General features: G+C 39.4%; 1 protein-coding gene and 1 non-coding gene across 2 annotated transcripts; one reads left to right on the forward strand and one right to left on the reverse strand.

Annotated features, from left to right (window-relative positions):
* Positions 1-18583: 18583 nt before the first annotated feature.
* On the reverse strand, positions 18584-60148 carry LOC119647828 (puromycin-sensitive aminopeptidase). The gene is made up of 7 exons (XM_038049068.1): positions 60012-60148; positions 59153-59850; positions 24016-25203; positions 20600-21052; positions 20261-20538; positions 19863-20205; positions 18584-19757 (listed from the first exon to the last, which is right to left on the reverse strand). The coding sequence occupies exons 1-7, from the start codon at positions 60115-60117 to the stop codon at positions 19515-19517; spliced, it is 3309 nt and encodes a 1102-aa protein (XP_037904996.1). The 5' UTR covers positions 60118-60148; the 3' UTR covers positions 18584-19514.
* A 9652-nt stretch (positions 60149-69800) lies between these two features.
* On the forward strand, positions 69801-69872 carry Trnaq-cug. Its single transcript has one exon. It is a non-coding gene; the product is annotated as a tRNA-Gln (tRNA).
* Positions 69873-72089: the final 2217 nt, after the last annotated feature.

Consider the following 72089-nt stretch of genomic DNA (forward strand, 5'->3'; position numbering starts at 1 on the left):
CAGAAATTTTCCTGGCACCTAGACCCCACAACCTATATACCATTTTGAAGCTCAGACCCTCTACCAATAGTAGTGATCACGAATTAAGCTCCTTTTTGCGAAATTCTCAATATTAACGGAGATATAAGCGTTTAAAGTTTTTCCCCAGATTCCTCCAAAAATCAGAAATTTTCCTGGCACCTAGACCCCACAACCTATATACCATTTTGAAGCTCAGACCCTCTACCAATAGTAGTGATCACGAATTAAGCTCCTTTTTGCGAAATTCTCAATATTAACGGAGATATAAGCGTTTAAAGTTTTTCCCCAGATTCCTCCAAAAATCAGAAATTTTCCTGGCACCTAGACCCCACAACCTATATACCATTTTGAAGCTCAGACCCTCTACCAATAGTAGTGATCACGAATTAAGCTCCTTTTTGCGAAATTCTCAATATTAACGGAGATATAAGCGTTTAAAGTTTTTCCCCAGATTCCTCCAAAAATCAGAAATTTTCCTGGCACCTAGACCCCACAACCTATATACCATTTTGAAGCTCAGACCCTCTACCAATAGTAGTGATCACGAATTAAGCTCCTTTTTGCGAAATTCTCAATATTAACGGAGATATAAGCGTTTAAAGTTTTTCCCCAGATTCCTCCAAAAATCAGAAATTTTCCTGGCACCTAGACCCCACAACCTATATACCATTTTGAAGCTCAGACCCTCTACCAATAGTAGTGATCACGAATTAAGCTCCTTTTTGCGAAATTCTCAATATTAACGGAGATATAAGCGTTTAAAGTTTTTCCCCAGATTCCTCCAAAAATCAGAAATTTTCCTGGCACCTAGACCCCACAACCTATATACCATTTTGAAGCTCAGACCCTCTACCAATAGTAGTGATCACGAATTAAGCTCCTTTTTGCGAAATTCTCAATATTAACGGAGATATAAGCGTTTAAAGTTTTTCCCCAGATTCCTCCAAAAATCAGAAATTTTCCTGGCACCTAGACCCCACAACCTATATACCATTTTGAAGCTCAGACCCTCTACCAATAGTAGTGATCACGAATTAAGCTCCTTTTTGCGAAATTCTCAATATTAACGGAGATATAAGCGTTTAAAGTTTTTCCCCAGATTCCTCCAAAAATCAGAAATTTTCCTGGCACCTAGACCCCACAACCTATATACCATTTTGAAGCTCAGACCCTCTACCAATAGTAGTGATCACGAATTAAGCTCCTTTTTGCGAAATTCTCAATATTAACGGAGATATAAGCGTTTAAAGTTTTTCCCCAGATTCCTCCAAAAATCAGAAATTTTCCTGGCACCTAGACCCCACAACCTATATACCATTTTGAAGCTCAGACCCTCTACCAATAGTAGTGATCACGAATTAAGCTCCTTTTTGCGAAATTCTCAATATTAACGGAGATATAAGCGTTTAAAGTTTTTCCCCAGATTCCTCCAAAAATCAGAAATTTTCCTGGCACCTAGACCCCACAACCTATATACCATTTTGAAGCTCAGACCCTCTACCAATAGTAGTGATCACGAATTAAGCTCCTTTTTGCGAAATTCTCAATATTAACGGAGATATAAGCGTTTAAAGTTTTTCCCCAGATTCCTCCAAAAATCAGAAATTTTCCTGGCACCTAGACCCCACAACCTATATACCATTTTGAAGCTCAGACCCTCTACCAATAGTAGTGATCACGAATTAAGCTCCTTTTTGCGAAATTCTCAATATTAACGGAGATATAAGCGTTTAAAGTTTTTCCCCAGATTCCTCCAAAAATCAGAAATTTTCCTGGCACCTAGACCCCACAACCTATATACCATTTTGAAGCTCAGACCCTCTACCAATAGTAGTGATCACGAATTAAGCTCCTTTTTGCGAAATTCTCAATATTAACGGAGATATAAGCGTTTAAAGTTTTTCCCCAGATTCCTCCAAAAATCAGAAATTTTCCTGGCACCTAGACCCCACAACCTATATACCATTTTGAAGCTCAGACCCTCTACCAATAGTAGTGATCACGAATTAAGCTCCTTTTTGCGAAATTCTCAATATTAACGGAGATATAAGCGTTTAAAGTTTTTCCCCAGATTCCTCCAAAAATCAGAAATTTTCCTGGCACCTAGACCCCACAACCTATATACCATTTTGAAGCTCAGACCCTCTACCAATAGTAGTGATCACGAATTAAGCTCCTTTTTGCGAAATTCTCAATATTAACGGAGATATAAGCGTTTAAAGTTTTTCCCCAGATTCCTCCAAAAATCAGAAATTTTCCTGGCACCTAGACCCCACAACCTATATACCATTTTGAAGCTCAGACCCTCTACCAATAGTAGTGATCACGAATTAAGCTCCTTTTTGCGAAATTCTCAATATTAACGGAGATATAAGCGTTTAAAGTTTTTCCCCAGATTCCTCCAAAAATCAGAAATTTTCCTGGCACCTAGACCCCACAACCTATATACCATTTTGAAGCTCAGACCCTCTACCAATAGTAGTGATCACGAATTAAGCTCCTTTTTGCGAAATTCTCAATATTAACGGAGATATAAGCGTTTAAAGTTTTTCCCCAGATTCCTCCAAAAATCAGAAATTTTCCTGGCACCTAGACCCCACAACCTATATACCATTTTGAAGCTCAGACCCTCTACCAATAGTAGTGATCACGAATTAAGCTCCTTTTTGCGAAATTCTCAATATTAACGGAGATATAAGCGTTTAAAGTTTTTCCCCAGATTCCTCCAAAAATCAGAAATTTTCCTGGCACCTAGACCCCACAACCTATATACCATTTTGAAGCTCAGACCCTCTACCAATAGTAGTGATCACGAATTAAGCTCCTTTTTGCGAAATTCTCAATATTAACGGAGATATAAGCGTTTAAAGTTTTTCCCCAGATTCCTCCAAAAATCAGAAATTTTCCTGGCACCTAGACCCCACAACCTATATACCATTTTGAAGCTCAGACCCTCTACCAATAGTAGTGATCACGAATTAAGCTCCTTTTTGCGAAATTCTCAATATTAACGGAGATATAAGCGTTTAAAGTTTTTCCCCAGATTCCTCCAAAAATCAGAAATTTTCCTGGCACCTAGACCCCACAACCTATATACCATTTTGAAGCTCAGACCCTCTACCAATAGTAGTGATCACGAATTAAGCTCCTTTTTGCGAAATTCTCAATATTAACGGAGATATAAGCGTTTAAAGTTTTTCCCCAGATTCCTCCAAAAATCAGAAATTTTCCTGGCACCTAGACCCCACAACCTATATACCATTTTGAAGCTCAGACCCTCTACCAATAGTAGTGATCACGAATTAAGCTCCTTTTTGCGAAATTCTCAATATTAACGGAGATATAAGCGTTTAAAGTTTTTCCCCAGATTCCTCCAAAAATCAGAAATTTTCCTGGCACCTAGACCCCACAACCTATATACCATTTTGAAGCTCAGACCCTCTGCCAATAGTAGTGATCACGAATTAAGCTCCTTTTTGCGAAATTCTCAATATTAACGGAGATATAAGCGTTTAAAGTTTTTCCCCAGATTCCTCCAAAAATCAGAAATTTTCCTGGCACCTAGACCCCACAACCTATATACCATTTTGAAGCTCAGACCCTCTACCAATAGTAGTGATCACGAATTAAGCTCCTTTTTGCGAAATTCTCAATATTAACGGAGATATAAGCGTTTAAAGTTTTTCCCCAGATTCCTCCAAAAATCAGAAATTTTCCTGGCACCTAGACCCCACAACCTATATACCATTTTGAAGCTCAGACCCTCTACCAATAGTAGTGATCACGAATTAAGCTCCTTTTTGCGAAATTCTCAATATTAACGGAGATATAAGCGTTTAAAGTTTTTCCCCAGATTCCTCCAAAAATCAGAAATTTTCCTGGCACCTAGACCCCACAACCTATATACCATTTTGAAGCTCAGACCCTCTACCAATAGTAGTGATCACGAATTAAGCTCCTTTTTGCGAAATTCTCAATATTAACGGAGATATAAGCGTTTAAAGTTTTTCCCCAGATTCCTCCAAAAATCAGAAATTTTCCTGGCACCTAGACCCCACAACCTATATACCATTTTGAAGCTCAGACCCTCTACCAATAGTAGTGATCACGAATTAAGCTCCTTTTTGCGAAATTCTCAATATTAACGGAGATATAAGCGTTTAAAGTTTTTCCCCAGATTCCTCCAAAAATCAGAAATTTTCCTGGCACCTAGACCCCACAACCTATATACCATTTTGAAGCTCAGACCCTCTACCAATAGTAGTGATCACGAATTAAGCTCCTTTTTGCGAAATTCTCAATATTAACGGAGATATAAGCGTTTAAAGTTTTTCCCCAGATTCCTCCAAAAATCAGAAATTTTCCTGGCACCTAGACCCCACAACCTATATACCATTTTGAAGCTCAGACCCTCTACCAATAGTAGTGATCACGAATTAAGCTCCTTTTTGCGAAATTCTCAATATTAACGGAGATATAAGCGTTTAAAGTTTTTCCCCAGATTCCTCCAAAAATCAGAAATTTTCCTGGCACCTAGACCCCACAACCTATATACCATTTTGAAGCTCAGACCCTCTACCAATAGTAGTGATCACGAATTAAGCTCCTTTTTGCGAAATTCTCAATATTAACGGAGATATAAGCGTTTAAAGTTTTTCCCCAGATTCCTCCAAAAATCAGAAATTTTCCTGGCACCTAGACCCCACAACCTATATACCATTTTGAAGCTCAGACCCTCTACCAATAGTAGTGATCACGAATTAAGCTCCTTTTTGCGAAATTCTCAATATTAACGGAGATATAAGCGTTTAAAGTTTTTCCCCAGATTCCTCCAAAAATCAGAAATTTTCCTGGCACCTAGACCCCACAACCTATATACCATTTTGAAGCTCAGACCCTCTACCAATAGTAGTGATCACGAATTAAGCTCCTTTTTGCGAAATTCTCAATATTAACGGAGATATAAGCGTTTAAAGTTTTTCCCCAGATTCCTCCAAAAATCAGAAATTTTCCTGGCACCTAGACCCCACAACCTATATACCATTTTGAAGCTCAGACCCTCTACCAATAGTAGTGATCACGAATTAAGCTCCTTTTTGCGAAATTCTCAATATTAACGGAGATATAAGCGTTTAAAGTTTTTCCCCAGATTCCTCCAAAAATCAGAAATTTTCCTGGCACCTAGACCCCACAACCTATATACCATTTTGAAGCTCAGACCCTCTACCAATAGTAGTGATCACGAATTAAGCTCCTTTTTGCGAAATTCTCAATATTAACGGAGATATAAGCGTTTAAAGTTTTTCCCCAGATTCCTCCAAAAATCAGAAATTTTCCTGGCACCTAGACCCCACAACCTATATACCATTTTGAAGCTCAGACCCTCTACCAATAGTAGTGATCACGAATTAAGCTCCTTTTTGCGAAATTCTCAATATTAACGGAGATATAAGCGTTTAAAGTTTTTCCCCAGATTCCTCCAAAAATCAGAAATTTTCCTGGCACCTAGACCCCACAACCTATATACCATTTTGAAGCTCAGACCCTCTACCAATAGTAGTGATCACGAATTAAGCTCCTTTTTGCGAAATTCTCAATATTAACGGAGATATAAGCGTTTAAAGTTTTTCCCCAGATTCCTCCAAAAATCAGAAATTTTCCTGGCACCTAGACCCCACAACCTATATACCATTTTGAAGCTCAGACCCTCTACCAATAGTAGTGATCACGAATTAAGCTCCTTTTTGCGAAATTCTCAATATTAACGGAGATATAAGCGTTTAAAGTTTTTCCCCAGATTCCTCCAAAAATCAGAAATTTTCCTGGCACCTAGACCCCACAACCTATATACCATTTTGAAGCTCAGACCCTCTACCAATAGTAGTGATCACGAATTAAGCTCCTTTTTGCGAAATTCTCAATATTAACGGAGATATAAGCGTTTAAAGTTTTTCCCCAGATTCCTCCAAAAATCAGAAATTTTCCTGGCACCTAGACCCCACAACCTATATACCATTTTGAAGCTCAGACCCTCTACCAATAGTAGTGATCACGAATTAAGCTCCTTTTTGCGAAATTCTCAATATTAACGGAGATATAAGCGTTTAAAGTTTTTCCCCAGATTCCTCCAAAAATCAGAAATTTTCCTGGCACCTAGACCCCACAACCTATATACCATTTTGAAGCTCAGACCCTCTACCAATAGTAGTGATCACGAATTAAGCTCCTTTTTGCGAAATTCTCAATATTAACGGAGATATAAGCGTTTAAAGTTTTTCCCCAGATTCCTCCAAAAATCAGAAATTTTCCTGGCACCTAGACCCCACAACCTATATACCATTTTGAAGCTCAGACCCTCTACCAATAGTAGTGATCACGAATTAAGCTCCTTTTTGCGAAATTCTCAATATTAACGGAGATATAAGCGTTTAAAGTTTTTCCCCAGATTCCTCCAAAAATCAGAAATTTTCCTGGCACCTAGACCCCACAACCTATATACCATTTTGAAGCTCAGACCCTCTACCAATAGTAGTGATCACGAATTAAGCTCCTTTTTGCGAAATTCTCAATATTAACGGAGATATAAGCGTTTAAAGTTTTTCCCCAGATTCCTCCAAAAATCAGAAATTTTCCTGGCACCTAGACCCCACAACCTATATACCATTTTGAAGCTCAGACCCTCTACCAATAGTAGTGATCACGAATTAAGCTCCTTTTTGCGAAATTCTCAATATTAACGGAGATATAAGCGTTTAAAGTTTTTCCCCAGATTCCTCCAAAAATCAGAAATTTTCCTGGCACCTAGACCCCACAACCTATATACCATTTTGAAGCTCAGACCCTCTACCAATAGTAGTGATCACGAATTAAGCTCCTTTTTGCGAAATTCTCAATATTAACGGAGATATAAGCGTTTAAAGTTTTTCCCCAGATTCCTCCAAAAATCAGAAATTTTCCTGGCACCTAGACCCCACAACCTATATACCATTTTGAAGCTCAGACCCTCTACCAATAGTAGTGATCACGAATTAAGCTCCTTTTTGCGAAATTCTCAATATTAACGGAGATATAAGCGTTTAAAGTTTTTCCCCAGATTCCTCCAAAAATCAGAAATTTTCCTGGCACCTAGACCCCACAACCTATATACCATTTTGAAGCTCAGACCCTCTACCAATAGTAGTGATCACGAATTAAGCTCCTTTTTGCGAAATTCTCAATATTAACGGAGATATAAGCGTTTAAAGTTTTTCCCCAGATTCCTCCAAAAATCAGAAATTTTCCTGGCACCTAGACCCCACAACCTATATACCATTTTGAAGCTCAGACCCTCTACCAATAGTAGTGATCACGAATTAAGCTCCTTTTTGCGAAATTCTCAATATTAACGGAGATATAAGCGTTTAAAGTTTTTCCCCAGATTCCTCCAAAAATCAGAAATTTTCCTGGCACCTAGACCCCACAACCTATATACCATTTTGAAGCTCAGACCCTCTACCAATAGTAGTGATCACGAATTAAGCTCCTTTTTGCGAAATTCTCAATATTAACGGAGATATAAGCGTTTAAAGTTTTTCCCCAGATTCCTCCAAAAATCAGAAATTTTCCTGGCACCTAGACCCCACAACCTATATACCATTTTGAAGCTCAGACCCTCTACCAATAGTAGTGATCACGAATTAAGCTCCTTTTTGCGAAATTCTCAATATTAACGGAGATATAAGCGTTTAAAGTTTTTCCCCAGATTCCTCCAAAAATCAGAAATTTTCCTGGCACCTAGACCCCACAACCTATATACCATTTTGAAGCTCAGACCCTCTACCAATAGTAGTGATCACGAATTAAGCTCCTTTTTGCGAAATTCTCAATATTAACGGAGATATAAGCGTTTAAAGTTTTTCCCCAGATTCCTCCAAAAATCAGAAATTTTCCTGGCACCTAGACCCCACAACCTATATACCATTTTGAAGCTCAGACCCTCTACCAATAGTAGTGATCACGAATTAAGCTCCTTTTTGCGAAATTCTCAATATTAACGGAGATATAAGCGTTTAAAGTTTTTCCCCAGATTCCTCCAAAAATCAGAAATTTTCCTGGCACCTAGACCCCACAACCTATATACCATTTTGAAGCTCAGACCCTCTACCAATAGTAGTGATCACGAATTAAGCTCCTTTTTGCGAAATTCTCAATATTAACGGAGATATAAGCGTTTAAAGTTTTTCCCCAGATTCCTCCAAAAATCAGAAATTTTCCTGGCACCTAGACCCCACAACCTATATACCATTTTGAAGCTCAGACCCTCTACCAATAGTAGTGATCACGAATTAAGCTCCTTTTTGCGAAATTCTCAATATTAACGGAGATATAAGCGTTTAAAGTTTTTCCCCAGATTCCTCCAAAAATCAGAAATTTTCCTGGCACCTAGACCCCACAACCTATATACCATTTTGAAGCTCAGACCCTCTACCAATAGTAGTGATCACGAATTAAGCTCTTTTTTGCGAAATTCTCAATATTAACGGAGAATTATGTGTGAGGCTTGAGCAATGAGCGAAGGTAGGGAGGTGCTAATAGAAAAAAAAAATGGTGATACAATACAATTCGCTAATAATGGATTTGAAGGGACCGGCAAATTTAGTCCATTATAGCCGAGTGTCCATTATATCCGAATTTATAAAAACACAAATGAAGCTCTAGTTTCTAGTTGCACAAAGTATATTTAACTTAAGATCAAAACAGAAGAAAACGTACAAACATGACAGTACTAAACTAACCCAAGACGGAGATTTTGGAGAAAATCGAATAAGATGTGAGCCCCAGTTCAAACTGCGGTACGAAAAGGCAAAACAAGAAAAACATCAATAATACATTTACTACTAAAAGTCGCATTACGTACATAATTGTAGAAAATAAAATTTTAAACTTTTCGAACGCGGAATCGAATTTTTTTTTGGCATCAATTGTATCTAGATATAGTGTAGAATATGGGCAAGGTGATTTTTTGATATTCATGGTCGTTCGGAAATTATAGTGTTAAACACGTGATAAGTCACACGCCAGATTTATGTCGATCGACGTAATAAAGCACGTATTTATCATTCCGAATGATATTCGAATGACTTCGCTAAAAGGACAAGAATTGAAACCAAGGCTGTACATGTGTTTCTTCAAGAAACCTAAGGTATAGCAGATTAATGGTCAGTTAAGGTTTGATGGTTAAAAATCGCATTCTACTTTTTAAATGCGTTTTTCTCAAAACTGCGTGTTGAAAATCGGCTGCCACCATAGCCAAAAATCTATCCAACGAAATTCTTTGAAATTTTCACGACTTATTCAGAACATATTTCTACGGTCCGCGATTCATTCAGTAGTTTTTTTTATTCATTGAAGAAGCCGTGAAAAAACACAAATTCACAAAAAAAGTTTAACATGCCACCAAAAATTTAGTTTTTAATATTTTTTAATAATCCTAGTTTGCAGACTGTAGTTAAGTCTGTATATTAAAATGCTGTTTACTTTTTTTTTCTTTAAGATGATCACAGCGCCCTCTAGCGTGGCAGCAGAAAAAACATTTTTTTGGAGATGGGTGTATAAATTGTTCTGTATTTGTATCTTTATCCAGTTCTTCACAAAAAATTTCTAAAAAAAGCCAAAACAACAGTCTTCACACGGGATGACCCCCTTAAATAGGTTTGAAAAAAATTATTATTTTCGTTGGAACTGAATGCTTATTTAAAATTTGAATTTCTAGATTGTTTTTAATTTAATTTATTTTCGATAAAATATGTTCACTATTTTGGGTATGCTGAAAAAGAACATTCGTAAGCTTTTTCAATGGTTGAAGATTTATCTGTTTCGGTTTCGTCATCGTCATAATGTGGTGACATTTGTTCTTGCTGATTCTGCGATTTCCTGATCAGTAAGTTCTTCTGCAGTGAGAACATTGTTGTCAACGTCGACATACTCGAAGAATTCTTCTCCACATATGCCCAAATCAACTGAATTATCAGAATTCCTTGAAAGGTATGTATCATCGGAATCCGATGGAATAATTGTTATTAAACCGGCGTGAGCGAAACAATTTCAATAGTGGTAGTTGAAACGCTATGCCATGCTAAGCTTAAGATATCTAACAAAGTAATGTTAACTTTTTTGTTGTTATCCTGATCCTTGATCCATGGATTGCAATACAGATGTTGTATTTAGAGGAGAAAAATCAACTTTATCTCAGAAAGCGTAATACCGGGATGCTGGGGGTAATTATCAGTTAGTAATAAAATTTCCGGATAGCTTAGTGGTTAGAGCACAAAGCTATCGTACGGAAGGAGACGTCGGATACCAGTCGACTCAGCTGTGAATGAGTACCTGAGTCAAATCAGGGTAATAATCTCGGGCGAGCGCAATGCTGACCACTTTGCCACCTACAGTGTACTGTAGTGTCCCGTTTCGGTCTTGAATGAAGTGCTCTAACACACTTCAAGGCCCTGATCCAATATAATCCCAATGATGCGCCAATGATTATTATTATTATTAATACAATTTTGCGCTTTTATTTGAGTAGTCCTAGATTGCATCTCCTCGGATACTTTTCGAACATAGAAGAAATCATCCATGCCATTTTATTAAAATCGTAATCAACTGGAAGGTTCTCAATGTGTTTGAAACTTCTTGGATTTTGAAATTTTTCTAAAAAGAATTAAAAAATTAAAACTTGTTCAGAAAGCATAACGAGGAAAGTACCTATAACTAGCAACCAGCGTTTTTCAGTACCAGTCAGATTCGCGCACACCATAGCAGTAATATGGTCTTTTGATAGTTTTCCACCTGTACAAACTTCGTTCTTAAATTTTAACGTTTTGTCAGGAGCTAGTTTGTAGGAAAGTCCAGTATCGACGGCCTTAAAAATATTTTCTGGATCGTAATCTTTCTGTAGATTTGGCCAAATCGCATCTTTCCAATTTCATACGAAATTATTGTCAACCAATGCACTTTCTCCACGAATTCGACCACATACGATACTATATCTTCGTTTAAATCTATCTATCCCGCGACTACTGCAAGTAAATTCATCATCTATAAGCCCTCCGAATTCCTCCGCTTTTAACATTAGCTTAATACTACTAATAATTGCCGTATTGGCTCTCTTTTGCTAAAACCACATTAAAAGCATGCTGTCCACTTGTCATCAATTTGTGAGTTTAACTCATTTTTAATTTTTTCGCGACTGCTCCAAATTGTTGGACACTGTTGATTTTGGTAAATTTTTCTCTCTGCGAATTTTTGCCTGATTTTGCCCATTATGTATAACCGAAACTATTTTCAGTTTCTCTTCGATTGTTAAAGCTTTCTTTCTTATCATTTTTTCACTTTTCACTAAACAATCTGGTTCACACTTGAAAGTTAACGTAAAAACGACACCAGACAAGAAATGAGTGAGGGCTTAAAATATGACCATCAAAAAGTGTAACAGGTCTCGTTCTCGTTCGAACCGAAAAATCTGAAAAAAATCACAGTGGTGTGTAAAAACGAAATCTAGGCCTCAAAATATATCCAGTTCCGATATCTGCACAAATAAAGTTAATAATAGTATGTTAGCATATTTTAGAAATTTTTCCAGAAACCCCCTTAAGTTCATACTAGAACTACCAAATTGCATAAGGGATAACATAAGGCGTAACTTTGGGAAGTTTGAAGGAAATCCGACTGTTATTAACAAAGTTATAGTAGGTGAAACTTTTAAATTTTAAGTAAATTTCATGCACTCTAAAACGTGTATGAAGTCATCATGACATATCAATTCGTCAATATCACAACAAAGTGTGCTCACGTGAATGGGAGGTCGCAGGGAAACATTTCGTTTTAGTTTGTTAAACCTTTATACCCGAAGTGCCAGCTTCCGGTATTCCGACTTGTTTCTTTTCTGAAGCTGAAGAAGGTGACGATTGGTCCCCAAAAAACTGTATTTTTTCCACCACATTCTTAGCCGATAAAAGCAACAATTTTATCAACTCGTCTAATTCTTTTTTACTCCAAATTTATGCGAAATATTCAATGCTACTCGTTAGATTGTACAAGTATACCTCGACTTATCACACTTCCACTTATATCATTTTTGACTTATGACACTCGAAAAATTAAGGAGCATGCTTCGAGTTAACAGGTTTTTGCTTTGGATTATCGCACAATTTTCTCACTATGTGCATACATAATTTTAATTCTACACACTTTCATTGTCGGAGTTCATCCGCCTAGATAAAAGTGGATTGGAGGCAATGTGCATAATATGTTTAAGTTAAAATATTTCTCCTAATTACTGGCGCCGTTTGGGCATATGTATTGAATATAGCTCCGAATGTTCACAGAAGTGGTCGGTCTTTTCGATCATTAGAAGTATTTGAGAGTTGGGAATGTGTTTTATTGATTCCTTGTTTTCTGGATCCTTAGTTACGTATGAACATATTTGTTGAAATGGAAGAACTTAGTGCACCTGAACAAACTTCAATGGTTGTGAACAAAAGGAACCATCTGAACAAATTATTTTGGTTTATAATGGTTGGTTTGCAAGTTTACATGAAAACGGAAGGACATTAGAAGATTATTCTTAGATAAACATTGAGGGCGAGTTAAGTAATTACACTTTCAAATAATGCTGGGTAAGGATCCGTTGCATGTAAGCAATCTGTTCAAATAAAGCCTGAAAGGATCGGGCGCTACAAATATTGAAATCCATCCAACTATGTACATAATTATCTGAGACATAAATAAAAGAAGCTTCCTTAGTTTTAATTCAATCTACATAGTAGAACTCAAGACTAATGGACGCCCAATATGATATTGGTTTCATTTCGAGTAAGAAATTAACGACTAAAAACTGGTAAGAAACTTTCTTTTTAAACGGACCTTCATAGTCTAGACGACAGATAAAAAATCCACAAGCAGTATGGATAAAGGATACAGCTCCTTTAAAAAGAAGAGGCAGAGGCAAGTTATTAATTTAAAAACAAAAATGGAAATAATTAAACATTTGGACGAAGGAGAGAGAGCCGTGCAAATTGCTATTTCCTTAGGATTGAAGGCATGTACTATCAGACAGATAAAAAGGAATGGGAAAAAAATTCACGGACAGATAAAGGCGGGCATTTCTTCACCAGGAAGTACCATAATAACAAAACCCCGACCCTTTGTATTAGAGAAGACGGAAAAATTGTTGTATGCCTGAATTCTGGACATGAATCAGAGAAACATACCAATTTCAACTGCATTCTTCCAAGAAACGGCGAACAGTTTGTTCAATACTATCAGAAGTGAAAACGAAGCCTTCGAATTAAATGCAAGTCGAGGATGGTTCGGCAAATTCTAATCAAGATTTGGTTTGCATAATTTAAAATTGGCTAGAGAAGCGGCTAGTACTGATTATGAAGAAGCGAAAAAAATTCCCGACATGCTTAAAAGTATTATTCATGAAGGCGGTTAGAGCACGAGACAAGTTTTTTAATTTCGATGAAGCAGGACTTTACTGGAAGCGTTTTCAAGCACGTATATTTATTTCCGAGGAAGAAGCTACAAAACTAGGCTTCAAAGTCTCTGTCGATTTCAAACTGAAGCCTCCAGTGGTGTACCATTCGGAAAATTCAAGGGCCTTAAAAAATATTTCTAAAACCACGCTGCCAGTTCTTTGGAGACATAATAAAAAGGCTTGGTAATGTCGACGTTATTCACTGAATGGTTTAGAAATGAATTTTGTCCAGGAGTCAAAGAATACTATAGGAAGAACAACTCATCGCACAAGGTTTTGCCATTAGTTGATAATGCTTCTGGACATCCTGCAACTCTCAACCAAAGCGGTGAAAATGTGAAAGTAGTCTTCCTACCGCCAAATACCACTTCCTTGCTGCAACCCATGGACCCTCCTCTGGCATTGATATCGACAGCGATTCAGAAATCAACAGAGAAATTCTTGAGATTGTGAAAACTATAGGCTTTGGCGAAATCGATGAAGAGGATATATTTGACGTAATTATTGAATATTGTACCAGATGATACAACGAAATTTGGACGAGGAAGAAAAAGAGTTTCCAACCAAAAAAATTTCCAAATTTTTGGAACACATTGAGAAGAAATTGAAGTAATAAAAACTTGTTGTTTCTTTTTCGTTGGTGTGGATATTTATTCTGATGAAGGGAACAAGTGGTTCCCGAAATATCGGTATTTGCAAGAATAAATATCCACACCAATGAAAAAGAAACAACAAGTTTTTATTACTTCAATTAATTAATCGTTGGAAACACCGCATAATTTCACTCAGATATTGAGAAGGCGTTGGAGTATTTGGAGAATGATGGAGACAATGAAAGAAGGAAGACCAACGTCTTTTCAATAAGTAAAAGTGTTGAATGTTATCGGGAATTGTACAAATCGAGAAAGCTTAAACCAAGTCAGACAACTTCAACTAAATTTTTCAAACGGTCAAAATCTGGGACAGCTTCTCTACTGCATCAAATGATGGGGAGTGACTCATAAATATTCATATTTATATACATGTGTACTTTTCTATTTTCTAATAAATCCTCTTTATTTTGATAAGCTAAAAACGTTTACACTTTTGTATATATTTTATATTGATTCTTAATAGGTGCTATATGCGAAGTGTTAGTTTTGGTACTTCATAAAGAACAAGCGGCAATTAACGAAGAATTCTATTTTTCTTTACCCTATGCATGTATTTCTTACGCTTCGATTTATCACATTTTCGACTTATAACGCACTTTCATGAAACCAATTAACGTGTTAAGTTGAGATATGCCTGTAAACACAATACTGTATCGCTCACAAGATATCGTATTGTGTGTGACAATATTGGCGATCTCTGATCGCCGCAACACATCGTTTTGTGTAGCAAAGGCTTAACGTATCGCATATCCTGATGGTGAAATTTGTACACTAATATTATTACCAAATGTCCAGCCATTTTACATATTTCTAAACTATAACAAACAACCCATAGTTTTTAAGGTTTTGTTGTCAGTCTACCATAAGTTGATCCATCAAAACTGGACTGATGAAATGACTGATGGACTGACGTGTTTAGTATAAACAAGACCACAATAAACTACCTTTGTTGCATGTATTTAAAGATTCGATCCAATCGGAAGTCATTTCTCGATTCACAACACAATGACAACTGCATTACACTCAACTTATCATGAGCGAAGCCAGACTGACTGATTTTATTTAAAAGTTCAAATTTTCACCAGTCATTGCCAAAATACCCTAGACGATAAATTTGCCATAATTTTATCATCCCGACTGGTCGTCTAAGTTCAGCCAAAGTTTTGTAACTAGCTTTCAATGTGACAGGGATCCCGAATTCCTTCTGAATATAAAAGAGGAATTCTATGCAGAATATGATTACATTGTTTTCTTTAATAAGAAACACGACAAAAATCGATTAGGCTATATTCAAAGGCTTTCCACGCTGGCAAAATTCAAAATGTATGGTCAAATTTAGAATTAAAAACATATATTTATTGATTACAATTCACTAGCAAAGCCTGGGACTACCCCGCGCTTTTCTACATCTTTGTGCTCTCACGCTGAATATCTCTTCACTGCAGACGTTTTTTTCTGTAATCATGAAATTTTCATCCTAAAGACTTATTTATAGTTTTTTTTATAACATGTTTAAAATGACACCCATTTTTACGCGTTTAACACTAGAGTAATCCCTTAAGAAATTTAAAATCACATCCGCGTACATGTACTTCATAAACATGTATGTATTTACATATAAACTTTAAATTATTAAGCTAATCTGTTATTTTTCTCTGAGCGACTTGTTTCCGTCTTTTGTCAAACAATTGTTTTTTCGGTATGAAGAATATTGAACTTCACCCGCGCGGTACATTAGGCATTGGCAAAATTATTTGTAAATTAGCCATTGGTTGATTTCTTTCCTATCAGGTATTTTTATTGTTTATCATCATCATTATCATCCTCAACGTCGTTCTCCTTGTAATTTAGTGAACCTGTTCCAGAACTTGAGGTTTATCTAGAATATCAGTACCGTTTTGAAAAAAAGTATCGGAAAATAGACGTCGTCACCTTACTCAAATTTCTCGAAAACTTTGAATTAATTTGTAATTATAGTAGGCTTGACGTCTTGAGTACGAACTGAATTTAAAGTTACGGAGCTTTTTTAACCAATGTTTCTAATAATGCATTCCAAGCTATAATAATTCTCATGACCCTTTCATTAAATTTTACCCATCGTACTTCTGTCCTCACCTATCAACCAACTTGTAAATATCCCGTTATCCATGGTTGTTGCTTGTTTCCCTTATAATCGACGGGTAGGTAATTTATTCGTCGAAAACAATGAAATTTCTTACTTCTCTTACTTCTCCCTATTATAGAAACTGCACCATTCAGTTTTATCAACTGTTTTCATTTTTGTGTTCTGTTCCTTTTAATTCTTCCACTGGAACTAGCACTTCCAAATCGTTTGCCGTTATATACCTAAATGCTCCATTTTCAAACTTTATTGATCGCTAAAAACGCCTTGGACAGGAATTGGACTCACTGCTACGACCTTTGACTATCGAAAACAGATCATGGTTGGTTTCTAGAATGTGCGCACGCTCCTCAATAATGGTAGCAAGTGTCCTCAGAATCCTCGCTTTCTCCAACTTGGAAGAGAATTGTAACATTATAAGCTAAACATTTTTGGGCCTAACCGAAGTAAGGTGGTGCGACTCTGGAGAGTGCTTTTGTACTCTGGAAGGCAAAGTGGTAGCAGTCGCGAATTCGGTGTCGGGTTGCTTCTGACTTCTATCACAAGGCGCGGCGCTCTCTTGACCTGCGAGCCGGTTTCAGTTAGACTTCTAACTGCAAGATTCCAGTCCAAGCTAATGAGCATTCACATTGAACAGTACTATGCACCAACGGAAACGGATGCTTTCTAGGAGCGATTAAACGCAGTTCAGGTGTCACATTGTGATCGTGTTGGATGATCTGAATATCAAGGTCGGTCCTGTAAAATATCTTGCTCGGACATCTGATGAGCAAACACGGTCTTGGCGACCGCAACGGTAATGGTGGGAGGTTTGCGGATCTCTACAACTTTTACCGCCTCCTCATTGGTGGCACATTGTTCGAGCGAAGAGCCTGCCATAAGGTTAGTTGGGTTTCAGCTGACCGACATCGTACGAGCAATCAGATCGACCACTTCGCGATTTAGGAGTTGTCTCCTCGATGTGCGAAATAAGAGAGGCGTTGACATCTCCCTCGAAAGGGATCACCATCTAATGGTCGCTTAAGTTCTCCTGCGTGTTGCGTCCACCATTTCTAGCAGGGCTGAGGAGCTGCGACCCCCTAAGTTCATTATCGATCGCTTGTATGATCCAACTGTCGCCCGACAACGGCAGAGCTATCTTGCTGATCGGACGGCAAATATACTGAGTACCGCCTCAGAATATCGATGAGCATTAGGCTGCTTTAAAAATGTTCTCATGTACTACACAGGACGTAACGCGTTCGAACTCCAATACCAAGCGAAATCCCAAGAAATTCAGCGTAGTATACGCCATGACAAGAGAGAGTTTACTATTGCGCTCGTCAGGGAAGTATCACATCCGGTAAGACTCCTCCTCTTGTGGATGAAACGGCTAGTCACATGCGGATACGGATGATTCCTTCAAGCAGAGAAGAAGTCATTCCGGCCATTAATGCACTCAAATCGAGTAAAGCCGCAGGTCTTGACAGTCTCTCGGTAGAGTTGTTTACCGCTGCACCTGCAGTTACTGCAGATCTGCTGCTTCCACTCGTACGAATATCTTGTGCATTCTAGGCCTTTCCTAGGGAATAGAAGGGGATGATCGTTAAGATTCCAAAGGGGACCCGTTTTAAGTGTGACAATTTTCGTCCCTGCCGTCGCAAACATAATTGCTAAAATAATACTGGAACGCATCAAAGAACAGCTCGAAAGCTTGATCGACAGGGAGCAGGTTAGTTTCCGCTCCGGATCTTAACGCATTCACCACCTCAGCACCATACGGATCATTTTGGAACATTGCGCGGCATTTAGGCCGCTGCACCTGCTCTTCATCGATTTCGCCGTTGATGAATTAATGACGTCAAACTACGACGTTGGCTTTTAACAGTAAGTTTACCCGAAGTACAACAAACGGTATCAGAACAGTGGATGTAAACCCACATAACTCGGACATCTTATTACAATGTATAGAAAGAATGAACACAAAACGAACCGTTTTAATTTCAATAATTCAGGTTGATTTATCGGAAACATATTTCTGTAACAAAATTCGCGTAATCAGTTTAGCAAATGTCACATATTCGACCAAAGACGATTGAGCGAAACTAATTTATAGGCGGGTGGGTAGAAGCGTCTGAAAGACTGCGTTTTGATTAACGATATTACAGTTTGTCGTGTTGTCGATGTTCTCAAACAGAGCAAAACCAGCAGGGTTAAGGGTCTGTTTTTCCTAACTTCTGTAACTTATGGAATCTTTAGAAAAACAGATCTAAAAGACAAACACAATTAAAGTACTTAGATTGAAAACCTAATATTTACATTGTATTTTTATTGTAAACATCATACAAGTATTAAATGGCTTTCGAATTTTCGAATTTCTAGTCAAAAAAGTCAACAAAAAAGTGCTAAGAATGCAATTCAATCGCATTAACAAAATACACAAAAATACTTGATATAAATTAGAAAATTGATCTAGATACTGGTCTGCATACAAGAAATTGAAAACACAAAATTATATTGTAAATGTAATGCTGTTTATAATATTCTGAAGAACATGGCAAATATCAACACCCGAGCAAACTAGATAACACGAACCATTTACATTTCCGACTATTTCGCGAAACCTTTTTCTCTAAAGAATAATTTATTGCTTAGCTGCATACCTTCATTTAATCGTGTGAGTGTGTATTGTGTGATTTATGGTGGCAATGGTAATTAACATGGCTTTGGTTTAAAATTCAAATGCGTTTTTGTGTTGATTATTTCGGCGGAGCGTGTTTATGTCTATGAAGTAGATCAGAGCGGTTGAGTTGGTATCAATACAATTTCCGACTATTTTTTAAAAAAACGAGCAAATTCATATCTAAGTTAATGTGGTATGAATCATAAATCTTGATCAGTCCCTCCTCTCCCTTAGTGATAAAGTTTTGTGGGAAAGGATAACTGCTCAGACTGGGAATTTTATCTATTTCTGTCATAAAAGTTTACCAAATTTTTCTTAACCTGGAAAAATATTGTTTCTCCCCAGGAATGTAAATTACTTTACGTACGTGAACTCCCCTTTCTGATCTACATCGTGTTTCTGTTCTAAAGCTAATTATATGATAATCTAAAAATCTTTCCTATTCTGGTTTACGCAACCAACTAACTGTTTCTGCTCAACTTGCAAATAAGCGAGCAAACATTTAGAAACAGTTAACCAATCAACGATTACTGCAGATGTTCAATTTGCTTCGGCAGCCTTGTATTTACTTTTCGTGCTTTCCAAGAGATACTTCGTTGTACTTTGAAGGTCACGCGACAACCACGCAGCATTCAGACGAATCGTTTCCACCGACTGCGACACAGTGCGCTCAGTACCCGGGAACTCATGATCATGGAAGAAGAGTTCAACTTCGGCAGCACGTTCCTCTGATGCAAAATTCTCTGTTAAATACTTTATCAGACGAGCCAGCAGAAATCCACCCTGTTTGAAAAAACAATGATATCAAAGCGGTCAGTAATAACAAATTTCTCCAAAAATTTTGAAGCTTTGAAAGACCTAATTTCCTAACAGTACAAACAAATTCACCTGGTATTGTTCAAGTAACTTTTTGCTATTCTCCTTGAAAAATTGCCAAGTCATATCACGGCCCTTTGGATTCATTGCGACCGCAACAATCACGAACACCGAATCCTGAGCACGAACTTCTTCTGACATTGCGAAGTCGATAACCTTCTTAAGTACGTTAACGTTCCGAATTGTACCTAATGCCCGAGAAATTCGATCTTTCTCCTCGTGTAAATCGGTTGCTCTGTACAATGATAACATCTTTTGGAAAGTGTGTTCGTCGCCATCCTGCAACACTGCTTTATAGCACGTTGTTCTCAAGTCTGCAGGCAAAATAGCCGCTCCGCTGGCGTGAAGTTCGAATCTGTTAAAGCATATAATTACCATCCTGCTATTTGCCTTGAAAATTGTCTGCTTACCTTTTCTTTGCTTCTGCACAGGTTTTCTTACAATTGAACGACACGAGGCGGTTCAGCACCAGACTTCGAAGAAGTGTGTCCAGATGACTTTCATCCGGTTTAGCATCCCAGCCCAATTTATACGCAACAGGTCTGTACAAACTGACTCCATAATTGTTGAATTGCTCAACTAAATCAGTATGCGATAGTAAAATTTGTAGTTTTGTTAGACAATTTGTAATTGATGACCACACAGTATAGTTAGTCTCATTACGATAGGCATCTATCAGTTTTAAGGCCTGCGAATGGGAGATTCAGTATTTTACTGCAGACCTTCAATATGTAACTCTAAAAACACACCTCTACAGTCGGAGTTAGTCCGGCTTGTACCATAGCGAAAAGATCGTCCAAAAGTCCAAGGCGATCCAACGGTGGTAATGACAAATCCTTGATAGCCGGAATAAACTTTTCCAGCATAGCCGGTGTATATTTGGTCCTATAATAGCCTACTGTCCCAGGGTTAATTTTAACCCATTCATTTTCTTTCAGTTCAGGTAGGGGTATATCTGTTTCCACTTTGTCCATAATGAATTGATGGGCAATTTCATCAGGTTTCGAAGACACTGAAATCGTTATGGGAATCATCCAAAAATATTGTTCAAGTGCATCTGATCCATCTGCAGTGAATTTTGATTGCTTCAGATGAAGGATTCGGCTGTCGCCTTCTTGCTTCAGTGAAGCACTGACTACTGGAAATCCCATTTGTTTAATCCACGTAGACATCACAGCTGCAACTGGTTTACTGCTTGCTTCCTGTGAAATGTGAAAATATATGAAAGTTTGGATGGGAAAACATATGTGTGGTATTCAATGGCAGATACTCTTCATAGGGTACCCTCCACGATCTTTACAAAGGCATGGCACATCACAACGGGGAAGTGGACAATGACGCGGAGCACCAAATTCGTGCGTGGGATCTCCTCTGTGAATTATATGACAACGACTCTGGAAACTACCAGTTGAAATATTTGGTCGATATAACCAATCAATTGTTGATCACTTTTTAAAATCAATTCTTTCATCCTAATAACTGCATTTATCACCAACCGAATGTTCGACGAGGAAAGATTAGCAGAAGTAGATTGGACAGTCATTGACAGTTCCAATATTAAAAGAAATTTTCGAAGAACCGCTTCATGACGATAGAAACGATAATTATTTTAGTATCGAAAACGGCAATTAAATGGTCAACAGTTAGTATGCGAACTTTTCCCAATGACGCTATTAAGGTTCCCCAGAATGCTCACTTGCTCCAACGACACAGTACAGTGGTATTTGGCGAGCCGTTAGTAACCTTGAATTCGGTGTGATTTATCCTTATTGCATACGCTACGCACGTGATGGGTAATCACGGTCTAGGGGACCATAACAGCAATGGTGAGAGGTTTATGCATCTCTGCAGCTTCTACCGCTAATCAAATCAATTACATCGCTATCAACAGTAGATGATCTAGGGGTTGCCTCCTGGATGTGTGAAATAAGAGAAGTGATGACATCAGCCTCGAGCGAAACCATCACTTGGTGGTTGCCTTACGTATCGCGTTCACATCACGCATTAGTGCGGAGGTTCGACCCCCGAAGCAGAAGCTGCCGCAAACAACTACGATTTCATTACCATATCACGAAATAAGCGGTTGCAAGTTTCTCAGAGGTTCTGTAATGTCTCTCAATGGTTCGTTAATGGTAGACTCCATGAAGACACGCAGCTTTTGTGCATATAATGGCAAAATGTCACATACTGCATCGAGATAAAATCTCAGAAGAATTTGAGATCCAATCCTCAGAGGACCATGGCATCTTTCCTTAAATACTTCAAATACCCTGATGACATGTCTGCTTTCTCACAGAGTAATGGATAGCTTTGTTTCTGGCCCCGGTAGTGTTGAGCTTGATGTCACTCGAAGCATCAACAGCGCTACATTCGTCTTCGTTGTTTTGCCTGAAATTTCGCTGCACTGGAGTGAACAATACAATCCCCTTTTTTAAGGTTTTGTGTAAACACAAAACCTTATTAAAATCGGTTTACCGTCTGTCTGTCTGTCTGTCTGTCCGTCTGTCCGTCTGTCTGTCTGTCTGTCTGTCTGTCCGTCACACGCATTTTTCTCGGAGACGGTTATAGCGATTGACACCAAATTTAGTAGAAAGGTGGAAACTGTCAACGCCCACGCATACAGTGAGTTACATCCTTTTACGTCGAATTTAAGGGGGGGTCCCCATACATGCAAAAGGGGGGTGTAAATTTTTTTTTCATCAAATATACTCATGTGGGGTATCAAATTAAAGGTCTCGATTAGTACTTTTCGAAGCCGGTCTTAGTTTTGACATTTGTTGGAAAGGTGGGGAATGCGGGGAGTTGAAAGTGACCATTCCTTTAAGGGGGCCATTCTCAGAAACTACCAAACCCAAAAATCTGAAAAAAATCAGGAGGCTGCCACTATATGGTGCCTGGGCTCCGAAATACCTTCTATACTGATATCTGCACAAATAAAGTTAATAATAGTATATTACCATAATTTCTGGTAATTGGCTGTAAAACCCCCCTTAAGTTCATCCTAGTACCATGAAATTGTGCAGTGATATAGGCTATAATATAGAGCATGATCTTACCAAGTTTGGTGGAAATCGCACTATTACTAACAAAGTTATAATACCTCAAATTTGTTGCTTCTTTGAAAATTGAAGATTATGAATGTCAATATCACCCAAAAGTGGGTACTCTCACATAATATATGGATATATTACGTGCTACGTACTAAGAAATACACAAAACCTTTCGTACCTGAAGCGTGCAGCTTCCGGTTTCCCGACTTGTTCTTTTGATCAGTTTGGGTGATTCAGTGCTCACGCTACGTAACCTGCGCTACGTAAAAGTAACGTAAACTAAGTATGCCTGCAGATCATAAAGGAGGTCAATAAACTAACTTAGAGGATGGAAAGGCGTGCTGTTAGGGTCGCTATACACCCGAAGCGCAGCAATTTCGAAATTTCTCAATTCTGAAAAGCCGTCCGATCGTTTCTTAAAAAACTGCGCAATAGCAAAAACTATGAAAACATACATATAGTACCAGAACATCCCAAGTCGTAAAGCAACTTCAGGGTTTGGTTCTTTTTAACAAAAAAAAATTTGACCAAGCTCAAAAAAACAAATTGGCAAAAAGATTCGGATCCTTTAGATGTTTTTTGGATAATGCATACAAACTTTCCAGTAACTGTCATGGTTCTGTGAGTTGTTTGCAATGAAAACCAATGAAACCAAGAAAAGGCAAAATTGGATGTCTGCCAATCTGCATGATCACTTAGGTCCAGACTTATGGCCACCTGGTTCTCCGAATCTTAAACATTAGATTATTACGTATTTTTAAACGAGAAGCCAACAAACGTCCCCATAATAGTCTTCACTCCTTGAAAACAACTATCACTACAGCAATTTCGCAAACGAATAAAGATCACTTGGTTCAGGTATGCAAATGTTTCTGGTAAAGAATTGAAGTCGCTATTGCGGCCAAATGCGATTTTATTGAATAATTTGAATTCGTTTCATCGTCAATATCTCCTTAAATACCTAATGCACCCTGGATATTATTAAAGTATGGTCTCGTTTACTGAATATAACAGACGAAAATTTCCTAGAATAACTACTAACTACTACTACTACTAAGGCGTATTTATAACTATGTAAAACACCAAAAAATTGAAAATATACATTAGTCTCTTACCTGCAGCGCATTCCACAAATCTTCAGTCTTTGTATTATTATATTGATGTCTTGTTAAATATATATTCATTCCTTTTCGGAAATCTTCATCTCCGATATAATGGTGAAGCATACGAATGACGCTGGCACCTTTGTTGTAGCTTATCTCATCGAAAATCTCATCAATTTCAGATGGGTGGCCGACAGGTACTTCGATAGGATGCGAATTCTGTAGACAATCCAGTTCCAATGCACGTGTGTACATATCAGTAACAAATTGTGTCCAAATATCATAGTCAGGGAATAAGTGATTGACGCAAAGGAATTCAACAAATGAAGCGTAGCCTTCGTTCAGCCATAAATGGGTCCACCATTCCATTGTCACCAAGTTTCCAAACCATTGGTGGGCGATTTCATGCCCTACCGTCAGCGCAATTGATTGCTTCCTTATCAAAGATGTGTTTTCTGGATCAACCAGGACGAATGTTTCTCGATAAGTTACCAGTCCCCAATTTTCCATAGCGCCAGCTGAAAAATCCGCAATCGCAATCAAATCCATCTTTGGTAGAGGGTATGCAATATTAAAGTATTCTTTATAGTAAGGCAGCACTTTGGTCGCCACTTCTAGAGCAAATGTTCCCTGATCCTTTTTTCCAACTGGTGTGTACACTCTAACAAGAACTCCATCACTTGAAGTTCCTTCCACATAATCATACTCGCCAACAACAACAGCCACCAAGTAAGTTGACATGATGGGAGTCGTATCAAATTCTATAATTTTATAACTATCGCCATGATCCTTCTGCGATCTTACGGGCATGTTCGATAAAGCTACACGATCCTTTGGCACAACTAAACTTATATCAAAGGTTGCTTTGATTGCAGGCTCATCCCAGCACGGGAAACAGCGCCTTGCGTCTGTCGCCTCAAACTGTGTAACTCCGGCATAACGTTCTTCACCGGTGCTTGTGAAGTACTTGCTCCGATAGAACCCTTTCATTTTGTCATTCAGTTCACCACTAAATTCCAGAGATAGCTGACCATCCCCAAGATCTAAGTTGTTGTCGAATTTCAATGTTACTGTTTCTTGATCTGGCGAAAATGTAATATCTTTGGCTTTCAGGGAAGTCCCTTTACTTGTTTCTACGGTGGCTTTCCTAATTTGCAAATCGAGCGCATTCAGGACTATGGTGTTGGTGACGGCACGAACCTAAAAGATGAATAAGAAACATTTCAGTGATCGATATACATATTACATACTATTTGATGACTAACAAAAATTAAATGATGGCATCCATCAGAGAGAGATACTTTGAATCATAATGCAAACTTTTTTTCTGAAAATGATGTCTATAGTTTATGAAAAAAGGTAATTTAAATTGTTAATCTAATTCAATTTTCAGATTTCGAGAGAAATCGAGTTTAACAACGCTAAAACGCATAAATATCCAAGTATGAGAAACCACTACACAACGATTGCAGTATTGCACCTCTCGTTAAATAAAATGCAATATCGACGTTGGTCATAATTTACGCTATTATTTAACGTGTTACTTTATGGGAACCATATTGCTCCCATTTGTCGTTGAACAGGTAACCGTACTGCATGCCTGCCCGATGGTTGCAGTTGAATGGTTGAATTGTTTTGTCTGGTTTTCATCTTTCTTTTATAAATTGCCACCCATTTGAGTAAACATTGACTCGAACTGTACAAACATATTTAGAAATGTTTCGCGCTTGCAATAAATAGGTAAAACTGTTTAACATGGAATTTGCTCGCTTGAAAATGTCGTTAAAGAATGTGCTGACCACCTTCTTTACTTGTAATATAACTGCCTATGTGGGTTTAAAAGGCACACATTTTACGAGCTAATAAAACTGTGAAAAAATTCTCAATTACATACTTACTTGTGAAGGCATCATACAAGACTTTTTAATAGTCATTTATGGAAATCTTACGAGAAAAGGGAGGAAAGAGGATCATATACCCGTAATAAATAAAGGCAGTTCCAATATATATATACGTACCATAAGTAAACAGTCAAATACCACAAGCAATTGTAGAGTTTAAAGGTTTAACTCCCGATAGTAGACAACCTAATTGACTTGCTGAGGTAGGCGTCATATTTATAGAAAACACTTTGGTTTAAGACTAATCACATGTTATATAATTTAAAAAAATATATAGCTTCCAAATTCCGTCAACATTTGTCTAAATGGTAATAGAAAAGAAAGAAAAGAGCCAAATTGACCCTACATTTTTTACAAGTGCAATCCTTCATGGATGTCATTGTTTGCTAAGATTCTAGCTGTGAGGGATAACAGTCAAGCAAGGTCGCAAAAGTAGACAAACAGGCGAGATGGATGGAATGCCAACATCATCTTCTCTGGTGTCCTCTGCGAAATAGGTTCTGGCGACCCAGGTTCCAGAGACATATGTAGATTAGCATGTCTATAGGAGTTACAAATGCGCAGAATAGCTAGGGTTATCGTTATATCGAATAATCCGTTTTGAAAACGCATCGAAGATTTTGGTAACAAAAACGCCATAAAAGCGAAGATGGTATATTTTTGGGGATGACCAAAGTGACTGACTATTCGGGGTGAACAGAAAAGCGGCGTGCAAGTCAGCCAGCACCTTAGTATACTGAAACACCACGTCAATATGTGCTTGCACGCCCTTATGTTTGCCAGACTCAAAGGGTCCTTTTAGGCACTTCAGACTCCATAGTCCCATGCAATCACAACAGATGAATCTGGAATTCAGAAATAATAGAAGAAAACAATAAATTTGTCAAGTCCTTAGGTCAGTCGAACCGTAAGACGTAGGAGTGGTTAAGTACTACTCTAACACCAAACATTGTTTAAATATTTGTACAATGAAATTACATTTTAATGAAAAAAACACCAGACGCAAATCTAAGTGTGTTGTTACGGTGTTTCCCTCTCCATTTCTTCAACCAAATACAGAAGATAAAATACTTTAATTTTCATTCTTCTCCTTGCATGGATTCAGAAAACTAACCGAATGCAAAATATTAGGCACAGCCAGACATAACACTTTGCTACCTGTCTCTGTTTTCAACCTAATATGCACAGATCATCAGTCTCTCTCTCAAAAACGTGAAAGGCACAACCTTTCAGTTGACGAGGCCCGTACGTCGAAGACCTAAGGGGGTCATCCCGTGTGAAGGCCGTTTTTTTGGCTTTTTTCAGAATTTTTGTTGTGAAGAACTTGATAAAGATACAAATTTTTCACCATAGATTTATTAATATCTTGAACGTGTATAGCAATTTTTCCAGCCCGATCGCATAGTTCGCTATTGAAATACAGAGCAATTTATGCACCCATCTCCAAAAAAAGGTGTTTTCCTCCTGCCACGCCAGAGGGCGCTGTGATCACCTTAAAAAAAAAAAGTAAACGACATTTTAATATAGAGACTTAACTACAGTCCGAAAAATAGGATTATTAAAAAATATTAAAAGCTACATTTTTGGTGCCTTGTTAAACTTTTTTATGTGAATTTTGGTGTTTTTACGAGGCTTCTTTAATGAATAAACAAAAAGTACTGAATAAATCGCAATTATCCTAGTTTGCGGACCGTAGAAATATGTTCTGAATAAGTCGTGAAAATTTCAAAGAATTTCGTTGGACAGACTTTGGGCTATGGTGGCAGCCGATTTTCAACATGCACTTTCGAGAAAAACGTATTTAAAAAGTAGAATACCATTTTTAGCCATAAAACCTTAACTGACCATTAATCTGCTATACCTAATCCATAAACTTTAGGTTTCTTGAAGAAACACATGTACAGCTTTATTACGGCGATCGACATAAATCTGGCATGTGAATTATCATTATTATTTCAAAGCCCTAGCTTTTCACCAACTCGTGTTTGCATCGTGCCATCGAAATACTCTGGCTTGAGTCAATATCAAACGATGACCTACTTCGGCGTAAATGTGTTGACCAGAGAATCAAAATGGCAATGAATAGATCGTACATGTATGTATGTCGTTCTGGAACTACATGGCATAGAACAGTGGAGGAAGAGTATAATTATTTCGGAAAGTCCTGAGGCCAGAAATTGCTGATAGCGTGTAACTATGGTTGGCGCGCTATGTCCCAAGAGGGGGTTTATGGCAAAAATGCTGCAACTGATTATCGTCACTGTCAAAAATAATTAACCAAAACGTTCCATGTTTTGTCTAGAGTAGAAAAGGGCGTGTGTGCCGAAACCAATGCCGACTTGAAATGGACCGTCGAGACTCCAACGATATCTTCTATGCTACCAAAAAACAGCCATTTAATTACCAAGTTGAAGTTAAAGTTACCAAGGTCGACAGCAAGGCAGTGTCCTCAAAATATTAGCTGAAATTGGAATCTGGAGGAATAGAAAACATATCGAGGAAATACAAATTAGAATGGTACCTTTCCATTATACCACCTGAGCTAGACTACATCTCTTTCCTCCGTTCGCAGTTGCTAGACGAAACCGTTAGTTACGATATTTTTTATCCAGTTCATCTTAAAAAATGCTACTTTCAAAATGAGGACTATAAGTTGCAAAAGCCAAGCCTGCAGAAGTTGTTGCAAATTTGGGACACCAATTGAATTTTTAACTTCAACATTTAACTACTGAAGAATCTCCTAGTTAGGTTTTTTGCTGCTTAGCGTGGAACAGATATAACTCGCTCTAATATGCGCCTGAATTGAATTTGATCCACTTTAATAATATGATATATATAACAGCAATAAGTTGGGAAACCGGAAGCTAGACGTTTCAGGTCTATGTTTTAGCCTTTTTAGCTGCAAAGTTCGCGGTGATAGGATGAATTCAAGGGTGGTTCTACGGCCACGGTGGTTTTATTTGATCAGGTAACGATATGGAGGGTAGGCACCATATAGAGGCAGTTTTTTGATTTTTTTTAGATTGTTTGGTTGAGTAGTTTCTCAGAGTGGGTCCATTAAAAAAATAATCACTTTCCACCCCCACACTCCCTACCTTTTCAACAAGTGTCAAAATACTGATCGACATCTTTCATTTGATTCCCCGCATGACTATATTTGGCGAAAAACAAATTTACACCCGTCTTTTAAATATATGGGACCTCCCCCCTTAAATTCGACGTAAAAGGATGTAACTCACTGTATGCATGAGCGTTCACAGTTGCCACCTTTCCACCAAATTTGGTGTCAATCGATAAAACCGTCTCCGAAAAAAATGCGTGTGACAGGCAGACAGGGAGTAAATCAATTTTAATAAAGATTTGTACACAAAACCTTAAAAAACTACAACAGCCCCTTTAGGTAATTGTCCCATGGTAGAATTTGGTAGTATGTCTTGTGTGCTCAGCTTTAAATTGACCACTTTTAAGGTCACGAAACCTGCGCAGTTACCTGCATGCCTTCCCACATTGAGCACACTATTTCCTGTGAACAACTGCTTAGAAATGTTGCCACGGTCATCATGTTACAGGGTGAATTTCTACATCAAACTTGGGAAAGCCACCAATAAAACCTTTGATATGAGTAAGCAGCCAACGAGGTGCTTCTAAGAGGCGCTAAGTGTTTTTGAGTGGCACAATTGTTTCGGAAGCAAAGGGAGTTTGTCGTTGATGACGAACGCCGCCCGTCAATGCCCCGTCGCGGAACCTGGTGTTTCGGGTACGATCAGGAAAGTAAAAGGACACATAATCAACTCTCGTCGCCCGAGAAAAGCCCGGATTAGCAGGTCCAAGATGAACACCATACTTTTGGTATTTTTTGGTCATTACGGTGTCAGTCACAAGGAGTTTTTACCTCCTGGGTAAACCGTGAAACAACAGTTAGCTTGGTCGGTTGCGGAAACAACAGAACAAACAGAATCTCGAGTTCTTAGAACCTCTACCAGGACAATGTCCCGCGCCACATCGTCACGTCTGTGCAACAGCAGTTGACTCCTACAGCCCAAACATGGCTCCATCGAACTTTTTTCTTTTCTTTCGCCTGAAAGGGACCATGATCATAGAAGACGTCCAAGCCGATGCAACAAGAACTTCCGAGAGTGTTGGGCATATTCGTAAATACGGATACGAATAAATTCGTACGATTATTTTCTATGAATACGAATATATATGTACTGTAAAACGTTCTGCTGCCTGATGCCAATGGGTCTTCCAGCAAGATAATGGCCCGAAACGTAATAGAGCAAATGCTAAAAGTGGTTTGAGGACAACAGGGTGAAGTTATTAAAATGGTCAACACAATCACCAGTCCTCAATCCTATTACAAGTTTAAGATTAGATATTGCGCATGCCGTTACTGCTGGAAAATCTAAAAACAACAACGACTTTAAGTGTGTGATATAAGAATCATGGAGTGCTGTTCTTCTAGAGCGATGGCAACGAATTGTCGATTTAGTCAGCAGTCAATATAAGGACGTAGCTAAAAATTACGGCCATGCAACGAAATATTAACTATAATTTACATTTTTCTTCTTATATACTAAAATTTAATTTTTTCCTTTAAAAAAATACAATTTCGACTATTTTCTTTGACCGTTCGTTCTTATTCTTGACGCTTTATTTGATTCTTTTGAAACAAAAGGGGGGGGGGGGGGGATTTTTATTTTTTTTTCCTATTTTTAGAACATTATTTGAAAAGAAAGAATTAGTAAAATTTTAATACGAAGTCGTACTTTCAATCCATTGAATTATTTTATTGCCGCTGTATATAGAGCATTTTATGCCTGATGTCTTGCTATGCAGCCAAATTGAGAGAAATCTTATTACTGTAACTTTGTTAGTAAAATTAGGGTCTCCTTCAAACTTTCCAGTATCATGCCTTGTAACACCCCAAATTTCGTATTTCTCCAATGAATTTCGTCGGCTTTTGGATAAATTTTTAAAATATAGTGACATATTATTAATTTTATTTGATCAGATAATTTTAGGACTAGATTTTATGTGAGCACACTAATATGTTTTTTTTTTCAATTTTTATTTTTATTTTTTGGTTGGGAATATTTTGTATCAGTTTCAGACAATAATAACTGGCTTCTTTCATTTAATACCCTATTTGGTCATATTTTTATAAACAAAATTACAACCACCCATGTTAAAACTTATAGTAATACAAAAACCATGCCACTTATTGCATATAAAAGGATAGGTGATAAGTTTTTACCAAATTTCGTGACAATCGGTTCTGTATCTGTGTGACAGATAGACATTGAATTGATTTTATTGCGGTTTTGTTTTGCACAGAATCTAAATGCTAATCGGAAAAAACTTCGCCGCCATGCGTTTATTGCATTCCTCTCAACATTCAATGGGCGACGTAATCGGCAGTCGTTTTTCTAAAGACTGTAAATCCTACTATGAATCAGCAATGCTAACGGAGAGGTTCAACGAATTGAAAAATTCCAAAGTTTTGGACGACGAAAATTCTGTGAATTTTCAGTTTATTAGCATCTGCGTTAAAAATAAAATGAATAAAATTCTTATGGTGTCATTCAAAATGCGGGTCCATTGTTGATTTCAGGATATTATATCATCAGGCATATCCGCTCAGCAGGATTTGTGAGAAACATAAAAAAAACGATTGACAAATTGGAATCCATGGGATTTTTTATCTGGTTAAGCTTCCATTATTAGTTTTTGCATTTACTGAAAATTATAAAGCGATAATTCGATTCACATAATTTGCATATTGTCTGTTTTATTTTCTATTATAGGAATGTATGCATAAAACAAGTTTGTATGTCAACAATTTCATTAAACTTTTTTGTTACTAACGAGATTTTCGTTGCTTTTGTCCATTGGAACGACTTGGGTTCCTCAAAGAGTACCGCAAAGCGATTCAACTTTCAGTACCAAAATATTTGTACAAATTAATTTAGATAAGGACTTGTAGAATCCGACAGTATCTTTTTTTCAATTCACGATATAGTGAAAGGTTCGTTTAAAGCCAGCTGAAAATCGGTCAATAGGAAAAGGAGGAGATGAAGAGTATTTTGGTTTCAATGACAGTGCTAAACTTTATATGGTTATCATAGCTGCACAATTCTCTCCCGCCTATTCCTCCCATAAGTTTACTTTTTATACAGAAATCAAAAATCGGCTCACTAGGTCATTTTTGAAACCAACACGTAGTGGGAGAACGAGGTGATTCTGCAAACGTTCTTAAACACGTTTTGAATTAATTCAGTCATAATTGCTCTGCTTGTTTGAATTGCTAATTTCTGCTAGTTCTATCTATGGAAATCAAACAGCTACTTTGATGGCAATTTGATGCTGGGTTCGAGTATCATTCATTCAAGAAACAAGTAGATAATTCATTCAAAGAAGATATACCCTGGACATTCGATTATAGGGCGGAGTGCAGATTTTACGTTGCACAACAAAAATAAGTGATTCTATGACTGGTTTATTGCACTATTTTGGTAGAAAGAAGATAAGATACGAGTTACTTAGATAAGATTTATCAATACTGTCTACCTGAAATCATCATATTAAATGGAATTTAAAGTTTAACTGCTGTCATGTGTAAAGAATTCTAAAATTTTAATTTTACCTACAGTTAATAGTAGAATAGGATATAAATATTCAAATGGGAAAATTGAGAAGTGTTGAAGAAATGAGAGCTGTTTCAAAGGAGAGGTGGAAGAAAAGGAATAGAAAAATAAGATAAAGTATCAGTTCCCCTGATTCTAATTTCAGAATTCCGCTTCCTGGCTAATCCTTACAAATAGTTAACACTTCTGGATCAGCGTTTCCACAATATACCACTATTGAACCTTTCATCATCATCTACAGATTTTAAAAAAAAACAGTCTACAGAAGGCAAGAATAAGTGTTTGTGTTCGACAGGACACAGTGACGTACACGAGCATAAATCCATTTGTGTATTTTCTATGTTTCTGTGGACATTTGTCGTATTTGTACCTGGCCCGTAATGCTTACGCGTTTAATACGTCAGACTATTCACTAAGTGTAATATTGACTTTAAAAGTCTTAGATTGCCGTAAACTTGAATAAAATAGACAATTTTGATCTATTATAACTTTGTTAGTAATTGTGGGATTACCACCAAAAATGCAAATGCAAAAATAAGGAGAAGGAGAAATTTGAGGTCCGGTACGGATAACTGGCGAGAATCGTCTGACTTGATGACTGCGCCGGGCTTCCGTAATGGGCAACAATGGGACTTGAGGACATCGCGGAAACTAATGGTCAGGAGTCGATGAGGCGGCGGCATCAACAACACCACACCGCACTGCAGGCAACAGTTTCAGTACTCACCGAAACACTCTCCTTCACTGTTCGACTGAAGTCTGAAGGCTGAAAGAGCGTGTATAGAATTTTCGGAAATGGGTCCTTTGCGTAGACCGGGTATTCCCGGGCTCTATGCATTTCCAGCAAGTCCGAGAATTCTATCTCAAATCAATGATGAGATTACATCTCGACTGTGTGCTGATATGTCGCTGCTGCAACTACAATCAAATTCAGGAAAATCAGCTCTGGCAATGGGTGAAGAAGGTTTACAGGAACTATACCATCTCCGATGAGGAACTCGTAGTTGAAATTCTGGACGCATTAAAGCAGAAATGTTCTGTCGTCTGCAGTCAGTTACGACGGTATGGCGCTCCAGACGTGTCCAGGAGCAACGTACGCGAGGAACCAGTGAAGTTTTTCCAGATCACACTGCGAATCTTAACAGAGTGTCCAGACAGTACAGTTTTCGGTGAAAGAAGCGAAAGAATATTGAACTCCTGGTACAAAAAGTTCACCAGTATACATGGTCGATTGGGACATAGCATAAATCAGGTCATAAGTCGGCCGGAGGAATTATCACCCTTCCTCACTGCGATTGCCTAGCTTATCCCTAAGAAGGACACGATGCAGGACCTCATGGAAACAAAACCGATTACTTGCTTATCAACCCTCTACAAATTCATAACGTCCATTATTAGTGGAAGAATCAATGCGCACTTCGAGATCAATAACATTCTGTCTGAAGAACAGGGCTGTTGAATCGGGTCAAGAGTTGCAAAGAGCAACAAAGTTGTAGGACAAGCAAATACCTAGTACCTAGGTGATTTCTACGAATGCTCTACTGTACAAATTCCTGCAATGTGTAAAGCTGGTACTGAAATAGTTTTTCTTGGAAAGGAATAAAATAAGCGCATTGAATTTATTCGCTAACGCTTTACTGGTTTATGCATTCGGAATACTGCCGTGGACGAAAACCGATCTGGAAAATGTTCAGCCGCGGATACGGAATAATATGTAAAAATTCCGAATGCATCATCCAAACTCTGCCGTGAAGCGGATGAACCTGCCTCGTGACATCAGAGATAGGGGCGTGGTTGGCGTGGCAGCACAACATCACCGCCAAGTTGACTCGCTACGCGCTTATTTTTACAGCAAAGAGCAGGCGAGTCTCTTGCATGCAGCTGTTTGTAAGACAGACTGTGGGCTGACTCCACTTAATTTCAAGGATCGATCTTTCAATCCCGTGAGTGGGTGAAGTCGGACCAAAACTGGATCGATGAATAGTAGTCGAAGGCAATGCACAGTAAACACGTGAATTGCCTTTGGCAACCATTTGTCAAACAGTGTGTGTGTGAGGTGGGAAGCTCTTTGTTGAAACGGAAGGATTCATGTATGCCATTCAGGGCGTCACCCGAGCTTACAAAAAGCTCATAATGAAAGAGTGGATGGAGAATGACCAGTACACGATGTGTAGTTCTGCGTTACAGACATTGGACCATCTCTTTTCTGGCTGTACTGTAATCCCACCGATGCAATGCACGAAAAGGCATAACGCTATATGTAAGGGGATTCACCAAAACCTTGAATACAAGAACATATCCGGTTTACCGGTATGAGTCACAGGCAGTATTTAATAGTTGTGCTTACAACATGTTTTGGGACCGGCAAGCTCTAACCGATCGCCACATACCACACAATAAGCCTGACGTGCTGTTTATTGACCAGACGGGTCGCTCCGTGTATATTATTGATGTCGCTATCCCCTATTACCAACAACATTGAACGGAAACACGTGGAGAAGAAGGTGAACTATGAGCCACTGGCTCGGGAAATCAAAGAAATTTGGCGTCTCGAGAAAGTGGTTGTAGTCCCCATGATATTCTTAGCAATATGTATAGCACTTAAATCCATCCCGGCTTCCTTTGATGTCCTGGGATTCTCACACAGTTCAAACAATACAGAAATACACCATTCTGCATACATGTTCGATGTTGCGAAGAGTTTTCGACGGATTCTCCCACTAAGCTATCACTGCCGCTGCCACCACCAAAGCCCGTTTATCTTAAACAACCAAAATTTAGTAAGAATCATCGTAAAAGCAGTTTTCAAAATAAAAACTGAAACGCTGTTATACCGCTAGAATGCTGAATCTGCAGACTTGTCTTTCATTCCCACACCTATTAGAAACACCACCAAGCTTTCAAGAAACGACATGAAGTACAAAGCATGTTTTTTTTGGCGCATGAAGCAATAAAAAGTCTGCAGTTATGAACGCTAAGATAATGAATTATGTTACCTTTTATCAATGTTGACGTTTTGAATAAAGAAACTGAATGAACACGTACTAATCTTTAATGTATCATTAATAATCTTCGAGGCGCACTGTTACCCGTATTCACAGTGCAGAAAATGTAGGAGCGCCAGTCTCAGCTCTAATATTGGCTTTATATTATTGCAGTTATCTCCCTGCTGACACTGAATAATAACAGTTTTCTCTTCCATCTAAATCAAATTCAAATCCATTTCATTAAAAACTATTTGCAAGGTCAAGATTACACCGTTCATTTGCATCTTTATTATTTTAATATTTTATTCTGCAACTGTTCGCTCTAGTCTGGGAAAGCACAACTATTCATTCCATCCACTAGAGTATGCAAATTTCCGCTAGAAAAACCGGTCCCGACTTCGTGCTACAATCCTAGTAAATAGCAAAATGCATTGTCACGCCTTTGCATATGTGAATGCATGATTAATTGACCGTATTGTGTACATTCCACGGGTTGCATAACAATGTCCGTCTGTCAGCCTCTTTAGCTCTGATGATTTCAAGCTTGATTGAATTGGTCACAAAGATATTGAAAAGGTACACCTGATTAGAAATAATGGATTTTAAGACTTTCTGTCGTGATTCTAATGAAAGACGAAGCATTCCAATAACATGTTAATTAAGTGGTTCACAGCTTTGGATATCTAATTGTGACTGACACCTTTGTTTTGATATATGTTGCGAGATAAGTTAGTTCATTTTTATACAAAGCAGTACAGTTATCTAATAAATAACAATGAAAAATTAATTCAGAATCGTATCATTATATCCGGTGGAAAAGGGGACCAACATGTAGGCCAATGAAATTAGAAGATAGCTATTTGGCCTATATTGGTGATGTGTTTCAGACAAACTGATTTTTCGATACGAATTCATTGCTCTCTTGTTCGGGAATGAGTGGAGGGATAAGTTAAAAATACTGAAAAAATAGTGACAGATTAGAAAACGGAATTGAAGAAATAAAAGTGGATAAGATTGCCTCGAGTACACAAAAACTCTACTTCTTTTCGTTTTTTATGGGGAAAGTTAGGAGTTATAGATGAGAAACTGAAAGTTTGGTCATTCAAGTAGGAAAGGTTTGAGAGAAGAACCGACTTTTTCTGTGAAATTCATTCAATTTCTTAGGTTGAGCGAGGTTTCAGAATGATTTTCCAGTAGTTGCAAGTAATAAGAATGCTCTGTATATGTAACAATCTGATACTGGTATTCTACGATGCCTTAGGATTAACTAAATTTACACGTAAGTTATACCAAACTTTCTAGTATGATACCCTATATTATGATTAATATTGCTTTGCTTTTTTAAAAGCTTTATTTATGTAGATGGATACACTTTGAAGCCTAGGTTTCATATTTTATCATGATTTTTTCGGATTTATCGTTAGCTTCTCTTATTTAAGAGCAGTGAGATTTTATTAATATAGGATTTATAAAACACATACAGAAATTATTTGGAAACAAATACATGTTTTGGCTCGGGAATTGATGAGAATGTTGTAACCCACTTATGTATTGGCATTGATTTTTATCGAATGGCCATACAAATGAAAGAACATGCAGGCCGTTATACTTCTCAAATGATGTGGGTTTGTAGGGCATAAACTTAAGGTGGTGGTCTATTTTGTCAGATAAAAAAATCGATTGTTTTGATTTTTCATAAATTACGTCTAAGCATATAGAAGGCGTAGGTAAAGGGTTTTTGAAATTTGAAGCCGTTGAAAATTTAGGGTCGTAAATCGGAGCAAATGCATTTTTTTTAAAACACAACTGTTTCAAACAACAAACATAATATCTCAAAAATTATTTGATTGGTTTTGCCCAAATTTATACATATGTAAGTAGAAGCAAAATAATTAAGATTGCTTAGTCCGTTTTCTTATTAGCTATATAGACCCCAAGAAAATGTGAAAAATTGATTTTTTTTATCGCAGTAAATTTTAAGACTATACTAATATACTATTATTCACATTATTTGAGCAGATATCGGTATGGAAAGTATTTCGGGGCTTAGGTATCATACAGGGGCATCAATATGATTTTTAAGATTTTGTTTGTGAAAAAAAACCTTATTAAAATCGGTTCAATGTGTGTCTGTCTGTCTGTCACAGGCACTTTTCTCAGAAACGGCTATACCGATTGACACGAAATTTGGTGAGAAGGTGGGACCTGTAGACTCCCAGACATGCAGTAAGTGACACCTCCTACGTTGAGATTTATGGGGGGTCCCCATACATCTAAAAGGGGAGCTTAAATTTTTTTTTTCACCAAATATAGTCATGTGGGATATCAAATGAAAGGTCTCGATTAGTACTTTTCGAAGTCGTGATTAGTTTTGAGATTTGTTAAAAAGGCGGGGAGTGGGAGGAGTGCAAAGTGATGATTTCTTTAACGGACCCATTCTTAGAAACTACCCAACCGAAAAATCTGAAAAAAAAAAACATGAAGCTGTCTCTATACGGGGCCCAGGCCTCAAAATACTCTCCATATCGATAACTGTTTAAATTAAATTAAAAATAGTATATTACCATAATTTTGGGAAAATTGAGAAAAACCCCCATTAAGTTTATCTCAAAGTTATAAAAGGTCCAAGTTTGATCAAAATCATATTATTAGTACCAAAGTTACATTAGCTCAAAGTTGTCTTTACCGTGTAAATTTACAACCCGAAGTACTAAATGTGATATGCTAAATGCATATTCTTAACGGGCTACGTACAAATGGGATAGGCCTACACTCATATATACTCACACAAGAAGCAAACAACCTTTCATACCTGAAGCGCCCAGCTTCCGGTTTCCCGACTTGTTTTATATTTTTCTGGTGCGTAATTTTATTTAAAAGACAACTTTATGGGGTACTTGAGATATGAAACGTTGTTTGTATTTCTATTATAAAAACATTTGTCTCATAAGTACCGAGCACGCAGTGTTTATGAATATATTATACCAGAATATTCACTTTTGAGTGCTACTGAGTTCTGCAGTCACTTGCTTAAAATTTTAGTAATATACTCTTATGAACTTTATTTGAACAGATATGAGTATGAAGAGCATTTCGGAGTCCAGGCACCATAAAATGAATGACCCAGTGAAAGAAATGATCTCTTTCCAGCCACCGCGCTTCCCCCTTCTGAATTAAATGTCAAAACTGAGATCAGTTATGAAAAGTCCAATCAAGACTTTTTATTTGATATCCCACATGACTTATTTATCTATATTTTATGAAAAAAAAATACACTCCCTTTTTACATGTATGCGGACCCACCCTTAAATTCTAAGTTGAACAATGTAACTGTATGGATCAGCGTTCACTAAATTTGGAAAATGCTCCAAGGACTCCGTTTCTTCATTGCAGAATGGACACGCACTAACTTGTAGAATTCCTAATCTGAACATATGTCCATATGAATTGCGACCACGATATTTCCTGCTTTTCAACAGGATAAACTTTGCCGTAGGTTTATTTGGCTCTGAAAGAAGCAATTTCCCCTTATACAGAAATGCTTTGGATCTGGGATCTTTTCCAGAGAAGAATAACAACAAAACTAAGCGTGAAAAGAAAATGAACTATTTCCTATGAAGGGCCAAAACACTGAGGAAGGGAAGAATTGATTTCCGAGATACTGCATTTGTTTTAATGAAGAAAATTCCAGCTAATAAAAGATACTCTTTCTTTTTCCAGCCAGTAGCCAGTAAATCGCCCGAAAACACTAGATTAATATGTCGGCGACCGACATATATTATTCCCCAAGTATTGACATCACAGTTAGGTGTTACAGACATAAGAATTTAAACCCAATTACCCACTATCGTATAAAAAGACCGGAAACCGGAAAACCGTTAAGTCTAGTCAGTATCAAAAATATAACGCATCAACTGATCATCACTCTTCAATCACAACACCTTAAAAAAGAAAGAAATCAATCATGATTGATAATGTGGTCTCACACAAATTAATTTATCAGACTGTTCACTGTGGATGACGCCGAATTCCATATGGAATGGCTTTTTGCAAACGATTTCAATGTTGAAAAATCTTGAATCAAGTACAAGTCGACCCGCTATAACAATGTTATAATTACTACAAACAGAGCAGCATACTTGTTGTCAAAAGTAAGTAATGTGTAACAAATATTCAAAGATACTCATCGCAAGTGTGGTAGTATTAATAGATTGAAACAAAATAAACTATTATTCAAATATTTGTAAAATAATAGTGGGAACTATACATAAAATCAATTCATCCACCATGGATCGACAATCATATTATGAAGTATGCTTCCTGTTTACCCATTTGTGAACTACAGAGTATCCAGACAATCCCTTCTTTCTTCTTGTTTTTCCCCCAATTTCATTTCCAAAGAGATTCTAATTCCCTTTCGTTGCCACTCTTAACCCTGCGAAGTGGTAGGCATATTGCTATACAAGGTTGGCCAAAATGGATTGCTTATTTTCAAACGCTTCGTATTCAAAGACTAATTGAGATAGAAAACATGTAAATGAAGAGTGCAAATCATAGAATGTGGGCAGTGGGTTATTAAAAAATGTAACAGGTTTCATTCTCAGAACCTATCCAACCGAAAAATCTGAAAAAAACACAGTTCCGATATCTGCACAAATAAACTTAATAATAGTATATTAGCGTATTTTAAAAACTTTGCCGAATACCCCCTTTAAGTTCATGCTAAAACTACAAAATTTGGAAAATAAAGGATAACATAAGGCATAACTTTGGGAAGTTTGAAGGAAATCCAACTATTATTAACAAAGTTATAGACGTCTTCATAACATATCAATTCGTCAATACCACAGCGAAGTGAGCTTACTTGAATGGGAGGTCGCAGGCAAACATTTCGTTTTAGTTTTTTTAATCATTTATATATCAATATCAACTCGTACTCGAGACAGACATATGTGTGAATTTATATGGATATGTAAATGAAGTTTTGGAGTAGTGCCTAATTCAGATAGATATATTTGTACATTGAACAAGCGATATTTAATATATGTACTTTATATATACATACGTATACTTTCATGCACGAAGTAAATCGAAAATAAGTGTACGATCAATTTACATACATGCATATAGAATACAGTATTCGGTAATAGGCAATGTTTATTTGTTTAGCGTGAGCGTTTACGTCTGTAATATGTACGTATTTCTTGTAGTTTGGAAAATATATAAAGGAATATTTTGGGTTTTTGGCCATATACAAATGGAAAAATGTAGGTAGAAAGTTTCTCACATAAGATGAACGCATAATCTTTATACTCGAACTGCCAGCTCCGGTATTCCGACTTGTTTTTAGGTAAATACCCACAGTTTCGTCGTGGAAGAAAATTTACTTCCCAATTGATCCGGTCCGACGTTAAAAATGTTGTTATTATTATTTTATTCATCTAAACTATTTATTCATTTAAACTAACCCTTTGACAATCAGGTGAGAGTGAATACTGAAGCCATCCACAACACAGCCCTCCCCGACACCTATAAGAGGGAAATGGAAGCCACAATAATCGCAGTCAACAGAAGTCCTGGAGATGAAGCATCAACAAATGATCTTCACAACCACCTGAAGAACGTTATCATTGATACGGCCACAAAGATACTTGGCCCCAGCCGCAAAAAAAGTCGGAACGGCTGGTTTCACGATGAATGTAAGCTAGCAACGGAACGGAAGAATGCTGCATACCGAGTAATGTTGCATTCTCAAAGAACGCGGGCAAACGCAGAGAGTTATCACGAACTCCGTCGAGCGGAGAAGCGACTTCACAGACGGAAAAAGGAAGCCTGGGAGAACCAGCAAGTCTGTGAGCTAGAAAAGTACGCAAGAAAGTTTTACCAACAAGTCAGCAGGATGGAGCCTTATACACCTCGATGCTCATCCTGCCGATACAAAGAGGGAAATCTGATTTCCGACAGAATGGACATATTGAAGCGATGGGTTGAGTACTTTGATGAGCTACTCAACAACCAGAACATCGGCAAGTTGGAGGTCCCGCCAACTGAAGACGACGGACAAATACTGCCACCACCAAGTATAGGAGAAACAGTCTGTGCAGTTCATCGGCTTAAAAATCATAAGTCGCCAGGAGCCGATGGAATTACAGCCGATTTAGTTAAATATGGAGGCGACCAGTTACACCAAGTGGTTCATCAACCTGTGCTCAAGGTATGGGGCGGCGAATCAATGCCTGACGATTGGCAACGAGGCATTATCTATCTCATACATAAAAAGGGAGATATCACACAGTGCAGCAATTATAGAGGTATCACATTGCTGAGTACCACCTATAAGATATTCTCCGCTATCTTGCTAGGCCGGATAGCCCCATACGCCCACAACATCATTGGCCCATACCAAAGAGGCTTCACTCCAGGCAAATCAGCAACAGATCAGATTTGTTCTCTGCGGCAAGCGATGGAAAAACTGTTGGAATATGGACAACAGTTGCACCATCTGTTCATCGACTTTAAAGCCGCCTATGATAGCATAGCCAGGGTAAAACTGTATCCCGACGAAACTAATAAGACTGACTAGGTTGACCCTGACCAATGTGCGTCAGATAGAAGCAGCAGGATCACTCTCAAGACCATTCGACATCAACAACGAACTACGACAAGGGGATACTCCATCATGCGTCCTCTTTAACCTGGCCCTCGAGAAAGTGATCCGTGATAATGAGGTAAATGCAAGAGGTACGATCCTCTTTAAGTCCACCCAACTACTGGCCTATGCTGACGATATCGACATCATGGGAAGAACCACCCGAGACTGCCTTCATCCAGATCGAGCAGGCGGTGATTGGCGCGAGATGTTGAGCTGCACATCAATGAAGGCAAGACAAAATATATGGTGGCAACGTCAGCACCGAAGACGAATCAACCAACAACATCAAACCGCACTGGTCAAACACGAAGAACAATAAGGACAGGAGAATACAACTTTGAGACCGTTGACAATTTCTCCTATCTAGGGTCGAAAATCACAACCGATAACAGCTACGCTGTTGAAATCCGCGCACGGTTGTTGTCAGCCAACAGAGTCTATTTCAGCTTACAAAAACTGTTCCGCTCGAAACATCTCACCATAGAGTCAAAGCTCTTACTGTACAAAACAATGATCTGATCAGTCCTCATGTATTCTTCGAAGACCTGGGTTCTTAGCAAAAAAAATTGCGAACTCTTGGGCGCGTTCGCGAGAAGAATCCTCTGAAGAATGTTTGGCCCCTTACATGAGGATGGACGATTTGGTAGCTTACATAACGACGAAATTATGAGCGATACCATGGCCGTCTGGTTGTGGTTAAAATCTGGTTGCGGTGGGCAGGTCACTTAATCCGTTGATGATGATGAATTATTAGTGACTAAACACATCATTTTTAGCAAAATTTAAAATGTTTAACTGAAAGATCTAGAAATGTAAAAAAAGAAATTTTCCGATTTCAATTCTTTTCATCAAACAATCAATTTCAACGAGTGGGAGAAACAGACATTCCTACATATTACATAGATTTATGAGTTTCATACTCGCTACTTAAGAATGCAAATATTTGCCCCAATAGTCCACACCTTTGAGCAATGCAACATTGTCAGTTACAGTGCAATATGAAACCTCATGAATTACTTATATCCACAGCATTGATGGTTGCCGATTTATAGTTCGGATAGGATAGAGTCCTACACACAACATGCATGTAATCAAAACTCAGCCTCAAAACTGCCTAAGCATGTACCCCATTGTGTCAACCATAAATAATTTCTATATCTTACACTCCTAATTCTGGCTTCAATTAACGCTCCAGCCGAAACGTGAGATAAATCAACAGCCCACCGCATGCATAAAATAAAATAAATTTAATTGTACAATTGTTTATTATTCGCAGGTTAGCCATACTTTGAAGCACAATTGCCGCCACGAATGGTTGCCGGAGTCTCGTATGCATGCAAATCACTTTCCATTTTCATTGTAAAAACGACGAAAACGAACATTTCATACAATAAAGTTGTTGCGTAAGTTTTACCAACTAACATTTACCGTGTAGTCGTACAATTTAAAATTTGTTGATTGAATAATAGCCTCCAGCGTACTTGACTATCAGAAAGCCGACCAACAATAATGGCTCCGAAACGTTTTTTGTAAGTCATAGTTTCCTCGATATGCAGCGGACGTACGATTCGGAACATATCAAAAACTTGTGAGTTGGAAATTATGAACGCAACAAAGAACTGCAAAGTAAAATATTAAGATGAAGACAAAGCCAACAAGCTCGAACCCTCTTAACTTATACACACCTGGCACATGTGTAACGGTTGCAATGTAAAGTGGCAGTTAACGGGCAGACAGTGGGTCAAATGCCTACCCAGTCGATGTAATAAATTTTAGTAAACATTGGATAATTTAAGGACAATTTATTAAAATATATTAAACGAAATCACGTCATTCTTAAAGTTGAAATTCAAGTAGAGAAAGGGCTCATCTATCTAAAAAGATTTGAAGTGCGGTTAATATTGCTGATAGTCGGATAGGAAGTAAAGTTTTGCATCCCTGTCGATTCATCTTTATAGACGTTTGGAGCTGGATCATCGTCACCTATACGGATTAGGTGACCCACCTCTGCAATTAATTGAGGCAGATTTTACCAGACGGACGACATCGCCTATCATTTTCATTATATAGGCTACCGAACCGCCCATTCTCCTGTAGGGGGGCAAAAATCCTTCAGATGATTTTTGTCTTGAACGTGGCTGAGAGTTTGCACTCTTTCTTGCTAAGAAACCAACTTGCCGAAGAATACATGAAGATTGGCAAGATGGTCTTGTACAGTAAGAGCTTTCCATAGTGATACGTTGACCAATGCTATTCTATGTTATTGTTCCTTTCGTTTCTGGCGCTACCTTTGCCACCATATACTTCGTCTTGCCTTATTGTGTTTATGTGCAGCCCAAGATCTCTGCCTGTTCGATCTGGATGAATGCAATTTGTATATTTCAGGTTTTTATTTTCATTATGTCAATATCGTCGTCATAGGCTAGTAGTTAGGTGAACTAGAAGAAGATAGGGCTTCTCCTATTTGCGTTAGGATTAGGGATCCCTTTTCCAAGATCAGATTAAAAAGCATACATGGTAGGGCATCGTCTTGTCTTAGACCATTGTTGATGGTGGACATTTTAAAATGTGACTCTGTTACTTTTTCTGGCTTTTGCATATTGGTAGGGATCAGCCTACTCAACTTTATCAATTTAGTCGGGATACCATATTCTCTTCCTTTCTCTGAATCGGTGAACAGGTGCAATAGATGGCCATATTTCAACGCCGCAATAACCGCAGCTAACAGATGTCCTGGAGACGAAGCATCAACAAATGATCTTCATAACCACCTGAAGAGCGTTGATACGGCCACAAATATTGGGTTGGGGAAAAAGAAATGTCGTATTTGTGATCGAAATTTGACGCTTTATTTAACATATTTAGATTTATCCGATTTAAGTAAAATATGCGCCGTTTTGTTCGCAAACTCGTTGCCATTTAGAAGGCAACTTCATTATCCCCCCTATATAAAACCCCCCTTCTTTATTTGCAAAAAACTCAGACAGCCAGTTTTCGCAGGTCTTTTTTGAGGCCAATTTAGTAACACCAAGAGCGTTTTGCATGGACCGGAAGAGATGGTAATCACTTGGTGCCAGGTCCGGACTATGCGGTGGGTGCGATAGGACATCCCATCCGAGCTCCCATAGCTTCTGGCGGGTCATCAAAGATGTGTGAGGCCGAGCGTTGTCCTGGTGGAACACAACGCCATTCCTATTGACCAATTCGGGCCACTTCTGGTCAATCGCCTGCTTCAAACTGTCGAGTTGTTCACAGTAGAGGATCAAATTGATTGTCTAGCCATAGTTGAGCAGCTCATAATGATGATTCCCACCAAATAAACAGCAAAACCTTCCTGGCTATCAATCTGACCACGAACTTTTCCACTTGAGGTTGCCGTACGTGATCCACTTTTCATCAGCAGTCACCACCCGCTTCAAAAATGGGTAGAATTCGTTCCGTTTCAGCACTGCATCGAAGGCGTTGATTCGGTGCAAAAAATTTTTTTTTTGCGGCAACTCGTGTGGCACGCAAACATGCAGCTTTTTTTGGAATTCAATCTTCTGCAAATGGTTCCAAACGGTTTTATGGTCTATACCCAGTTCCTGGCCAATCGAGCAAATGCTTACATGCCGATCTACTTGGATGATTTCGACGATTTTATCGGTTTCTACGACGATTGGCCTACCAGTACGGGGTGTATTTTCGACATCCACTTCACCAGAACGAAATCGATCGAACCAACGCTGTGCTGTGCGAATCGTTAGAGTATCGGGCCCATAAATTTCACAATTTTTTTCGGCCGCCTTCGTTGCATTTTTATCTCTCAGGTAGTAAAAACGTAAAATATGACGAATTTTTTGCTTGGTGGACTCCATTTTGGCGCGCTATAACTTGAGACTGAAACCTACGATCATAACACTGTCAAAGAGATACTTGCAGCACTGATTCCCGTCTTCAAATCCCCGTATAGTATGACCCGATGCGATAAGTACAACACAGATATGTTAAGTGTCGCCATCTATTGACAAAATACGACATTTCTTTCTCCCCAACCCAATATATTTAGCCCCAGCCGCAAAAAAAGTCCGAGTAATGTTGAATTCTCAAAGAAATGTACAAGACTGTGATCTTCCCAGTCCTTATGTATTCCTCGGAGGCCTGGGTTCTTACCAAAAAAATTGCGAACTCTTGACCGACTTCGAGAGAAGAATCCACCGAAGAATTTTTGGCCCCCTACATGAGGATGGACGATTTCATAACCTACATAACGACGAAATCTATGAGCGATACCATGACCGAAGTCAACGCGTAATGTGACTAATAATATTGTTGGAACACTGCGATTTTTCTAGTAGAGGAGGTTGGAGATCGTACATCTAAACACGCATGAGACGATACAATGAAGACACTAAAAAGTTCATTCTCCCTTAATACATACCACACAAGGAAGGCGAAGGAAATGAACATAACCCAGTGCAACAAAAGTATTGGCACAACAAGAAAAATGAACGAATTGAACATTCCATTGAACCACACCACATTAAAGTATACTTTTTATTAAACCCACACAGGTTGTGTCCGGATAGCTGAGTGGTTAGTGCACAAGGTTGTCGTACCGAAGGTCGCGGTTCAAATCTCGCTGGCGGCAGTGGGGTTTGTATTGTGATTTGACGTCGGATACCAGTCGACTCAGCTGTGAATGAGTACCTGAGTCAAATCAGGGTAATAATCTCGGGCGAGCGTAATGCTGACCACATTGCCTCCTACAGTGTTCTGTAGTGTACCGTTAAGATCTTGAATGAAGTGCTCTAACACACTTCAAGGCCCTGATCCAATATGGATTGTTGTGCCAACGATTATTATTATTAAACAGGTTGTATTTACTTTTTCCAAACCACAAACTAGCATTTTTATACCGCGCCCTTTCACGAAGGCAGACTGTCTTCCCAGTTATTTTCGGAGATAACAGATTTGTTCTGGCCGGGCGACTATGAAACTTTGCTACCCCGCTAATACTCTGCTCTAAAGTGAACCTTTCCACTCTTGGATGACGCGATATCTTCCCCCAATATAGTGACCTTCTGGAAGGTACTTTTCTGTGAATTGCGAATGGCGTCCCGTTTTTTCGAACTACCAGCTTCCGCAGGAGGTCGCACCACTTTACGTCCAACTCAGTGGGTTATTTATACATTTTATGATATTGTGGACTACATTCACGAAAGCCACTACTTTGTTTTTGCGATTTTACGGGAATCTTGGCCTATTGCATAAAATCAATACAGACACCGTAACGTTATCAATTCAACTTTTCGGTCGTTTTGTCGTTCACAAAACATGATATTGTCAAATATTAACTTCGTTTCCGCCCATAATGAAAGTACCTATTTAACTAAAAAGGCACTGAAATTGAGGAAAAGTACTTAGGTGCTATTGAGCCTTCAATGCTGGGTAATTTCAGCAGTTTGTAATGCACAATACCCACACCCCATAATATATATTTCGGAATTTCTTATTTCACTTTCAGTTATGGAGACGAATTAGTTTTTTCTCTTATTAAAATCTTTTCTTTTTTATCTAGCAAGCAACATTTCAGAAGTCTCAATTTCTCTTTTTTTCAGCCCATCGGAACTTTTTTAAGGTCTTGTATGAAATAAAACCTTATTAAAATCGGTTTACCGTCCGTCACACGCACTTTTCTTCAAAACAGCTATACTGAATCAAACGAAATTTGGTCGACATGTGGGAACTATGAAATCCCACGCATACAGTGAGTGGCATAAATTAAGGTGGAGTTTAAAGGGAGGCTCCCCATACAGGCGGAGGGAGGTATTTTTTTCACCTAATGTTCACGTTTGGGGTACCAAATGAAAGATCTCAATTAGTAGTTTTACAAACAGGGATCAAAACATGGAACTACCCAACCTTAAAGTCTCAAAAATTTCAGGGAGATCCGGAGACCGGAAATTCCTCCCTCTTAGGTTCATCCTAGGGGCATATTGCAGTAGCATAGAGGTCAGCTTCGCGCATAATACTGCCAAGTTTCATTCCCGCTATGAGGATCAAAGTTATAGCAGTTCAAACTTATCAATCAAGAGCAACTTTACTACATTTTAAGCCATGCAAATAGAATGCTGACGTCATAATTAGCGAGAATAATTGCCATTCGAGTGAAATATTAAAATCCCATATATGAAGAAACTGCTTCTTGCCATTAAAATGAAGGATGATAGAAGTCAGTGGGATAAAAAATAATGGTCGCAAAATTTGAATTTTTTATATAAAAATCAATAAAATCAAAATCTGGTTTTCTCATATAAATTGAAAGTAAGCCCCGAGAATCTGCTGTATTTAAGCCCTCGCAATAAGCTCTGAAAATTTGATGGATTTAGTGCGCAGTTTCAGAAAAATGTGATTTCCCCAAAAAAATGTTTGCTTTTTCAAAAAAAAACAAGTCGGGAAACCGGAAGTTGGACGCTTCAGGTACGAAAGGTTTTGTGTATTTCTTAGTACGTAGCACGTAATATAAGCATATGTCCACTTTCGGGTGATATTGACATTGATAGTCTTCAATTTTCAAAGAAGCAACAACTTCGATGTATTATAAATTTGTTAGTAATAGTGCGATTTCCATCAAACTTGGTATGATCATACTCTATATTATAGCCTACATCACTGCAGAATTTCATACCGCTAGGATGAATTTAAGGGGGGTTTCCAGCCAATTACAAAAAAATATAGTAAAATACTATTATTAACTTTCTTTAAACAGATATCGGTATGAAAGGTATTTCGAAGCCAAGGCACCATATAGTGGCAGCCTCCTGATTTTTTTCAGATTTTTCGGTTTGGTAGTTTCTGAGAATGGCCCCCTTAAAGAAATGATCACTTTCAACCCCCCGCACTCCCCACCCTTCCAACGAATGTCAAAACTAAGATCGGCTTTGAAAAGTACTAATCGAGACCTTTAATTTGATATCCCACATGACTATATTTGATGAAAAAAAATTTTACACTCCCCTTTTGCATGTATGGGGACCCCCCCTTAAATTCAACGTAAAAGGATGTAACTCACTGTATGTGTGAGCGTTCACAGTTCCCACCTTTCTACCAAATTTGGTGTCAATCGCTATAACCGTCTCCGAGAAAAATGCGTGTGACGGACAGACAGACAGACAGACAGACAGACAGACAGACAGGCAGACAGGCCGCAACTAAAGCGTCTTCCATCGCTACAACGATCTCGAGGATACTACCGAACATTGGTGTGCCAAGACAAAGTCGACGTCTTCTGCTCTCCAGGGTAGTCAGCTCCGTGCTACTCTACGCAGCTCCAGTTTGGGCAACTGCTCTGAATAACAAAGTGAACTGCCGAAAATTGGGAATGGCATATCGATTAAGTGCACTCCGGGTATGCAGTGCATATCGGACAACATCAGGAGAAGCGGCATATGTACTAGCAGGGATGCTCCCCATAGACATCTTGGCGAAGGAAAGTCGGCGACTCTACGACAAAACGTATGCAGCTGGAGAGTCTAGCGCATTTCGACGGCAGCTGGCACGGTGGGAATCTATCGAACGGTGGCAACAGCGATGGGACGAGTCCCAAACTGGTCGTTGGACATACCGCATCATTCCGGATATTCGGAGATGGTTTGAACGAAACCATGGGGAATTAAGCCACGAGTTAACACAATTCTTGAGTGGACATGAAGGTTATCGTGCCTATTTACATCGATTTGGTCACGACGAATCACCATGCTGCCCAAGATGTGGTAACGTGGCTGAGAATGCTGAGCATGTCATATTTGATTGCCCCAGGTTCACCGCGCACCGAGCAAGAATGGAAGCGGTCGCAGACAGGCGTTTAACACCCGAAAACATTGTGGAGTTTATGCTGGAGTCAACGGATGCCTGGAACCAGGTTGTAAGGGAACTGCAAGCTATTCACCAACAGCTTAGGCAGGAAGAACTACGACGAAAACAAGGAAGGGAGAGAACCATAATGAGCCGCAGTTAAAAGCTGATCCAGCCCCGCGATGCAATACTTGATAGGAGTTCCGTGGGGAGAGTGGAATGAGAAGGAGGTGGTTTAAAAAAAAAAAGACAGACAGACAGACAGACAGACAAACAGACAGACAGACAGACAGACAGACAGACAGACAGACAGACAGACGGTAAACCGATTTTAATAAGGTTTTGTGTTTACACAAAACCTTAAAAAAATAACAATTTTTGTAAATATCTCAAAAAATAAAAAAGGCAGCGAAAAGCTGCTAACTTTATCTTTTAGCGAGAAAAGGGCCACATTTTTGCACTTTAGTACTTTTTACTACCTTTTTATTTTTTGAGATATTTAAAAAAAAGAATTTTTTTTAAATAAAAATCGTTTTTCAGGGTGAATAGGATTTTTTTACTAAAACTCATCATCATCATCAACGACGCAACAACCGGTATCCTGTCTAGGCCTGCCTTAATAAGGAACTTCAGACATCCCGGTTTTGCGCCGAGGTCCACCAATTCGATATCCCTAAAAGCTGTCTGGCGTCCTGGCCTACGCCATCGCTCCATCTTAGGCAGGGTGTGGCTCGTCTTTTACTAAAACTACGTACCTTAAATCCACCAAATTTTTAGAATTTATTGTGCGACCAAACCTAACTGAATCAATCAACCATAAAAAACGAAGACATAAAAGTAACAACCACTCTTACTCAAAAGCTCCAAACTTTCATCAACTCATGTGTTGTGTCATTCCGTCCGGCCTAACTCAACAACAAATAAAATGACTGTCGACGTGTTGATTAAAGAACGGAAGCGGTAGTGGAGAAGTCATGCCTCAAGAAAACGCGAGACCTCCATTGCGGGCTATATCATGCAATGGAACACACTATCCTCAATGCTCAATGCTCCTGTTTCACCTCAGGCCTCAACACTAGTGCTCCACTCCATTCGGAGAGTAGTGAGCCGGGAGCTAACCAGGAAATATCCCTTCTACGCGTGAAGCAACCCAACAGACGTCAGCTCAAATGGGCTGATTAATCACAGTTCTGGACAGGAGAAGTGCAAAATCCACGCTATAATATCGTGTTTTGACATCTCAATGACCCATTCTAAATTATGTTTTCTGTTAGATAAAATATTACTTACAATACCTCCAAGTTTCCAATATGTGTGAAAATTACGCTGTGTTAAGCACACCTGTCTGTGTGCATGTTGTCGATTTTTGCAGTTTTAAAAATTTCGATTGCAATTTGAAAAATATGATTGAATTTGCAACGACTAGTATCAAATTTTGCGTTAAATAAAAACCCCTGGACTGACTTCGACCTAATATGAATCATTAGTGGAGAGAAGGAGTTGATTCATAAGTATGAGACGCAATCCTGACATCAGGCGAGTAAATGGTGTATTACAAATAAGTCAATCGGAAAAAAAGACGACGGTTTTCGTCGATTAAAGCGGTGTTGTGCATCAGTGAAAAAGGTGTTATTTGGGCGTTATAAACATTCGCAGAAGCAATTTGACAAAAACGAAAAAAATTGTCCACAAGCCGCTTGTATATTTTGCACCGTTCCGTAATATCATCATTAGTCGCGAACTTTTAATGAAACAACAAACATACTATCCAATAACCATCGAATTCACCTAATTTAATTTCTTGCGATTTGTTTCAGGATAAGTAGATATCAGTCGCCGCTCCAAGCAGCCCAATTGGTGCGATGGTACGCCTTTTTGATGCCAAAAACTCCTAAGACCATGAAGAGAAAAATCCAGCCGAGCCAGATCTTCAAAGGCATCATGTAGTACTTAGCACCCTGCAACCAGAGATCTCTTTGACATCTATAAAGAATTATTTAGCATGTGTTCGCAGCCTGATTCTAGCAACGGTTGGGCAATCGCAAAGGAAGTACCTAAAAATGTCCCCCCCCTTCCACAACTTCGCAACAATGCGAAGTGTCAAGTCTCACGGCATGGTCCCCGATGAACCAGTGCTCCGTACAAACCGCATAATCGTCTACACGTTGCCTCAAACGCTTTCGCGATCGGGCTTTATAATAGGAGAGCCAAGCTTTCGTATCTGAAGTCATCATCTTAGATATCATTGTATTTAATATGGAGGTCCAAGAGGCGTCGGTAGAATTGAGAGCTCCAACAGCACCAGCACACGCGGTTCTTTCAATCATGTTAACCTTGATTCTATTGTACTCTATGGTCAGCACCGGTCACCACAGAAGAAGACCATCTTCGGCTGAAGACCCCATTCCACAACAACACTTTCTAAACCAACAGCAAGTCAAAAAACCACAAGGAACAGATTTCAGCAGGCGAAAAAAAGGTAATGTAGAATTTGAAGCTGGCTCTTACCGAGAATTTGATCAAGCACTGGCATAAATGCAGTACAGTCGATGGGGATTACTTTAAAAGGGACAAAATCGATTTTAATGGATAATTTTGCATTTTAAACTTTACTATCAAATAAAGTGAATGCATGAAAATGGAGCAAATAATATTTGTAACCGCTTTCGGTCTCGCTGCTCCTACAGCAGAGGTAAGGCAGCGTCTGAAGAGTTCCTCTGCCACTGACATATCATTATCGAGAAAGAACTGAAACTGTGCGCTCGAACAATATACAGGGTGCGGCAGCATAACTTCCTTTTTTCAAAACTTAATAAAAACTATTATATGCATCAGAAAATATTTATTTATTTTTTTATAATGTAGGTACATGTCTAAAGTTTTTATTTACATTGTTTTGAAGATCAAATTTGTTAGGTGACGTCGCCCATTCTCCATACATTGCGTAAACCGATTTCCGGTGTTTGCCATGACTCTTGTTAGCATAGCAGGTGTTATGTTGGCAATTTCTTGTTGGATGTTGGTCTTCAAATCTTATAGGGTTCTTGGACGGTTCACATAAACACAGGATTTCAAAAAACCCCATAGAAAAAAATCACAAGGGGACAGATCGGGAGAGCGTGCCGGCCATTCCAAATCGCCTCTAATTGAGATAAGGCGCTCTGGAAAGTGTTCCCTCAAAACAGCCATCGATGCTCTTGAAGTGTGTGCTGTTGCATCGTCTTGTTGGAACCAAGTGTCCCTCAAATCCAAATTTTCTAGCCGTGGGAAAAAAAAATTCTGTAGCATGTTTACATACCGGTCCGAATTCACTGTCACTGTAACCTAATTTTCCTCAAAAAACCAGGGACCAATAATTCCAGCTGAGGAAATTGCACACCACACTGTGACTTTGGGTGAATGCAAAAGCTTTTGATGCAATTCTCGAGGGTTGGTGTCAGCCCAGTAGCGCATGTTTTGTTTGTTAACCGACCCACACAAATGAAAATGGGGTTCATCGCTAAAAAAAACAATAACACCCTCGGGAACGACATCAAGAAGCTCACACGCGTTCATCCGAGAATTGAAGTCACGTTCTGAAAGTTCCTGCACTATTGCCATCTTATAGGGATGAAAATGAAGATCATCACGAAGAATTCTTCTCACAGAACGATCGGATAGTCCAAGGGCAGATGCGTGTTTGCGCGCAGAACGCCGTGGCCATCGCAACATTGACGCTCTCACTGCTTCAATGTTCTCAGGTGATCTAACGGGCCGAGGGACTCCAGTTCTTCCTTTTGTCACACTTGCAGTTTGTCTGAATGTAGTGACCCATGTAACAATTGATTTGCGGTCTGGGACGGGAACCAACGGGGCTAAATTAAAGCGATTCCGAAATGCACGCTGTGTTGCAATAACCGAACATCCGCTTGAAAAGTAAACCTCAACGGCAAAGGCACGCTCCTCACTATTCCAACGCATGATGGCGACTGAACCGTGTCGGGACAAAACTTTACAGTATCCCCTCTTGAACGAGACCACTAGCGCTCCGCTATGATATCAACTAACTGAGTGGCGCGCATTTTAAAAAAGGAAGTTATGCTGCCGTACCCTGTATTTGCGAAGATATCCTAGGCAGAGCTGAAAAAAGGCAAGAGCGAGGAATATTCAGAGAAGTAATAACTAGGTAATGCGAAGAAGAAATCAGGGGAAATGGATATAATAATGAGGAAAGTTAATCGCAAAGATTAGAACGTGAAGAAATCATACATTTTAGATTGCCTTTTGCCAGCTTTTGCAGACAAGCTTACGGCTTTGACTTTAACATATAGTTCTGCTTTGTCAGTTAGTTAATCAACCTTCGTGTTTCCGATATGTTTAATTCCTCGTAATCGGAATCGCTGCAAAGAAAGCATTCCTGAGGAATGCGCTTAAGAAAATACCATAACACGCGTTGAGGGGAAAAATCATTCATCGGTCTGAATAACATGATTATCACAACATATTCTTTAAGCTGGACAAATCGTATATAAAAGTAAATTATTCAAATAAAGAATTAGATTCATTTCGACAATCCAAACGGCGTCATCACCTTTGTTTTAGTTTTGAATCTCAGCCCTTTTGGTGTTCGGTACATAGAACCTACATAGTCACAGTACATTGCGCCGTAGGCTGCAGCAGTTTCACTCTTTCAAATATTTGACATAAACAATGACTTTTTTTCAGATTTTTCGGTTGTATAGATTTAAACACACTCACTCCCCTCACCCAATACCAAAAATACAGTTTCGGAAAGTACTATATGAGCTCTTTCATTTGGCCCCCCTCAAACCCAGTGCAAAATGATGCCACCCGTTGTATGTAAAGGGATGCACACACCACACGTTCTCACCAATCGGCGAATCCTACATCTAAATTGGCACGAACTGAGGCAATGTTGGCGTGACAAAAGAGATGGGACGATTCACTAAAATAACGACGTACAGCAACTTGCCAGATCTTGCGTCGTTTAGCCAGCTACAAACTAATCCAATTCCTAAGCGAACACGGAGGGTGTGGCGCATATTTCTACCGCTTTGGGCATGACAACTCTCCACATTGCCCGACATGTGATATGATTCAGGATTTTGAACACGTTGTTTTTAACTGTCCAAGGTTCGCCGTACACAGGGCGAAGGTCGAAATTGTCGCTGGGGTGCAATTGTCACACGAGAATATTGTGGACTACATGCTAGCCTCTAAAACAGGTTGAACTGTGGGGGAAGATGATAAGCACCAATACGAGCTGCAGTTTGTAACTTATCCTGCACCGTTATTACATTGCGAAATGACAGTCTCGCGTGGTATGTGAAGAAGAAAGCGGTTTTAGTGAGTAAAAATCTCACATAACCGAAGAAAATTGAGCTCGACCGATGCAGGGACTGGGTTGCAGGGGATTCTTCAAACTAGCAATTCTCCTCGTCCCCTCTCTTTAGTTGTAGAAAATCCCTGACTTGAAGGCTCTCTAAGGCGAGAGAATGGGAGGACTAAGCCGAAAAAGTCAAACGGTTGCAATTCTCTGTTCACTGCAAGGTGTCGAGTTGGTAGTGTGCATTTATTGCATTTATTACTTTCATAAAGCAAAGTATACGACACCGCCAATTAGGTATCAATGAAGAATGAATGAACCTTTCAAGCAAGAGAAGAAAAAAAGAAAAGATCCAATAAGGATATGAGATAATAGATAGTGCCATATTTTCACAAACAAACAACAGAGAATCACCATTTTTGCGAACGAGTATTACTTCACTTAGAAGGTATCTTTGCTGGCATAATTAAAACTTCTAAAACACACGAAATTGAAATCATCTTTTCACATCAAGCCAGCCGAGAGAACAGATTCGCAACTGATGGTAGGCATTAGTACTCGATAGCCGCCTCGGCCGCTTATACTAGCAAATATTATGTAGACCAACGCCATATACACATTAATCAGCCGACATTCATTCCAATCAATAGCTTTACAAATCGATTACTTAAAGCCAAGAATCTACATCCCCATATTCACATTCGCCCGAAATCATTTTCTAGCCCAAAGCCAGTCCAAAAGTCTAACCCAAAGCCAGACTAAAGCAAGCCCGATATTCGGTACTGTACTACGAGGAGCGATAATGTTTTGAAATGTGATATCATATTACAATATCACTTTTGTAATGCGGTAATGTTAGGTGATGTTGTAATGTTTGGATCGGATTCCACTCCCAAACCAGGAAAATCCACCTACGCAAAAAGCTTTCGACATATCAGTCTAACGTCCTTTCTGCTAAAAGAACTAGAAAGACTAGTAGATCGGTTCATAAAAGATACACACATTCCTAAGTGGCCACTTCACCATAGGCAACACGCCTAACAGAAAGGCAAATCCACGAAGACAGCACTCCATAAACTTACGGCAAAAATTGAAAAGGCGATGTTCGAAAAAGTATACGCCTTAGTCGCATTCATGGACATCGAAGGTGCCTTCAATTATGTTGTATTCGCGGCAATTTGTGTACCCACATTAGCAGGAGTACCTTTCGACTCCAAGTTAACGTGGAAGCATCATATCCAGGAACAATATCAGAAATCCTACAGATTGCTCTGGTGCTGTAGGAATTCGACAGGTAACACCTGGGGACTTTCACCCGAATGGATAAACTAGACGTATACATCCATAATAAAACCCATTTTGATGTATGCATGCTATGGTGGCCAAGACTGAACTTTGCTAACAGCAGGAAGCTGCTAACGCAGATTCAGAGACTTGGTTGCCTAATTATTACTAAAGCAATGAGTACTACGCCGACTGCGACACTTGAAGCTATCCTAAATTGACCCCCCATTCATTTGGAGGTGAAATGGAAAGCAGCCAACGACGCATATAAGCGCGACAACATTGGGGCGTGGAAAGGAGGCCAATCACACGGTCATGCGTCTATCTGGAAATTCCTTGAAAAACATCCGGTAGCCCTGATGCCAATCGATCATATGGTTTCCAGATTCGTCTTTGAAAACACATACACTGTCGTAATCACTGGAAGAGAAGACGGAAAAATGACGACCATATTCCAGGCGGAGATATATGGCATTTCATTGGCAGCAGACGAAAGTGGAGGTGTCGCAACATTCGAATCTGTTCCGAGAATCGGGCGGCATTATCAGCACTAAATGGCAACGGCATATCAAGCTAGTTGGTGTGGAGTTGTCATCAGGTGCTGCTGAAATTTGGCCGACTGAACGAAGCATTCCTGATATAGGTGCCGGAGCACTCTAGCATCGTCGGTAATGAGGAGGCTGACAGACTGGCTCGCCGAGGGTCTGGATCCACAATGGTGGAGCCAGAACCAGGTCTTGGAATCCGACCATCTACTGTCAAATCTACTCTGAAGAGTGAAATTGCAAGGATTCACGCAGCCGAGTGGAGAAATTTGGATTCTTGCCGGCAGGCGTGTGAAAGAGCCTAGGGCCTTAAGAAGTGGGACATGAAAACCCTATTAGGACTTTCTAACGGGACACTGCTCCTTAAACTAGCATATGGAAAACATTGGAGTAGTAGTTTCGGCTGTGTGCAGCCAATGTGAGGAGGAGGAGAAGACGGCCCTGCACTTTTTATGCAGCTGCCTGGCATCCTCAAATCTCAGACGAAGACACCTTGGCAAGGTTTTCTTCTATGAAGAATCTGCACACAATGTTCTCACATTCGCTAAACCGCGAACACCGTATGCGGGAAGCCATTGAATAGGCAATTTAAGTGGATAGTACAATGGACCTAACAATGACCTGAGTGCTCGGAGCTGCGACTCCCCCAAGTAAACTAAATTTCGGAGATAGTATCCCACTGTAAGCTGATATCACCTTTGTAACATTACATAAATCACTTACCTATCTCAACTCACTTTCAGAAGCAAACTTCCTCCACATGTAATTGAAAAGTTAATAAAAACCTTGTAATCGTAATTATATATTTTTTATATAGGAGCTCACCATTCTAGAGTAAAAGGAGAAGCAGCGTTACAATAGGATTTCCTTCGTTTTCAGGGCCCTTCTTCAACTAGTGTAAATTGGACAATACCCAATACAAGGATAAATTTGCTTACAAAGAAAAAAAGATATTTTCAACTTTTCCCTTACAAATCTGCATCACCTTCTACTCATCCAATCGATCTGCCAATAAACTCCGAAATTGCAATTATATCAATACTTCTACCCTCTACTGTGCCCACCTGAATGCCGGCGTCGGAGTGTGTGTATGCTCACAAAGCGTTTAACTAAATGCAAATGCTTGGACGAAATAACGGAACACCGTGAAAGTGAGAGTTTTTCGACTGTTTACGGCTTGACAAATCGTTCGGGCCTAGGGGGGAGCGCGGCTAGCGAACGTGTATTGCCTACGAATGAGGGGAGCAGCTCGCAGTGGAGAAGTGGGCGATGGTGCCAATGTGATTATAAACCGCACACATTTTATAATGATGGGATGCCAGCAGAGGAAAAGTGCGATTGGTGGAAAGTAGCCGCAGACGAGGTGTTTTTCATGGCATGCAATTAGGCTTAATTTGTGAGTGAGGTATCCGCAGTCAATCAAGATCGAGACTGCTTAATGGGACGCGGTAGTTACAAGATCGCGCGGCAGTTCGTAGGTTACGTTTCAGCTACTTTTTACCGTATTTAAACGAGCAGGAAAGTGGAGTGGTATCTCAGGTGTGAGATGGCACGTACCCTGAACCGGCGAGCCAACGAAGGCAGTTTTTAGAAGTTGCCAAGTCTTCTGCCACTGAAACATTTCCATTATCATTTTCAAGAGCGATACAATTTAGCTTCCGTTGTTTGTTTAATAATGGCTGGGAGTTTTCGCTCGTTTTGTTTCTTTTTTGCCAACGCAAACATTTCTCTTTCAAAGGTCGTTGACGTAGAAATTGATGGGGGGATGGAAACATATGGACGTACTGAAATCTGACATAATTTTTGGTTCCTCATCCTATTGAGGACCAATTAATTACTTTGTTGCATTTGGGTGCGCGTAGACAAGTCCTCTAACTTCCTCGAATCCACTTTTAAACTCAGACAATCCAAAGCACACAGGGTTCAAGGGTGCAAACTGACACATGGCCAAGTCCTTGCCGCGAGTCTTACCTGAATCTTAATCACGCTCGATCCTTCAAAAGTGAATGCCTCCAAGTTGGGACGCAGCTGCAGGCAGTAATGCCTCGGCCGAACGTTGGTAGGCAGGCGTGAAAATTCCGAACATTTGCCCATGGTGTCTGTTGCCGCTGAATCCTTTCTCACGGTTCCCCTTGTGTCTTCCGCAGGTTGCACTGACGTTCCACTTTCCGAGAAGATCCCTCGACTATGACTGGCAAATAATCCTGCACTCGATTCGCCACTGAAAGCAGCTTTTATCGGCGATAACGTGACAGTTTTCCTCGACGTGGTCGCCGCGGGCACAACGTAGTGACGGGAAACACTCGCGATAACGGCACCTTCACGCAGCACTGATAATGCACAATCTTTTCGGGAAATTCGTTGCTCACGATTCAGAAAATTCGCCGTAAATGTAGAAAACAATTTCGACTGCGGTTTGAGTCGCTCTGGATGCGATTGCTTCGATTGGCGCACGGCTAATGGGGAGCAGACGTTCGCGATTCCGCTGACTCTGTGACAAGACCCACTTCGACTTCCAGTCGCACAGTGACACAAATGTCGTCTGACCACCGCATAGCTGCCGCGGCTGCTGTCACTTCGAAGCGCAGTGGGATGACAGCTGGCATGGTTAGTTCCGTACGGGGAAACGGGATGGTTAGTTGGGTGGCATATTGAGGTCCTTATCAGTCCTACAGAAACAGTTAAATTCCATTCATAACATAGTATTTGGTCGGGAGGCGCGAGGGGAGAGCGCTGCAAGCTTTGCCGGTTCCACTTGCGGAACTTTCCGTGTTTACTTGTTTGGTTTAGGCAATTCGCCGCTTGCACGTGCCGGGAAGGACCTACTCACCTGAAGCCAGTCGCCCACTGGAACGGATGCCGCCATCAGAACCTCGGGTGCTTTTCAACAGAAGAGAAAATAAAGTCAGACTCATACCGAATGCAGATAACCTCATCCGAAACAAAACAATGAGCGGTGACGTCCCGCGGCTGAAATTTTCCAATTTGACTTTTCGCGGCATTCGCGTGCTACTCCGAAAATATTTTATTACGTTGGTGCATTCGATATTGAAGACTAGAACCGATACTGAAGGATCTTGCCTAGGATAGAAACGGCTTATGCTGTACAAAAACCTACGTATTGTGGTTGTTGTCCTTAATATTTGAGTGAGATTAGGCGGTTGAGCGGATTTTCTTCCTCGAAAATATACCTTACATGCCTCGCCCCATTTTGCATACCCGAATATTTACTTTGCGGCGTTAATCTCATTTTGCGTCGTTCTTGCGAATTCTTCTTTAACTTTTCGATACAATTCCCTAGGAATCATCTATTGAATTATTTCGTCTGTTGGTTTTTGATTTCCACTAGTTTTTTGGGTGCAAATCGTTGAAAATTTTTGAACAAATTTTTAGCAATGGAAACGAGTTAACTACAGAATGAAATAGTGTGGGCAGTCCTCGTATCTACCGCTTATTAGGTTCTCGAAATATGCGACGTAAATCGGAACTACGTAAATCGCAACAAATTTTTTCCTGCTTTCATATAAACCCAAGGGTTAAGTTCCGCAAAGACTTTAACCCTTTATTGGCCAATGGGTATTGGAGTTCCCTTAATAGGGCCCATACATTATCAAACAAATTGCGCAACGCAGGCAGGGTGTTTGATGGGTTGCGCAATTGTTTGGCGAATTTCAATCATGTTTGAAATCTTCTGCGCAACGTAAATATTTGCGCAACGCGTTGTGCTGTGTATGGGGAAGTTGAGCTTCGTTGCGCAATATTTTCATTTGGTGGAGAACTTTCGAAGTGTCATGACCGTGACGACGATCCAAAATCGCGAATTTTGGAAGGAGTTCATCGCAATATACAGAGATTTTCCTGATATATGGAAAATCAAAAGTGACGTTTACAAAAACAGAAATTTGAAAGTTGCTGCCTATGATAAGTTGGCTGAAAAATAGTGAATAAAGGATGTCTTAGTTTTTTTATTATGTTAATTCATAACGTTTATTAATTGCATTTTCTTGCCATGGAACGGCTCCAGCGTTATTAAAATAGCTAAAAAATTTCAGTCTTGCTTCTTTAGCTGTGTGTTAGTATTTCGTCCTTGAGGAAATTCCAGGGATCTATTCCAAACACATTTTCCACCACTCGACGAGCTCGTGATACTCGGTAATTGTAAAAAGTCTCTTCTTTGCTTAGATTTCTCATACTGAACGGTTTAATAATATTTTCCATTAGTGGAAAAGCATCATCGGCGACGAATACATACGGTGCATTAATGTGACTTAATGGTAGATTATCTTTTTTAGGCAAAAAAAAGCAGATTTTGTGACAGTTTCTTGTAAAATATTGTATTTGCAAATACTCCACCATCAGATACACACCCATTGGCGCCTACGTCTATCATTACAAATTGATAATCTGCGTTAACAATGGCCATTAGAACAATACTGAACGTGTGTTTGTAGTTAAAGTAATATGAACCACTTCTTGGAGGCTTTCGTATTAAAACATGTTTACCATCCATTGCTCCAAGGCAATGAGGAAAATTCCACTTGCGTTCATATTGTTTTGCTACTTGCACCCACCCTTCCTCATTTTGTGGTATCTGTAATACGAAAATAATGTTATGTTATGTTTATATACGTGAAATAGTTGTAGAAAATGTTGAAAATGTTGACTAGCCATTATCATTACCTATTCTACCCGGAAGAAAGAAAAGGAAGACCACATCTATCGCGAATGAGGATTTTAAAAAACGGAATGAATTGCTTCAAATGGCATGTGAACAGCTGAAAACTTCAAATGACGAGGTGGAGATTCTAGCCAAACATTGAGTTTTCGAATTTAGGAATTCGAAATTAACAAATACATGCAAAGAAAGCAATAAACGACATTTTATACGAAGGTCGTTTAGGAACTTTGCATCGAAATTCTATTTCCATAAATGAACCACACACACGCCCGACTTCTTCGACCTCATCTTTTGCGTTATGTTCGCCATACCCGGAGGTCCTCTTCCATACCCGCAAACATCATCACAACATTCAGTGCAATTATCCACTTCAGAATCAGTTAGTCAGTGTTTATATGAATACAAAACTTATACAAATGCAGCACAACTTTTATCTGATCCCCAATTTAAAGAATAGAGATTCTCTTTACTTTGTGTTTATTTTATTACGTTTTGTTTATTTCATAATATATTTTCTATGAATTAATAAATAAAAATAAATTACCTGGATGTGTTCTTTCAGAACCTTGATAATTGCTTCACACGTCTGCATTATAATTTTCCCTAGTGTTTGGGCGGCAATTACTGTTTCAAATTTTAATGCTTCATATGTAAGCCCGGACACTAAATATCTTAAGGTAGCAAACAACCTTTGCTTAGGAGATATTGCATCTCTTAATTGCGTACCTTGTCTATATATATGAGGAGATACCATCTATAGAAGTTCTCCAAAAGTGTTTGGGTCCATCCTCAAATAATTTTTATAGTCAAGGGGGAAAGATAACTGTAACTCTTCAATTAGACTGTCGTGGCTAAGAGTCGCCCTTTTCTTTAGCCATTCTTTGACCCAAATTCTCCGTTTTCTCTTCCTTTTGCTGGTATCATCGCCATCATCTAGGGCGCACGCGATAACAATGGGTGCTATAGCAGTTGAAGCCACAACGCAACGTTACGCATCGCCCTGTTGCGCAATTTGTTTGATAGTGTCTGAGCCACTGCGAAGTTTTTCCAATGGGTAGCGCTGAAACTCTACCTTATTTCGTTATCTTCTGTAATCATTGTAGATAAGATTCCCGCCATCCAACAGGTTAAAGGTGATAAAACAGTCAGTTATCAAGGGTGACTTCGTTTTGACAGACCTCGATCATGCCCTTCGGCAAATTGTTAAGTTGATTTCATTATTTTTTATGCTTTTTACAACCTAGAAGGCCAGAGGAAGATTTTTCAAGGATACTTCGGGAGTAGCTATGGGATATCCATTATCCCCATTATTGAGCGACACCTTCATGCCATGAATACAGCAGAAAATGGAGCAGAGGTAGGTCCTATCAAAAACATGGCTTAGATATATCGATGACATTTTGAAACAAAACAAAATCAACAACATGTTAAACACCATCAATGAAATACACCTGAAGATTACATTTACCCAGAAGATATAAGAAAATCGCAAACTACCATTTTTAGATTTAATTGTTATGCGTTCCAATGAGCGCCTCTAATTCAACATCTACCGGAAACCGTCGAACACCAAACGAACTATCTCCGGTACCTCCTTCCATAATGGCTAGCTTTTTTGCCAGCATTCGATGATCCATTGGTTCTTGACTATCCCTCTCTCACCAGAAAACTTTTGTAAGGAGAAAATGTACATCATGGATATGGCCGACAAGAACGGATATGATAGTAAGACGATAGAATCCATTATGAGAAAGAAAGCTCGAACAATGGAAAGAGAGAATCTAACTACATTATTCTCGGAACAAACACCAAAAAAGCGTATAAGTATAACCTTCTCCCTTGTGGCACAGAGACTACGGCGTATTTAAAAAAAAAATGATTTTCTTATCACTGGATCTAACAGGCCATTCTAACTAAAAACAAAAATGTCCTATGAGAAAGATACAAAGCAAACATCGGAAATGAGCGGAATATATAAGATATCTTGCTCAGAATGTCCAAAGGTTTACGTCTGACAAACTAAAAGATCGGTGACCGCAAGATTCACAGAACATCTAAGGGAGGCAAAAACAGCGAGAAAAAATAATAGAAAGGTTAGCGAATCTATGAAGTGTTAGAGGAAGGACACCATATAGATTCTGACAAAGTGAAAGTGCTTAAGCAGAAGCAAAAAACAGCGTACGAAAACCTGTGGATTAGCACGCTTCCCGAAAGTCATGGGGATCCTGTTGGAACCTTTCGCTGTGTCCAGTTCCGACAAGTGGCGCTTTGGACCCAGCACTTTTACCATCTGACGTAGAGCCAAGCGATCCTGCTGGTTCTCGAATTTTTCTATTCATCCACGTTACTCGCGAATGGTAGTTATATGGATGCGGAAAATTCCCCGCATGATTTTGGGTCTGAAGCTGCGAAGCAGAGTCTGAACCAGTTCAGCCTCCTTGGGCGGTTGCTAGAGTCTGGACACCCCGGATGTCTTTATAGAACTCTGCGAAGAGATCCCCATTGAGTGTTATCTACCGGTGGATAAACGGAGTCTTCGAGAGTCCAGCGCTGTTCGTGCGCGCCCCCTGATGATAGGTCGTCACAAAACCCATTGCTCCTCGTCCGTCGACATTAGGTTCAGGGTTGCGTCCTCTATCAGACATTTTGAATTCAAGATTAAGTGAGTGTATATAAAATAGAACGAAATACGAACACGTCAGGGTCTAAAAAGAACGATGAAATTGCCAAAAAAGCAAGTGAAGAAAAGTAAAATGCCCAACATCCAACCAAAACTCAACCCAATACGTTATCCAAGACAGCGATAAAAAAAATAAAAAAAAATGAAAAAAAATAGCCACTCCACCCACAGTGCTTATGTACAGAGAAACAACAATCGAGTTGCCACCGTCGCAGAGTATCGGATAACAAAAGCAAACAAAAGGGAGTCAGAAAACATAGAGAGGATGAATCATTGAGAACGGAATGGTACAGCATCTAGCCGATTACCTGCGTAGTCCATCAAGGATTCATCCCACCCGTCACTTCATCCCTACCAAGAAGAAAGAACATTAAGATTTCCAAAATTTAAAATGAAGTGATAGCCGTTTCACAAAGTAGGAAAGGCACACCTTAGAAGCTCGGGCGGCAATACCTTTCAGCATATAGCCGCAAAGCCTCGTAGACCCAGAGACTTCGGGAAGGCAATCACCTACGAGACGTTAAGTCTTAAAACACGACTAGCTCTTGTGGTATTCTACCAAGGATAGGGCAGGAAACTCTACTCTATAAGGTTGGAAGGAAAATTGAGGCTGAGAAACACTTGCTTCTAGGAAAAAGGCGTGGAACCTAAAACTTGAAAGATGAAGTCAAGTGTACGTGGAGTTTAGCCGGGAACTATGGGAAATTATTGTTTCCCTATCCGACGCAACAAAACGAAAGCATCGGTTTTCTTGAAATAATTGGTGGTGGGGTTAAATCCGGGTAGGTCAATCTTAGGTTGTCGGACCGCTTCCATACCAGAGGCAGAACGGAAATCGGGGTGTTCAGTGTTATGGTGGCAATTGAGCTTTGCGGCCCCCTTCCCCAGGGAAACGATTCCTGAAGTTTCATTATATTGGGTTTTCCACAGCCAAAGCGAAACCGACCCAATTCTCTTTTGCAATCTTGCCACTGGTGTGCTAGGTCATCGAAATTACAATTCTGAGAAACTGCCCATGTCCCTCTCGCCTCTCTTTCTACGATCGGTGTAACTCCATATCGATGTCGAGCATTTTGGGTATCATCATGGTATGTTACGTCACTGGCTCAGTGTAACATCTTTGTCTACATAACCGCGAGGTATCGTTCCTTCTTGGTACGTTAAGATACTGTTACAATCTTTTTAAGTAGGATGTACTGTGGCGATCGAAAGGCGAAACGTGGATTGGTATTCGCGATGATGTAGAAAACCTAGTAACCAACTGCTGAAATAACATCAACAGCTCTACTACCAAACCGTATCTCCAGCTCAACACTGCGATTGCTGCGAATTATTTCTGAATGAAATGAATGCAGATTGAGAAGGGTGAAAAAGAGTTTCCAGCGCCTCCAGATTGAGGGTGGCCACTTCCAAGGTTAGTACGTTCCTCCACCCAAACAAAACAGCTCACACCATTCAAAACCCACTTTCCCTTCTTAATTCCTTTCTCATCCTTATCCTTATCCTCACGTCTATTTCTGAATTACCGGCATTCTGCACGATTGGACGTTTTTGCTAACTTTCTTCCAGATATCCATTTATCTACAATAAACAATATAATGAAATTTTATTAAGGTAAGTTCCGTAGTTCTAACCTTAGATTAAGTTAGCTGCCAAGGTTCCTATTAAGTATCTTTTAAATTGTGATATCCATATTTATTAATAAAAAAAGTTATTTCAACAGCCCTACACGGAAAACCTGGCCCTGATCTATATGAATTGTTGCGCCAACGATTATTACGATTACACGCAAAACCAAGGCTACGAAGCCAAACAAGAGCCTTGGACTCGACTCAGCAATGAAAGCGGACAAACATTTGAACATTCTCTCATGGACTGTGCACTCCCTGTGCAGAAAAGGAGTTGCCAACTAATACTGTGCACTAATAAATGCCTGATGTCACAGCGTTACAAAAGAAGCACTGGATAGGGACTGGTTTCTTGGAGAAGAGCCACTACCACATACATATATTATAGCGGTTATCTAGTAAACCATGTGGTCCGAGTAAGTTTGCTAGACAACCGAAAAACGAAACCTGCCGTTATTGGCTAAGCTGTGCTTGCGAGTCAAATTTCGAAGAATAAGCGTCATTAACGTTTACGCCCCTACAGAGGAAAGTGCAGGTTGAAAAAGGATATCTTCTACGAGGCAGTGGAATGAACCCACGAACCCTGTGCCAGGTATGATATTAAAATCGGCGCATATAGGTCGGTGATGTCTTTATTAAAAGTGGAGCGCTCCCCATTACTTGTCCAGAGTTGTTGCAGAATATATTGAACACTCTATTTCCAGTATATGTGAATTGTACAAGTCTGCCTGCAGTACATTCAAATCCAGACGAAGTCCCGATAGTGGTAAATGAAGAGGTTCTAGACGCAGCAAAAAGATTGGCTGAAAAAAAGACTCTAGGACCGGATGAAATCCTTAATATTGCCCTGTTTTCACGGCATGCCTCAGGGAAGGAGAATTCCCCCAGCAATGGAAGCTACAAAAGCTAATACTTATTCCGGTAAACCATTGGGTGACCCCTCCTCATATAGACCGATATGTCTGGTCAATACCATTGGCAAACTATTTGAACGAGTAATATATAACAGACTGCTCGCTCTTGTGGAAAACGAAGGAGGCCTTTCCGATAAACAATTCCGATTTCGTAAGTCGAAATCAACTGTCGACGCAATCAGCATGCTGACTGGCTTGGCTCAGGCTGCAATAGAAGGAGGAAAGTGATGCGCAGTAATAACCCTCGACGTAAAAAATGCGTTCAATAGTTCAAAATGGAAAAAAATCATTGAAGCACTCGACAAGATACAGGCCCCGAAGTAGATTGTATGCATTGTGGTTGAGTTTCTCCTTGGGAGAAGACTTTACTGCGAATCGGACGATGGGCTAAACATATTACCGACAACTTGCGGACTGCCACAGGGTTGTGTCCTGGGTCCCTTGCTGTGGTTAGTTATGTATGATGGAGTGTTGACGCTACGCCTACCGGACAACGTGACAACTATTGGTTTCGCCGATAATATCGGAATAACAGTGGTTTCAAAGCACCAAGACGAGATTGAGATCTGTGCAAATGAAGCGATATGGGAGATCAATTCCTGGTTGAGAAATTCTGGTGTTACACTTGCTGAACATAAAACAGAAGTAGTTCTCATTAGTAAGAGAAGAAAGAATACAACCGTGAAAATCAAAGTTGGTGAAAAAACAATTTACTCCCAACAATCGCTCAAATACTTGGAAATAATTATTAACAGAAGGCTCAACTTCAAAAGACACATTGAGTACGTCGCAACTAAAGCGTTTTCCATCGCTGCAACGATCTCGAGGATACTACCGAACATTGGTGGGCAAAAACAAAGTCGACGTCTTCTGCTCTCTAGGGTAGTCAGCTCCGTGCTACTCTACGCAGCTCCAGTTTGGGCAACTGTTCTGAATAACAAAGTGAATTGCCGAAAGTTGGGAATGGCGTATCTGCTAAGTACACTCCGGGTATGCAGTGCGTATCGGACAACATCAGGAGAAGCAGCATATGTACTAGCAGGGATGCTCCCCATAGACATCTTTGCGAATGAAGGACGGCGACTCTACGACAAAACGTATGCAGCTGGAGAGTCTAACGCATTTCGACGGCAACTGGCATGGTGGAAATCTATCGAAGGGTGGCAAAAGCGATGGGACGACTGGTCGTTGGACATACCGCATCGTTCTATGTCATATTTAATTGCCCCACGTTCACCGCGCACCGAACAAGAATGGAAGCGGTCGCAGACAGGCTTTCAACACCGGAAAACATTGTGGAGTTCATGCTGGAGTCAACGGATGCCTGGAACCAGGTTGTAAGGGAACTGCAAGCTATTCACCAACAGCTTAGGCAGGAAGAACTACGACGAAAACAAGGTAGAGAGAGAACCATAATGAGCCGCAGTTAAAAGATGATCCAGTCCCGCGATGCAATACTTTATAGGAGTTCCGTGGGGAGAGTGGAATGAGAAGGAGGTGGTTTTAGTGAGTAGAAGTTTCACATAACTGCGTGGCAGGAGCCAGCAGTAGGTTTTGAATCTTTCCACCTTCCAATGCCGAAAAAAAAGACAGACAGACAGTAAACCGATTTTAATAAGGTTTTGTGTTTACACAAAACCTTAAAAACTGTTCCCTTCGAAACACCATAGGCTCCAAGCTCTTACTGTACAAAACAATGATCTTGCCAGTGTCCTCATGTATTCCTCGGAGACTTGAGATTCTTAGCAAGAAATTGCAAACTCTTAGCCGCATTCGAGAGCAGAACCCTTCGAAGATGAAGGGTGCTTGTGGATAAAATAAATGGCAGTGGGCGGGTCACTTAATCCCTATCGTTGACGATAATCCAGCCCGGAAAGTCTATAAGGGCAATATCTATGGTAGAAAAAGAAGACGAGGCAGACCCTGTCTAAGATGGAGTGATGGCGTAGGTCAGGACGCCAGACACCTTTTAGGGATATCGAATTGTTGGACCTCGGCGCAAGGCCGGGATGTCTAGAGTTCCTTATTAAGGGAGGTCTAGACTGGAGACCGGTTGCTGAGCCGTTGATGATGATTTAATGTAACGAATATCTTTGAGACTAATGAATGTACTTGCCATTCCGGGCTAAAGTGACTTGTACAGATACTGTTTTATGATTCATTCGCTTTTTGAGTTTCTAAAACTATAGGACCCTGTTCAACTGCGTGTACTTAGGTTTTTATTTCAATGCTTAATCCACAATACTAAATGCCGACTGATAGTTCTTTGTGGTTTTTTGTTCCGTTTCCCAAAATTTGATAACATGTGTTCTTTGATCGACTATAAATATCTCCCTCGCCTTAGAAATGAGGCACTGTAAAAAGTTGTTCTAAATAGTGAAGCAGCCTAACACTAACCGATAGCATGTAATGAATAATGATAACGTCAATTTGTCTATTGTAGTGCGCTATACCATTAGTCACAGTTTCTGCTACCATAATTTTGAGATATCAACGATAATTCTTTAAATATACATACGAAAATTTGTTCGGCATGTTATATTCGAACAGACGCGGTGCTGCTCCCCATCCCCACCTGTCCTGCCACATAGCTGTGCTGATAGTGACTAGCTGGCAACGAAATGGTTTTCCCGCAGTAGATATACAATGACAATTTAAGGATATGCGCAGAACGCGCTCGTGGTGCACATAAGATATTGTTAAGAACGTTGTGTTGTGGGGTTCCATGGTGTAATGGTTAGCACTCTGGACTCTGAATCCAGCGATCCGAGTTCAAGTCTCGGTGGAACCTTTGTGTTTTCTTTTTAGGAACGGGGCACCTGCATTTGGCGACATGTTTTATGCAGTCGGGGCACTGCATCAACGTTGCATATAAAGTGGGGAGCATGAGGTGAGGTACGTATCTCAGACCAAATTGAAAAAACTATCAAATTCAAACTATAACACTTTTTTCATCCATTAATCTGATTACACACTTTTAGGACAACTTCCGTTTCGTTTGATAATGGAAGGCTGAAACGTAACGAATAAAAACAAAACTGTATTTTCGGAAGTTTTATTGGCACAAAAGATGTAATCTGAATTTCCTTATCAAGTCACAAATTCAGTTTGATAGATAAATTTTAATGTGAAGAGATGAGAATCTCATTTTGTAAGAGAATTATGTAGTGATAGCATTGATAAACCTTTAAAATTGTAACTTCAAAACGTTCTTGTGTTATGTTAAGAAGAGCGTATTGGTGGAAGCACGCAAGCAGAAATAGATAGGTGGAAATTCGATTTTAAAAAGATCGTTGTGTACCCAAAGGGAATTTTCCTAGAGTGCTGAAAATAGTACCCAATTTGTTCTATAATTGCAAAAAAAAACATCTAATCTGAAACCAGCGTCTCAATATTATTTTTTTATGAAAGAATGTGTCCAATACCAGCAATTAGTATGTTTGTTAGATTATTTACAGGAAAGATACCATTTTGACCTAGTGGAACTTCATTTATATTAACAGAGTTTCCACCAAACTTTTCAATATCATTGTAAAATTCGCACATCAATAAGAACTTAAGGGCGGTTTCAGTAAATTTCCAAAAGATGATAGAATACTATCATTAACTGTATTTCAGCTTGATTGAGAAATGTTTTTTAGGTCTGTATGTTTGTATGTTTTTCAATCTTTTATTTCTGATTCGAATTGACACTGTGATAAAAACAAGCTATTATTAATGGACAAAAGAATGAACATTTCACCTGTCAATGCAACGGGAATAATTTTTATGATAATGTGTTGACTAATTTAATAAAAGAATTTAAATAAAAAAGTTGAAACAATAAAAAAATAGTGCGTAAACTGTAAGCGGTACCCCCGACGCACAGTGGGTCGGATGATCAAACTTGATTGATGTTATATTGATAAGCCAAATACGCAGAAATAAACAAGTAAAAAGTAGTTTATTATCTTCCGAGTTATCACAATCTCGGCAGATGCCGGATTTTACCTAATAATAGCACTAAGTGCCAAGCATTTAGGCTCGGACAATCCTACCTACTTAAAAACTAAAGGGGCGCTGGTGGTGGTGGCCGGTGGTAGGTCAGTGGGAGAATCCGTCGAGTACTCCCCGCAACATCGAGCACGCATGCAGAATGGTGTACTTCTGCATGGTTTGAACCAGACTGTGCGAAAGTCCCAGGACATCAAGGGAAGCCGTGAGGGATTTAGGTACAATACCTGTAGCTGACAATATTATGGGAACTACAACTACCCGCTCGAGACGCCAAATTTCTTTGATTTCACGAGCCAATGGCTCATAGTTCACCTTCTTCTCCACGTATTTCCGTTCAATGTTGCTATTATGAGGGATAGCAACATCAATAATATACACGGAGCGACCCGTCTTGTCAACTAGCAGTACGTCAGGCTTGTTGTGTGCGATATGGCGATCAGTCAGAACTTGCCGGTCCCAATACATGCTGTAAGCAGAACTATCAAGTACTGCTTGCGGCTCATATCGGTAAACCGGACATGTTCCCGTGATCACCCCATGCTTATATGCAAGGTTTTGATGGATAACCTTACATACAGCATTATGCCTGGTGATGTACTGCATCGGTGCCATAACAGTACAGCCAGAAATGAGATGGTCCAACGTCTCTAACGCCAAACCACACATTCTGCACTGGTCGTTCTCCACCCGTTCTTTCATGATGAGCTTTTTATAAGCTCGGGTGGCGACCACGCCATCCTGAATGGCACACATGAACCCCTCCGTCTCAGCAAAGAGCTCCCCAGCACACAGCCACCTGTTCGACAGATGCAAATCGACAAATGGCTGCCAAAGACAATTCACGTGTTTACCGTGCATTGCCTTCGACTTCCATTCCTCGATCCGCTTCTGGTCCGACTTCACCCCACTCAGAGGATTGAAAGATCGATCCTTCAAGTTAAGTGGAGTCAGTCCACAGTCTGCCTTACAGACAGCCGCATGCAAGGGACTCGCCTGCTCTTTGCTGTAAAAA

This window comes from Hermetia illucens, chromosome 2, assembly GCF_905115235.1.
Source record: "Hermetia illucens chromosome 2, iHerIll2.2.curated.20191125, whole genome shotgun sequence".
NCBI classification, from domain to species: Eukaryota; Metazoa; Arthropoda; class Insecta; order Diptera; family Stratiomyidae; genus Hermetia; species Hermetia illucens.

What these genes read in the sequence shown, in the direction of transcription:
- LOC119647828 (XM_038049068.1), bottom strand. Translation starts at nt 60,117, where the DNA reads ATGAGGTTATCTGCATTCGGTATGAGTCTGACTTTATTTTCTCTTCTG. An exon ending in TGTGCAGAAGCAAAGAAAAG is followed by an intron (nt 20,206 to 20,260) that starts GTAAGCAGACAA and finishes ATGCTTTAACAG; the next exon opens with ATTCGAACTTCACGCCAGCG. An exon ending in AGTTACTTGAACAATACCAG is followed by an intron (nt 19,758 to 19,862) that starts GTGAATTTGTTT and finishes TTTTTCAAACAG; the next exon opens with GGTGGATTTCTGCTGGCTCG.